This window comes from Vicia villosa, linkage group LG4, assembly GCF_029867415.1.
Source record: "Vicia villosa cultivar HV-30 ecotype Madison, WI linkage group LG4, Vvil1.0, whole genome shotgun sequence".
NCBI lineage: Eukaryota > Viridiplantae > Streptophyta > Magnoliopsida > Fabales > Fabaceae > Vicia > Vicia villosa.
Genome location: NC_081183.1, coordinates 147,356,014 through 147,428,102, shown reverse-complemented (window position 1 = coordinate 147,428,102; position 72,089 = coordinate 147,356,014). Strand labels below are relative to the sequence as shown.

General features: G+C 35.8%; 2 protein-coding genes across 2 annotated transcripts; one reads left to right on the top strand and one right to left on the bottom strand.

The window, feature by feature from the left end:
* Positions 1 to 36,084: 36,084 nt before the first annotated feature.
* LOC131599900 (probable F-box protein At4g22030) lies at positions 36,085 to 37,353 on the bottom strand. Its single transcript, XM_058872139.1, has one exon. It carries the CDS (start codon positions 37,351 to 37,353, stop codon positions 36,085 to 36,087), a length of 1,269 nt encoding a protein of 422 aa, XP_058728122.1.
* A 5,146-nt stretch (positions 37,354 to 42,499) lies between these two features.
* On the top strand, positions 42,500 to 43,681 carry LOC131598038 (uncharacterized). The gene has a single exon (XM_058870686.1). It carries the CDS (start codon positions 42,500 to 42,502, stop codon positions 43,679 to 43,681), a length of 1,182 nt encoding a protein of 393 aa, XP_058726669.1.
* Positions 43,682 to 72,089: the final 28,408 nt, after the last annotated feature.

Below are 72,089 nucleotides of genomic sequence, written 5' to 3'. Positions count from 1 at the left end.
ATTTGATTCGATTGAATGATAGACAAGGAGAGAAAGATGAACAAATAAGTAGCGATGATGATTGTAATGAAAGCATGGTGCAAGAATTTGTGTTGATTAGTATTTTGAATGAAGATTAAGCAAGTACTGCATATATTTATAGTAATAACGAAATAGGAAAGAAGGTGCTAGATACGAGACAACTTTACCTTAAAAACCTTAACATATTTGCGTATGTCATGGCACTGACTCATTTTCATGTCTGTTGAAATAATTGGAGTCATGGAATGGAAATGGAATAACCGTCATGCTAACATATGTGAATACTTAATCAACATTCCAATAAGTGCATGGCACTATAGTACTTAGGCTTCAGTTATATATAGTATCAGTATGTATCGAATACTAAATTTTGTATTTAAGTACAATGTAGTATTTACGTGCGACGCACGTATTAAGGTATGTGGATTGTGATACGTAAGTCAACATGTCGGCATATGTCTCATGTGTTTGTCTACTCTGCATTACAATATTGGGAATTTATGACCAAAAAAACGAGTGTTTTTATTATAGATACATAATGTATGAGAAATGCTATTCTTACACCAACCATTTACACCAATACTTACACCAAACACTGTTCACCGTATTAATACGGTTAACAGTTTTTTATAAAAATAAAATAATAATTTTTATTTTTATTTTTAAAATTAAGGACAACGTTGTTCATGTACGGACGTGTATTAGTCAACTTCATTACTGCATTAACCAAGTTTTTACACTGTATTAACCAAATTTGATGACTGCTAAAAATTATTTTTAATACATGGATATTATATTAACCAACTCCATTACTGCATTAACCAAGTTTTTATATTGCATTAACCAAAATTGATGACTAGAGTAAAGTACTGTTCATGGGTATAGGAATAGCATTACTCAAATTTGGTTAATGCAGTGTGAAAACTTGGTTAAAGCAGTAATGAAGTTGGTTAATGCCACATTCAGATATTAAAAACGGAAAAAATGTGACTCAGCAACGTATTATGTATGCCATGTCATTAATGAAGCAGCCAAGTTGAGGGGGCCTTGAAAATCCCAAATAAAGTAAAGTTTAAGGACTAGAAATATGACTTTTAAAATGGAGGGTAATACTTCATAAAGTTAAAAATAGGGGGACCAAAAATATAATTAAGATTTTTTTTTTATTTTCAATTAGACACTACTTATTGTTTGCTTGAGCTGATACTCATAGGAAAGATAATGTTCGATCATGAAGAAAATTTGAGATGAGTTATTCCGTTAAATATTTAATTAATTGTTCTGTGGCTATTAATAAATAAAGCTTTCCTTTGGGCTTGAAAAAAATAAAATTAAACTTAAGGTTGATAACCAAAAGTAAAAAAAGTAACCCTTGAAACACACTCTCTCTCTCTCTCTCTCTCTCTCTCTCTCTCTCTCTCTCCCTAACAGACTGTAACAAAACAAAGCAGCTCCACCATTTCCCCCCTTCCACCACACCCTTTCTTTAACAAAAAGAACCATTTCTCACCAACACTCATCTCTTTGAGAAACCTAAACTATTTTTATTACTCAAAATCACCATTGCTGAGAACAAGAGAATAACCAAAACTTTATCACTATTGAGTAGAAAAAAAGAAGTTACTTGTCATCTTTGCAAAGCTTCTTCCATTTTCTTTACTTCAAGGTAGTTTTATTGATTCTCAAACTTCCACATTTGTGTATCTTTATTTTATTTTCAAAAAAGTTTCTTGGATGAATGTTGTATTTCCACCATTTTCTTTTGAAACGGTAATAAAAAGTTTGACTTTTTTTCTTGAATCATTCTTGCAGGTTAACGATACTACCAATGTCTCTTCACACACAGCTTTTAGCTAAGTTAAAGTCATCTGATTCTAGCGGGCTTTTCAAAAGTTTTACCGAATACATTTAACCATTTTTGACACAAGTCACGGACACAGATGAAAAGACCAAATTTCACTGTTTTCTAGACGAATGCTTGACCTTTCTTTTTAAACTATTAACTAAACCGCGCACATCAGAGTATAGTAAATGGGGTATAAATGAGTTATTAAAGGTATTGAAGCTTATTATGAGCTCTCATAAACGTGACAAATCAGAGTTACAACACTTAGTTACTTTCTTGAAGTGTTTAGAGGCTCGGGAAGATTTACATGATTTCGAAAATAAGGAAGATCTTGTATTAAAAGAGTTGAAAAGCAGCGAGGACGTGGCTAATGTTTTGCACTCCGTGCTCGAGATATATACAATGCTTTTCAAGGTCATCGATAAAACAACCCCCAAGGAAGAATAATATTACAAGAAGTTTCTTAAATTAATGGAGAAATCAAAGACATGGAAGGGCCAGGGGAATAATTTTCTTTAGTTATATCAATTGGTAATAACTTTGTTTTTTATATGAATGGGTAATAACTTTTAGTTATACAGGTTAGATGATTTAGCGGGTTTTCACGCAAACTTGTCAACAATCTTTTCAAATTATGCTTTTAGCTTTTTGAAAAAGTTCTCTTCCGAAGTAAAGCTGGGAATAACCCTATGTTGTGAGACAGTTGAGTACATGAAATCTCAATCATTAAAAGAAAAAGTTCATGAGGTAATCTAACTCTTTATTTTTAAATGTTTAATATTTTTATTTTTTTTCTTATTTAACAGCTATCTTATAAATTTGAAATACAGGTTGCAGAAAAAAGAGGTTTATCTTCATATTCAGAACAAGATGCAATAGCAGACATGTTTGAAGTTGTGAGTGTTATCATGTTGATTGAGTTTAATAAAAGCATGTTCCAATTGTCACGTTGTTGTCCTATATTGTTTTGCATTTCAATTCTGTCGCACAATGTTTCTAAGGTTGAATAGAGTTTAATAGTTGAAATGTTAGAATTTGTAGAATTATATAAATTTTCATCAATATTATTTTCCTTAATTACAATACTTTTATTAGATGTATTTTGATCTGAGAATAAGGAAATTCTTGGTAGTTTTGGGAAATTGATACCGAATTTGATTCGATTGAATGATAGACAAGGAGAGAAAGATTAACAAATAAGTAGCGATGATGATTGTAATGAAAGCATGGTGCAAGAATTTGTGTTGATTAGTGTTTTGAATGAAGATTAAGCAAGTACTGCATATATTTATAGTAATAACGAAATAGGAAAGAAAGTGCTAGATACGAGACAAGTTAACCTTAAAAACCTTAACATATTTGCGTATGTCATGGCACTGACTCATTTTCATGTCTGTTGAAATAATTGGAGTCATGGAATGGAAATGGAATAACTGTCATGCTAACGTATGTGAATACTTAATCAACAATCCAATAAGTGCATGGCACTATAGTACTTAAGCTTCAGTTATATATAATATCACTATGTATCGAATACTAAATTTTGTATTTAATTACAGTGTAGTATTTACGTTTGACGCGCGTATTAAGGTATGTGGATTGTGATAAGTAAGTCAACATGTCGGCATATGTCTCGTGTGTTTGTCTACTCTGCATTACAATATTGGGAATTTATGACCAAAAAAAACGAGTGTTTTTATTATAGATACATAATGTATGAGAAATGCTATTCTTACACCAAACATTTACACCAATACTTACACCAAACATTGTTCACCGTATTTATACGGTGAACAGTTTTTTATAAAAATAAAATAATAATTTTTATTTTTATTTTTAAAATTAAGGACAACGTTGTTCTTGTACGGACGTGTATTAATCAACTTCATTACTGCATTAACCAAGTTTTTACATTGCATTAACCAAATTTGATGACTGCTAAAAATTATTTTTAATACCTGGATATTACATTAACCAACTCCATTACTGCATTAACCAACTTTTTATATTGCATTAACCAAATTTGATGACTACTGTAAAGTACAGTTCATGGGTGTAGGAATAGCATTACTCAAATTTGGTTAATGCAGTGTAAAAACTTGGTTAAAGCGATAATGAAGTTGGTTAATGCCACATTCAGATATTAAAAACGGAAAAAATGTGACTGAGCAACGTATTATGTATGCCATGTCATTAATGAAGCAGCCAAGTTAAGGGGGCCTTGAAAATCCGAAGTAAAGTAAAGTTTAGGGATTAGAAATATGACTTTTAAAATGGAGGGTAATACTTCATAAAGTTAAAAATAGGGGGACCAAAAATATAATTAAGATTTTTTTATTATTTTCAATTAGACACTACTTATTGTTTGCTTGAGCTGATACTCATAGGAAAGATAATGTTCGATCATGAAGAAAATTTGAGATGAGTTGTTCCATTAAATATTTAATGAATTGTTCTGTGGCTAGTGATAAATAAAGATTTCCTTTGGGCTTGAAAAAAATAAAATTAAACTTAAGGTTGATAACCAAAAGTAAAAAAAGTAACCCTTGAAACACACACACTCTCTCTCTCTCTCTCCCTAACAGACTGTAACAAAACAAAGAAACTCCACCATTTCCCCCCTTCCACCACACCCTTTCTTTAACAAAAAGAACCATTTCTCACCAACACTCATCTCTTTAAGAAACCTAAACTATTTTTATTACTCAAAGTCACCATTGCTGAGAACAAGAGAGTAAACAAAACTTTATCACTATTGAGTAGAAAAAAAGAAGTTACTTGTCATCTTTGCAAAGCTTCTTCCTTTTTCTTTACTTCAAGGTAGTTTTCTTGATTCTCAAACTTCCACATTTGTGTATCTTTATTTTATTTTCAAAAAAGTTTCTTGGATGAAGGTGGTATTTCCACCATTTTCTTTTGAAACGATAATAAAAAGTTTGAATTTTTTTCTTGAATCATTCTTGCAGGTTAACGATACTACCAATGTCTATTCACACACAAATTTTAGCTAAGTTAAAGTCATCTGATACTAGCGGGCTTTTCAAAAGTTTTACCGAATACATTGAACCATTTTTGACACAAGTCACTGACACAGATGAAAAGACCAAAATTGACTGTTTTCTTGACGAATGCTTGACCTTTCTTTTTAAACTATTTGAAGGATAGAAAAACACTTAGAAAGGGGGGGATTGAATAAGTGTGACTTTAAATCTTGGACGATAAAAATAAATTGCACAATTATTTTTATCCTGGTTCGCTGTTAACGAAGCTACTCCAGTCCACCCCCGCAGAGATGATTTACCTCAACCTGAGGATTTAATCCACTAATCGTACGGATTACAATGGTTTTCCACTTAGTCCGCAACTAAGTCTTCCAGAGTCTTCTGATCACAACTTGATCACTCCAGGAACAACTGCTTAGATACCCTCTAAGACTTTTCTAGAGTCTACTGATCAACACGATCACTCTAGGCTTAGTTCACTCCTAAGACTTCCCTAGAGTATTCTGATCAACACGATCACTCTAGTTACAAACTGCTCAGCCAACTGCTAAGACTTCCTAGAGTATACTGATCACACGATCACTCTAGTTCCTTACAACTTAATGTAATTCTAAGAGTATTACAAATGCTTCTTAAAAGCGATAATCACAACTGTGATATTTCTCTTAATCGTTTAAGCTTAATCTCACTAAAATATTACAACAGCAATGTAGTGAGTTGATGAAGATTCTGAGCTTTGATTGAATAGCGTTTCAGCAAGTTTATTTTCGTTCAGAGTTGTTAAGAATTGGTAACATTGCTTCTCATCAGAACTTCATATTTATAGGCGTTGAGAAGATGACCGTTGAATGCATTTAATGCTTTGCGTGTTCCGTACAGCATCGCATTTAATGTTATACGCTTTTGTCAACTACCTCGAGCCTTGTTCACGCTGTGTCTACTGACGTAGCCTTTAGTAGCTTTAACGTTCCTTTTGTCAGTCAGCGTAGTCTGCCACGTGTACTTCCTTCTGATCTGATGTTTGTGAATACGACGTTTGAATATCATCAGAGTCAAACAGCTTGGTGCATATCATCTTCTGATCTTCTGATCTTGAAGTGCTTCTGTTGCGTGATACCATCTTCTGATCTTCAGTGCTTCTGATCTCATGTTCTTCTGATGCTTCCATAGACCCATGTTCTGATTCTGCTTCGACCATCTTCTGATGTCTTGCCAGACCATGTTCTGATGTTGCATGCTGAACCATTTGAGACACATCTTCTGAGCGCTGAATTATGCGTACTCTTTATATATTTCCTGAAAGGGAAATTGCATTGGATTAGAGTACCATATTATCTTAAGCAAAATTCATATTATTGTTATCATCAAAACTAAGATAATTGATAAGAACAAATCTTGTTCTAACAATCTCCCCCTTTTTGATGATGACAAAAACATATATAAATGATATGAATTTGCGATCAGAAAGAGTAGACGGCAAAAGACAAATTACACAGCTATAGCATAAGCATATGAATATGTCTCCCCCTGAGATTAACAATCTCCCCCTGAGATAAATAATCTCCCCCTGAAATAAATACTCGAAGAACTTTGATAAAAGACTTCCCTGATTATTTCGGTAGAGACGATCATATAAGCTTCTGCCTTCAGAGAATTCATAGCTTCTGACTTCTGCTTCCATTGGACAGCTTCAGAACTTGAATTTCTTTAGATCCTTAGAACACTCACAGCTTCTGATTCCTGCTTCCATCGTGGACAGCTTCAGAACTTGAATTTCTTTGATCTTCAGAACATTCACAGCTTCTGACTTCTGCTTCCATTCAGGACAGCTTCAGAACTTTGAGTTTTCTGGATCTTTTGGAGCATTCACATCTTCTGATTTCTGCTTCCCTCGGATAGCTTCAGAACTTGAATGTCTACCAACCATCACTTCATGCTAGATTTGTATCAGAACATTGTTGAATGTACCAGAGCATCATCAGAGCATCTCTACATCCTGAAATGTTACAGAACAAAAACTAAACGACAAAAGTCAGCATGAACGAATTAGAACATAAAATGTATGTTTGAACACATTATATGTATCAGAGCCATATAGGCTGAAATAATGTATCAGAGCAAATAATGTGTCAGAGCCATAACATTATGTGTATCAGAGCAAATAGAATTTTGTCAGAACATGATAGACAATGATATTCAAATTCTATTATCAGTGCTTCTGATCCATTCTTCTTTCTTGCTTCTGATCTCTGAAGCTTGATAGCACTCAGCTTGCTTCAGTTTCCAAGAGCTTATTCCTTTTACAGAATAACGCTTCTTATGGTTTTGCTTCTAGTGTTTGCTTCTGAAGATTCACTTCACTTCTCTGTACCTGCAAAACACTTAAACCATGTAGAACTTGCAGTTCTTGTTAGTGAATGTGTGGGAGCCTTTACCCAGCAACTGATAGATTTAATCAAATCATTTATCATTTATCTTCTCCCCCTTTTTGTCATAACATCAAAAAGAATATTTAAAAAGATTCAGATGTATAAAACGACAAAAGAAAACATTTACTGGAATGTAAAACAAGGAAACTTTTTCATTGATAATCAAAAAGGTTTACAAGACAGGAATGCAGGAAAACAGATGCAACAAGGAAAATAAAACTACTAAGACCAAATCCTAGGACCCTAGCTAAGACAACGTCTGTGCCAGCATGCCATGAAGAAGTGAGACGCCTCATTGACTGCTTCTTGGGCTTTCAGGCGAGGGATCAGGGAGACTTGGTCCTGATGCAGATCTTCCACCATCTTTACCAGAGACAACATTCTCAGCGGGTGAAGATGAAGAGATTTCTTCAGAAGAGATTAAGGGAGAGGAAAGGTTAGATGAAGAGGAAGCCGAGTCTTGAAGGTCGAAAGATGAGGAAGAAGATGGAGATGATGGAGGGCTTTCACCAGGGGGATGAAACACACGTCTAGAATAGTTTCCAGACAACATTGCTTCGAAAGGATTCACCTTGAGAGGATCATAGGTGATTTTGATCTTTTTGGGTTTGGAAGGTGATGTTTCAACAGCTTTTCTTTTGTTGTTTTGATCATTTTCATGATTTCCTGGGCTTGATGAAGAGTTCATGATGGATTTGCAGAAACTGAACAGGTAGGGTTTGATATGAATGCAAAGAGATAGAGTGAATAGACAAAATATGAGAGGGAAGGAGAAGTGTTTGAAGAGAATTTAAAAAGAAATAAAATGAAACGAATGATGACTAGCATTTAATGTTACGTGACGTGAGGAGAGATAATAAAGACAAATGAGGTGACTAGCACAGTTACCTATGGTCGGCGTCCCTTCAACTGCACGCACGTTTATCCATGAATAGTAACGACAGGTTTACCATCCCGAGATAAAACGTAACAGCTGTTTTGCTTTAACAGAGGTTCTGAATCAACTTAGACAATGAAACGTTAGTAATAACCGAATCATAATTTCTAAAAGATTTCAATCAGAACTTCTGACTAAAAAAAATGTTCCACATTCATTTCAGAAGATACTCATACATGAGAACTTCTCATCTTCTCATTCTGGGCATAAATCCATACTGATGTTCTTCAGAATGAACTTAAACCTATCTTCAGCCAGGGGTTTTGTAAAGATATCAGCCCATTGATGGTCTGTATCAACAAAGTTTAAAGAAATAACACCCTTCTGAACATAGTCCCTTATGAAATGATGTTTAATCTCAATATGTTTAGCTTTTGAATGAAGAATAGGATTCTTAGATAAACATATAGCAGAAGTATTATCACAGAATATAGGAATGTTACTCTCAAATATCTGATAATCTTCTAACTGACTCTTCATCCAGAGCATCTGTGTGCTACAACCAGCAGCAGCGACATATTCTGCTTCTGTTGTTGATAGAGCAATTGTTGCTTGCTTCTTGCTGTACCAGGAGATCAAATGACTTCCAAGAAATTGGCAACTTCCTGAAGTACTTTTTCTTTCAATTCTGTCTCCAGCATAATCAGCATCGCAGAATCCTACTAAGTTGTATTCTTTAGATTTTCTGTAAACTAAGCCAACATTAGTAGTACCTTTCAGATACCTTAGAATTCTCTTAACAGCAGTTAAATGAGATTCTCTAGGATCTGATTGGAATCTAGCACACAAACAAACACTGAACAGAATGTCAGGTCTAGAAGCAGTCAGATATAGAAGAGATCCAATCATACCTCTGTATAACTTCTGATCTACCTTCTTACTTACCTCATCCTTACCTAGGATGCATGTTGGATGCATAGGAGTTTTGGCTTCTTTGCAGTCCAGAAGATTAAACTTCTTCAGAAGTTCCTTCACATACTTGGTTTGGTGAACATATGTTCCTTCTGATGTTTGATTTATTTGTATTCCAAGGAAATACTTGAGTTCTCCCATCATGCTCATTTCAAACTCAGCCTGCATAGACTTAGCAAACTCCTTTCCAAGTGTAGCATTAGATGTTCCAAAAATAATATCATCTACATATATTTGACAGATTAAAATATCCTTTTCAAAGGTTTTACAAAAGAGAGTAGTGTCCACTTTTCCTCTAGTGAAACCATTATCTAGAAGGAAAGAACTTAAGCGTTCATACCAAGCTCTGGGAGCCTGTTTCAATCCATACAATGATTTCTTTAGTTTAAACACATGATTCGGAGACATAGAGTCTTCAAAACCAGGAGGTTGATGGACATAAACTTCTTCATCTATATAACCATTTAAGAAGGCACTCTTAACATCCATTTGATAGAGAGTGATGTTATGTTGAGTGGCAAAAGAAATTAATAGACGAATAGATTCTAACCTGGCCACTGGTGCAAAGGTTTCTGTATAATCAATCCCTTCTTGCTGACTATAACCCTGAGCCACCAGTCTGGCTTTGTTTCTTACCACTTCACCTTTCTCACTGAGCTTGTTTCTGAAGACCCATTTTGTACCGATTATATTGAATCCATCTGGTCTAGGAACAAGATCCCAAACATCATTCCTTGTAAACTGATTCAGTTCTTCTTGCATAGCAATTATCCAGTCTGGATCTTCTAGAGCATGATCAACAGAAGTTGGCTCGATCAAAGATACAAGACCTAATTGACAGTCTGCATTGTTTCTAAGGAATGCTCTTGTTCTGATTGGATCATCCTTCTTTCCAAGAATGACATCTTCTGAATGACCAGAGATGAGTCTGGATGATCTTCTGACAGATGGTTCTTCAGACATACTTAGATCCTCCAGAGAAGCTGATACTTGATCTTCTGGTTCTTTGCTTCTGAGGAGCTCTGCTTCTGATGCGTTGCTTCTTGGCTCAACAACTTCTGATATGTCAATATCATAACCTGCAAAATTATCAACCTGCTTTGGTTTTTCAGAACCAAGCTTATCATCAAACCTGATATTGATTGATTCTTCTACAACCAATGTTTCAGTATTGTATACTCTGTAGCCTTTTGAGCGTTCAGAATATCCAAGAAGAAAACACTTTTGAGCTTTGGAATCAAACTTACCAAGATGATCTTTAGTGTTCAGAATAAAACATACACATCCAAAAGGATGGAAATATGAAATGTTGGGCTTTCTATTCTTCCACAATTCATAGGGAGTCTTATTTAGAATAGGTCTAATAGAGATTCTATTCTGAATATAGCATGCAGTGTTTATTGCTTCTGCCCAGAAATGCTTAGCCATATTGGTTTCATTGATCATGGTTCTGGCCATTTCTTGCAGAGTCCTATTCTTTCGTTCTACAACTCCATTTTGCTGTGGAGTTCTAGGACAAGAGAAATCATGGGCAATACCATTTTCTTTGAAGAACTCTTCAAAGGATCTGTTCTCAAATTCACCACCATGATCACTTCTGACCTTTATGATTTTACACTCTTTTTCAGATTGAATCTGAATGCAGAAATCAAAGAACACTGAATGAGTCTCATCCTTGTGTTTTAAGAATTTTACCCACGTCCAGCGACTATAATCATCTACGATGACTAATCCATATTTCTTTCCTCTGACAGATGCTGTTTTGACTGGGCCAAACAGATCAATGTGCAAGAGTTCTAATGGCCTTGAGGTAGAAACAACATTCTTAGACTTGAATGCAGGTTTGGAGAACTTGCCCTTCTGACATGCTTCACAAAGAGCATCTGATTTGAATTTCAGATTAGGGAGTCCTCTGACAAGATTCAGTTTGTTAATCTGAGAGATCTTTCTCAAACTAGCATGACCTAATCTCCTGTGCCAGACCCACTGCTCTTCAGAAACAGACATAAGACAAGTCACCTTCTGACTCATAAGATCTTGCAGATCTGTCTTATAGATGTTGTTCTTCCTCTTGCCTGTAAATAGGATTGAGCCATCCTTCTGATTTACAGCCTTGCAAGACTTTTGATTGAAGATTATATCATAACCATTGTCACTTAATTGACTGATAGATAAGAGGTTATGAGTTAATCCTTCTACAAGAAGTACATTAGAAATGGAAGGAGAGTTACCAGACTTTATAGTTCCAGAGCCAATTATCTTGCCCTTCTGATCTCCTCCAAACTTGACTTCTCCTCCAGACTTAAGCACCAGGTCTTGGAACATAGACCTTCTTCCTGTCATGTGTCGCGAGCATCCAGAGTCCAGGTACCATGACATGTTGTGCTTTGTCCTTCTTGCAGCCAAGGATATCTGCAATAGGAATAATCTTATCCTTAGGTACCCACATCTTTTTGGGTCCTTTCTTGTTAGATTTTCTCAAGTTCTAATTGAACTTGGGTTTGACATTATAAGCAATAGGAGGAACAGCATGATAATTTTTAATATGAGTTTCATGATATTTCCTAGGTTGTGTCACATGCTTCTTGGTGTGTGTTATGTGAAAACTTTGTGCATGTGAAGTGTGCCTAATATCATGAGAGTGGCCATACTTGAACTGATCATACAATGGCTTGTATGTGAGTTTCATTTCATCAACAGGTTCAAGTTTGTATGGGGTTTCACCCTCATAACCAATGCCGACTCTTTTGTTTCCAGACACAGCATATATCATAGAAGCTAGCTGACTTCTGCCAATACTTCTAGATAAGAACTTCCTGAAACTTAAATCATATTCTTTCAGAATATGGTTTAGACTAGGAGTGGATTTTTCTGAATCAGAAGGAGATCCAACATTATTGGATAATTTTAAAAGTTTTTCTTTTAATTCAGAATTCTCCAACTCAAGCTTCTTTGTTTCAAATTCAAATTGCTTTTTTAGCTTTTTGTATTTGAGACTAATCTGAGACTTGAGTTCCAGAAGTTCAGTTAGACCGGAAACTAACTCATCTCTAGTAAGTTCAGAAAATACCTCTTCAGAATCTGATTCTGATGTAGATTCTGATCCGTCATCTTCTGTCGCCATCAGCGCACAGTTGGCCTGCTCATCTTCTGAATCATCTTCTGACTCATCCCAGGTTGCCATAAGACCTTTCTTCTTATGAAACTTTTTCTTGGGACTTTCCTTCTGAAGATTTGGACATTCATTCTTGTAGTGTCCAGGCTCATTGCATTCATAGCACATGACCTTCTTCTTGTCAAATCTTCTTTCATCAGAAGATTCTCCACGTTCAAATTTCCTTGAACTTCTGAAGCCTCTGAACTTCCTTTGCTTGGTCTTCCAGAGTTGATTTAGCCTTCTGGAAATCATGGACAGTTCATCAGAAGATTTATCCTGGTTCGCTGTTAACGAAGCTACTCCAGTCCACCCCCGCAGAGATGATTTACCTCAACCTGAGGATTTAATCCACTAATCGCACGGATTACAATGGTTTTCCACTTAGTCCGCAACTAAGTCTTCCAGAGTCTTCTGATCACAACTTGATCACTCCAGGAACAACTGCTTAGATACCCTCTAAGACTTTTCTAGAGTCTACTGATCAACACGATCACTCTAGGCTTAGTTCACTCCTAAGACTTCCCTAGAGTATTCTGATCAACACGATCACTCTAGTTACAAACTGCTCAGCCAACTGCTAAGACTTCCTAGAGTATACTGATCACACGATCACTCTAGTTCCTTACAACTTAATGTAATTCTAAGAGTATTACAAATGCTTCTTAAAAGCGATAATCACAACTGTGATATTTCTCTTAATCGTTTAAGCTTAATCTCACTAAAATATTACAACAGCAATGTAGTGAGTTGATGAAGATTCTGAGCTTTGATTGAATAGCGTTTCAGCAAGTTTATTTTCGTTCAGAGTTGTTAAGAATTGGTAACATTGCTTCTCATCAGAACTTCATATTTATAGGCGTTGAGAAGATGACCGTTGAATGCATTTAATGCTTTGCGTGTTCCGTACAGCATCGCATTTAATGTTATACGCTTTTGTCAACTACCTCGAGCCTTGTTCACGCTGTGTCTACTGACGTAGCCTTTAGTAGCTTTAACGTTCCTTTTGTCAGTCAGCGTAGTCTGCCACGTGTACTTCCTTCTGATCTGATGTTTGTGAATACGACGTTTGAATATCATCAGAGTCAAACAGCTTGGTGCATATCATCTTCTGATCTTCTGATCTTGAAGTGCTTCTGTTGCGTGATACCATCTTCTGATCTTCAGTGCTTCTGATCTCATGTTCTTCTGATGCTTCCATAGACCCATGTTCTGATTCTGCTTCGACCATCTTCTGATGTCTTGCCAGACCATGTTCTGATGTTGCATGCTGAACCATTTGAGACACATCTTCTGAGCGCTGAATTATGCGTACTCTTTATATATTTCCTGAAAGGGAAATTGCATTGGATTAGAGTACCATATTATCTTAAGCAAAATTCATATTATTGTTATCATCAAAACTAAGATAATTGATAAGAACAAATCTTGTTCTAACACTATTGACTAACCCGCGGACATCAGAGTATAGTAAATGGGGTATAAATGAGTTATTAAAGGTATTGAAGCTTATTATGAGCTCTCATAAACGTGACAAATCAGAGTTACAACACTTAGTTACTTTCTCGAAGTGTTTAGAGGCTCAGAAAGATTTACATGATTTCGAAAATAAGGGAGATCTTGTATTAAAAGAGTTGAAAAGCAGCAAGGACGTGGCTAATGTTTTGCACTCCGTGCTCGAAATATATACAAAGCTTTTCAAGGTCATCGATAAAACAACCCCCAAGGAAGAAGAATATTACAAGAAGTTTCTTAAATTAATGGAGAAATCAAAGACATGGAAGGGCCAGGGGTATAATTTTCTTTAGTTATATCAATTGGTAATAACTTTGTTTTTTATATGAATGGGTAATAACTTTTAGTTATACAGGTTAGATGATTTAGCGGATTTTTACGCAAACTTGTCAACAATCTTTTCAAATTATGCTTTTAGCTTTTTGAAAAAGTTCTCTTCCGAAGTAAAGCTGGGAATAACCCTATGTTGTGAGACACTTGAGTACATGAAATCTCAATCATTAAAAGAAAAAGTTCATGAGGTAATCTAACTCTTTATTTTTAAATGTTTAATATTTTTTTTTTCTTATTTAACAGCTATCTTATAAATTTGAAATACAGGTTGCAGAAAAAAGAGGTTTATCTTCATATTCAGAACAAGATGCAATAGCAGACATGTTTGAAGTTGTGAGTGTTATCATGTTGATTGAGTTTAATAAAAGCATGTTCCAATTGTCACGTTATTGTCCTATATTGTTATGCATTTCAATTATGTCGCACACTGTTTCTAAGATTGAATAGAGTTTAATAGTAGAAATGTTAGAATTTGTAGAATTATATAAATTTTCATCAATATTATTTTCCTTAATTACAATACTTTTATTAGATGCATTTTGATCTGAGAATAAGGAAATTCTTGGTAGTTTTGGGAAATTGATACCGAATTTGATTCGATTGAATGATAGACAAGGAGAGAAAGGTTAACAAATAAGTAGCGATGATGATTGTAATGAAAGCATGGTGCAAGAATTTGTGTTGATTAGTGTTTTGAATGAAGATTAAGCAAGTACTGCATATATTTATAGTAATAACGAAATAGGAAAGAATGTGCTAGATACGAGACAAGTTAACCTTAAAAACCTTAACATATTTGCGTATGTCATGGCACTGACTCATTTTCATGTCTGTTGAAATAATTGGAGTCATGGAATGGAAATGGAATAACCGTCATGCTAACGTATGTGAATACTTAATCAACATTCCAATAAGTGCATGACACTATAGTACTTAGGCTTCAGTTATATATAGTATCAGTATGTATCGAATACTAAATTTTGTATTTAAGTACAGTGTAGTATTTACGCGCGACGCACGTATTAAGGTATGTGGATTGTGATACGCAAGTCAACATGTCGGCATATGTCTCTTGTCTTTCTCTACTCTGCATTACAATATTGGGCATTTCTGACAAAAAAAACGAGTGTTTTTATTATAGATATATAATGTATGAGAAATGCTATTCTTACACCAAACATTTACACCAATACTTACACCAAACACTGTTCACCGTATTTATACGGTGAACAGTTTTTTATAAAAATAAAATAATAATTTTTATTTTTATTTTTAAAATTAAGGACAACGTTGTTCATGTACGGACGTGTATTAATCAACTTCATTACTGCATTAACCAAGTTTTTACACTGCATTAACCAAATTTGATGACTGCTAAAAATTATTTTTAACACCTGGATATTACATTAACCAACTTCATTACTGCATTAACCAAGTTTTTATATTGCATTAACCGAATTTGATGACTACTGTAAAGTACTGTTCATGGGTGTAAGAATAGCATTACTCAAATTTGGTTAATGCAGTTTAAAAACATGGTTAATGCAGTAATGAAGTTGGTTAATGCCACATTCAGATATTAAAAATGGAAAAAATGTGACTGAGCAGCGTATTATGTATGCCACGTCATTAATGAAGCAGCCAAGTGGAGGGGGCCTTGAAAATCCCAAGTAGAGTAAAGTTTAGGGACTAGAAATCTAACTTTTAAAATGGAGGGTAACACTTCAGAAAGTTAAAAATAGGGGGACCAAAAATATAATTAAGATTTTTATTTAATTTTCAATTAGACACTACTTATTGTTTGCTTGAGCTGATACTCATAGGATGATAATGTTCGATCATGAAGAAAATTTGAGATGAGTTGTTCCATTAAATATTTAATTAATTGTTATGTGGCTATTGATAAATAAAGCTTTCCTTTGGGCTTGAAAAAAATAAAGTTAAACTTAAGGTTGATAACCAAAAGTAAAAAAAGTAACCCTTGCAACACACTCTCTCTCTCCCTAACAGACTATAACAAAACAAAGTAGCTCCGCCATTTCCCCCTTCCACCACACCCTTTCTTTAACAAAAAGAATCATTTCTCACCAACACTCATCTCTTTAAGAAACCTACACTATTTTTCTTACTCAAAATCACCATTGTTCAGAACAAGAGAATAACCAAAACTTTATCACTATTGATTAGAAAAAAAGAAGTTACTTGTCATCTTTGCAAAGCTTCTTCCTTTTTCTTTACTTCAAGGTAGTTTTCTTGATTCTTAAACTTCAACATTTGTTTATCTTTATTTTCTTTTCAAAAAAGTTTCTTGGACGACATTGGTATTTCCACCATTTTCTTTTGAAACGGTAATAAAAAGTTTGAATTTTTTTCTTGAATCATTCTTGCAGGTTAACGATACTACCAATGTCTATTCACACACAACTTTTAGCTAAGTTAAAGTCATCTGATACTAGCGGGCTTTTCAAAAGTGTTACCGAATACATTGAACCATTTTTGACGCAGCTCACAGACACAGATGAAAAAACCAAATTTGACTGTTTTCTTGACGATTGCATGACCTTTCTTTTTAAACTATTAACTAAACCGCGCACATCAGAGTATAGTAAACGGGGTATAAATGAGTTATTAAAGGTCTTGAAGCTTATTATGAGCTCTCATAAACGTGACAAATTAGAGTTACAACACTTAGTTACTTTCTTGAAGTGTTTAGAGGCTCGGGAAGATTTACATGATTTCGAAAATAAGGGAGATCTTGTATTAAAAAAGTTGAAAAGCAGTGAGGACGTGGCTAATGTTTTGCACTCCGTGCTCGAGATATATACAATGCTTTTCAAGGTCATCGATAAAACAACCCCCAAGGAAGAAGAATATTACTAGAAGATTCTTAAATTAATGGATAAATCAAAGACATGGAAAGGCCAGGGGTATAATTTTCTTTAGTTATATCAATTGGTAATAACTTTTTTATATGAATGGGTAATAACTTTTAGTTATACAGGTTAGATGATTTAGCGGATTTTCACGCAAACTTGTCAACAATCTTTTAAAATTAGGCTTTTAGCTTTTTGAAAAAGTTCTCTTCCGTAGTAAAGCTGGGAATAACCCTATGTTGTGAGACACTTGAGTACATGAAATCTCAATCACTAAAAGAAAAAGTTCATGAGGTAATCTAACTCTTTATTTTTAAATGTTTAATATTATTATTTTTTTGCTTATTTACTAGCTATCTTATAAATTTGAAATACAGGTTGCTGAAAAGAGGTTTATCTTCGGATTCAGAACAAGATGCATTAGCAAACATGGTTGAAGCTGTGAGTGTTATCATGTTGATTGAGTTTCATAAAAGAATGTTCCAATTGTCACGTTGTTGTCCTATATTGTTATGCATTTCAATTCTGTCGCAAACTGTTTCTAAGATTGCATAGAGTTTAATAGTAGGAATGTTAGAATTTGTAGAATTATATAAATTTTCGTCAATATTATTTTCCTTAATTACAATAATTTTATTAGATGCTTTTTGATCTGAGAATAAGGAAATTCTTGGTAGTTTTGGGAAATTGATACCGCATTTGATTCGATTGAATGATAGACAAGGAGAGAAAGATGAACAATTAGGTAGCGATGATGATTGTAATGAAATCATGGTGCAAGATTTTGTGTTGATTAGTGTTTTGAATGAAGATTAAGAAAGTACTGCATATATTTATAATAATAACGAAATAGGAAAGAAGGTGCTAGATACGAGACAAGTTAACCTTAAAAACCTTAACATATTTGCGTATGTCATGACATTGACTCATTTTCTTGTCTGTTGAAATAATTGGAGTCATGGAATGGAAATGGAATAACCGTCATGCTAACGTATGTGAATACTTAAATAACATTCCAATCACTAATGTAACACCCCAATTCTACCCGATAAACTATTCGATAATTATAACAAAAAATCAGAGTTATTCAAAACTTTTATCAACAATTGAGATGTCACATTTCGTCATTTAAATCATTTTCGGTGTTCATGCCTTCATCATAGATACATAGCACATATAATTAAAACGACAATTATAACATTTAATTTAATCCTCGAAATCACTTTATTAAACAAAATTATTTAATCTCGCAGCGGATTCACAAAACTTCACAATTTTCAATTTAATCATAACGTCTTCGCAATATAGCTTTAGGCTACAATTCAACAATAAAACTTCACTAAAAATTTAGCAAGTAACAAATAATTAAAACACGCATTTATCCCCCCGAGTGCTACGTATCAGAGCGACCACCGACTCAACTCACAGCGTCTAAATCTTCATCAAGCTATCACCTGCACGTTACCAGTATAAAGGTAACGGTGAAACAAAAGAAAAGGGTGAGATATCAAACAATATAAACAGGGTGATGATAAACAGTATATTCAGGTTCAAGTTATAATAATTATCGCCTTACGGTATAATCATTACCGTCTAGTTTACTTCACTGTTCCAATCAACAACACAAATCACAATATCTCACATAAGATCATATTCAAAGTTCCCAACAAGTCACATAAATTCACACATCAAACCATATGACATCATAATCACACAAATGAAATGCGACTCTAACAAATGCACATGCATGTGGTACCCAGGGCTTCAGCCCCCATCGCCAATTGCCAGATAATAGAGGCATCAAAACAGGCATAAGCCTTCGTCGCTGTTTGCCAATCCAGGCCGTCGCTAAAACATGCAAATCATGAAATACTGATGAAATGCAACAGATCACAAACACGTCGCCAAACATCGTCACAAAGGCATTCGCCTACATCGCCAAAATATATCAATAATTATGGATAAACAATCGTCACCTTAAATCATGCACTTCGCAATAATTCACAAAAACTCATCGCAATATCGTATTATATCACACAACAAATCAACAACAATAATTCATCACAGATAATTCACACAAACATCGCAATACTTCACAACATTCACAAAAGAAAACACGTCGCATCACAAAACAACGACTAACGGACTAATTTCGGACACCCCGAATATTATCCTAACCGCTATTTATTTTTCTGTCTAATTTCCGGACACCCCGAATATCATCCTAACCGCTATTTATTTTTCCGTCTAATATTTATTTATGGATCTGCTAATGGTATACCTTTGGAATGCGGTCCTGTTAATTCAAATTTACTATGCTAAACTGTTATACCGACAGGTGCAAACCTGTTACCAAATTATGCTTCTAATTAACTCTCTACCATGTATGTACGTATATATTGGTTCTGCAATTAGTAATTACCTCTACCATAAACAATTTTATAATATAGCCACATTAAATCATTTGGTTTACTGTCAGGATAGGATTATCTATGTGAGTATTTTGTTTCCTAGGAAATCTACTTTTTCCTTTATAAAACAATATTCTAAATTATAGTTTATTAAGACTTCATAGTGATAACCATATACCAATAAGGGTAAAACACTGACAGCATGATATCACTTTATATATGGGCAAGAAATATGTCTTAACATAACCTTCATATAATAATTAACAATACTCTATTTTCAACAAGTATACACACCTATTAAGCCCCCCCCCCTCACTTACTGTATCCACCGTCCCGCAAAAGGGGACTCTCCATTGCACAAGGGCGCCCGCCCCAGGTTTGTGTGGGCCGTCCCACTCTCTTTTCAATGCAAGGACGTCCGTCCCTTCTATTAAAGGCCCCGTCCCCTCAAATTTTTCAGTATTAATCAACAATTCTAATCTCAGAAAAATTAATGGTCACAACATTACTAATTCATTCACAGCACAGACAATTATTCATCGATTAGATTTTCAATTTCATCTAATTTCTCAAACAACACGGGCAACTCAAATACCACACAGCAACAGTTTCCACATACGATTTCCAGATAAATTCACATAGCAACCTCACAAACACCAAAAATTATACCAATACACAGAGATAATATTAATTCCCTAAACCCCACATACGGTCCATCATATCCCCGTTTATAGAGAAAGAACCCCACCTTTACCTTATATTCGGAGTCCGCTCTACAATTCCGGTCGAATCCAAGCTTTCCAGCTTCACGTAATTCATTCGTTTTTCTCTTCATGGCATGATTCTTATATCTCTTTTCATTTCCAATTTTCCTCTTCTCTCTGCCGTCCTTCTTTTTTCCCAAATGTTATGTTACTAAGTTTCTAAAAACCTAGTTGTATCCTCACTTCTCAATTCTTCCAATTTGGACCAAAACCAAATTACACGTACAACATAACACTCAGCCCATCTAATTTATTTTATTAAAACTCCCAATTTACTTGTTAACTCTTATTTTACGATCTAATTTTATTTGCTCTGAAAATTCCCAAAATAATAACCGACACTCTAATAATATTTCTAATATTAAAAATCTCAATTAGTTATCGATCCGCTATCCCGAACTAATACCCACTAAATCATCCCAAAATACGAAAATTCCACTAAACATTCCAAACGTCTAAATTAAGCGAATAATCAAATTTCCGGGCGTTACAACTCTCCCCCACTTAAAAGATTTTCGTCCTCGAAAATTCATCCGATACCACCATCTTTAACTTCGTTCTAGTTTCCAACTTTCCGGTCCCCATGTTGTGTTTGACAACACTCTAACTACTATTCCTTCGAAACGACCGAACTCAACATGGTTTAAATCTGACATACTCATTAATCTGAAAATATCATGCGAGAAATTAGAGTATTTTAAAAACTATCAACAAGCATTTGGGATATCACATTTACTTCATATAATCAACTCATAAACAAATACATAGCACTTTAATCTCAGAGAAGCGCAAAACAACTTATAACAGCTCTTAGAGAAACCAACTTCATTTTAATATGCAGTGGAATCATAACATTCGACTTTATAAACAAATCATCTTATTTAATCGGAAACAACTTCAAACATCATAGTACTTCTTATTATACAATTTGGAACTCAACAACTAAAACATGAACAACATAGAAACAACAATATAGACAACCCCCGAGTGCTACGTATCAGAGCGACACACCAACCGGACACGATGAAGCTACAAACTTCCACAGCTATACTTGAGTACCTGCCCATTTCCCATGGTAGGGGAAACATCAGCAGAAGGGGTAAGATATCAAACAGTGTAAAGGAAAGTATGATAATAGATATAGCAAGATAATATCATACACAATTCACCACTTCTCAATATAAGCAATTTGCATCACGACAACAACATGGCTCATATATTCCAACGTATACACATATATCATTAATACATATATATTCACAGTCTCATCATATATGTTTAATTCACGTACATCATATCTACAACACATCAACAATCCATATCAAATGAATTCAACTTCACAAACTATGCATCCACACATCATAAAAATGAATTGAATGCAACTCGGTATACAAACTCGAATGCGACTCAAACTATGCATATGCATGTGGTACCAATCGGAGCTTCAGCCCCCATCACCAATTGCCCAATTCAGAGGCACAAGGCATAAGCCTTCGTTACTAGTTTGCCAATCCAGGCCGTCACAGAGTATGCATATGAAATGTGACTCGACAAACAAGACAACACAGCATACTCATCACAATCACATATTGTCACAAGGCATAAGCCTATATCACAATCAATTACCATTTATACGAGGTAATTCACGTCACCGTAATATTTCATCTTCACTTAGTCACAAAATCATCCTCACAAATATATACAACATCACGTATTCACAAAATCGTCACAAATATACAATTCACATATCATCAAGATCATTACAATTATCATCATGTTTCGGCACATCGGCACAGTTATTCAATTTCACATATTAACACAGTCATCGCAATTATCATCATAACCCACTAAACTAACGACAATTAGCTAGGATTCATACCATAAGGTTAATCACATAACAGTGCACAATAATAATCATATTGGCAATCACAATATTATTCGCAACAAAGGCATCCAAACTGAAATCACAATTTTTGGTCAATTCTCAAAATAATCTCAATATGCCAATATATCAAGTAAATCAAATCAACTTTCAATCATCAACTAAATCAATTAGAAATAATGTTAATTATTAAAACAACATCATACGCATAACAATATATTATTCTCAACTTGAATATTCAACCAAAACAGAATTACGGTCAATTTCTCAAGATACCGTAATTTACCGATAAACCAAATAATTTATCCAAGTCTAAGTATATTCCAATTAATTAGAATTATTGAAATTAATTCTACTATTTAATTTAATCAACCGATTAATGTCGCACTATATTAATTTCAATTCAACTATTATATTTCTATTCCATTATTTTCCAATTCTACAACAAAACTCATTATTTCACTATCAATGGTTTACCCATAACAAACACAACATTCTAATACACATAGATTATCAATTGCACACAACTTATCACATTTATATCATCACATTCCAACAAATCATCAAATATCCAAAATTGCAACATAGAAGAACATGGATATCAAAGTATAGAATTAAACCCACCATAACATACTATCATACAACCCTTTAGCATGAAAGAACCCCACCCTTACCTTGGCAAATATGGACTCTTTCACCATAGCTCTAAGCTTTTCTCCAAAATAAATCCTTCAAACATAATTTGGAGACACACCTAAAAACCACTTCGGAAACCAGCTTATCAAGCGAATTTAAAACCCTCAAAATCAAAATCGCTCCGGTCAGAACTTACCTCTATAAGTCAGGAACGTTGTGTCAAAACCACGCGACGATCCAACAGTTGCATTGAGAGATACATCCGTTTTGCTAAGGTGACTCAATGCTGAAACTTGCTGCGAAAATGGGGTTTCTTCTAGCTTTTCTCTTCCACCATTGTTCTCTTCCCTTTTGCCTCTTTTCTCTTCTTCCTATCTTTTCCCCCAAATGAAAATAGTATCCTCTAAAACCATAACCTTCTCTTACTATCTCATTTATGTCAATTGGGCTTAACCCACAAATCCATCCATTATGTTTCTATCACTTAGGCCCATTTAGTTATATCTCTCTAATAACTCAATCAAGTCAAACACAAACACTCAAATAATTAAATACTTAAATAATTATTATATCACATAATAACTAAATAAATAAGTAATTATTAAAAACACCAAATAATATAATTACTAATATAATTAATAAAATTATTAATAAAAATCGGGATGTTACACATGGCACTATAGTACTTAGGCTTCAGTTATATATAGTATCAGTATGTATCGAATACTAAATTTTGTATTTAAGTACAGTGTAGTATTTATGTGCGACGCGCGTATTAAGGTATGTGGATTGTGATACGCAAGTCAACATGTTGGCATATGTCTCATGTGTTTGTCTACTCATCATTACAATATTGGGCATTTCTGACAAAAAAAAAACGAATGTTTTTATTATAGATATATAATGTATGAGAAATGGTATTCTTACACCAAACATTTACACCATATTTATACGCTGAACAGTGTTTTTTAAAATAAAATAATTATTTTTATTTTTATTTTTATTTTTATTTTTATTTTTAAAATTAAGGACGACGTTGTTCATGTACGGACGTGTATTAATCAACTTCATTATTGCATTAACCAAGTTTTTACACTGCATTAGCCAAAACAGCCACGTTTGATCTTCATCATCGATTATCACATCAATGTTTTTAAGATCAAGAATCAGCTTGTTGAACATATCCAACTGCTCAGCCAACACTTTGCCTTCAATCATTTTGAATGAATACAATGCTTGCTTCAGGTAGAGTTGATTTACCAGCGATTTGGTCATGTACAAACTTTCAAGTTTCACTATAACCCTGATGTCGTCATCTCCTTTGATACTTGTCGAAGAACCTTATCACAAAGGCTCAACAAAATCGTGCCGTGTTTTTTCTCTATCATGGTCGTCTTTTCTTTTTTCGTTAACGCATCGTCCATAGTCGTCGCTCCCTTCAACGCTTCCAAACAACCATGTTGAACCAGTAGGACTTTCATCTTCAAGTGCCACAGACCAAAATCGTTCACTTCGGTGAACTTTTCAATCACATACTTTGTTGAAGGCATCTTCTCCACGCTCATTGCACCAATTTGTTGTCGAAGAACCTTATCACCAAGGCTCAACAAAATTGCGTTGTAGGCTTTCTCTATCATGGTCATCTTTTCTTTTTCCGTTAACGCGTCGTCCATAGCCGTCATTCCCTTCAACGCGTTCAAACAACCCTGCTGAACCAGTAGGACTTTCACCATCAAGCGCCACAGACCGAAATTGTTCACTTAGGTGAACTTTCCAATCTCATACTTTGTTGAAGGCATCTTCTCCACACTCACCGCACCAAAGTATAATAGGGTTCTTTCGACAAGAAACCCACAAGGGTAAGAAAAAGTAAGGGAGCAATAAGAACAAGAAGGAATTGGTTATAACTGCTATTTTTTTCTTTCTCTTTCAATCAAGATTACAAGTTAAAAGAATAATAAATAACCCTCTCACCCTAAGTTAGGATTTGTAGTATATAATGATGAGAGACTTCTATGCTATTTATAATAAACCTAACATACTTAACTAATGAGCTTTTTCACAAATACTCATTACAAGCCAACTTAGGGTACATGTTAACTTAAACAATTGGACATAACAAATAGGCCTAATTCGAAATACTAATAACCCTGGCATTTCGACACCCACATACTAGAACACACTTCGACTACAGTATGTAGATCTTCGAAACATTCTCTGTTGAAACAGGAAACTACTCTTCGACCCACTAGAGTTCGATCCAATTTTCACTCTACATATTCAGTTGCAGATGTTATAAGAATTGGTAGAAGAAATCTGTTACGATTATGCGTTTTGCTTAGGAACAAGGTAAAAGAATGATTGCAATGTAGTGTGTGGTTGTTAGGAAGCTAAATCTAAACCCTAACAAACTTAGAGAAAAGCTGTAAAATAAAAGAGACAATAAAAACTAACTAGAAAAAAATTAAACTTCATTTGATTTATTTGATATCTCAAATGTGTCAAAGACACTACATTATATAAGATCACTATTGGATAATCTAACAAAAGGCTTAAATACTAAAAGCCCACATAATTGATAATTGAAAAGCCCAACTAAAATATAATAAGAGCGCAACTAATAAACTAACCTAAATAATATAATTTTACTCTCTATCATTGCCGACAGGTTCACTTGAACCTTGTCCTCAAGGTTCTAAAATTAACACTAAAGGAAACTATGTTTTTATAAGGTGCTTTTTTAATTTTTTTTTGGCAGTCATGTGATTGAACAGTGAATGAGAGAGAGTAAAGAAACTGACACTTGACAAAGATGTTGGATGAATAGTTGATTGCTGGATATATTTTTTTTTTTTGCGTGACATATTGTAAGTGGAATGGGGTCCACGGGATGGCATGTAGTTAGAGAGTATGGTGAGATAATAATAGGATAAGGATGGAGAGGGTTTGGTCAGAAATAGTGTTGGAAAAAAAATTGAATTTGACCATTGTGGAGAGTGATTATGAAAAGGAGAAAATTGTGTGGGGCCCGGTTCTGAAAAGGATGATTTAATTGAGTGTAGAAAAAATGTTTAGGGATGAATGGTCCATATCTGATAGCATCAATTGAGGGGCTGGAGTGTCTTTTTGAACTAATTTTTCCACCAGGATCCCAATTAACAAAGCTTGATGATACTACAAAAATTTGCAAGTTGTTCCATTGGCTGAGAAAGTCCCCAGTCTTCTTTTTGGCAGTCAAATATAACGACAAAAATGGCCCAACATTTAAATGGCCCATTAGGTCAAAAGAGGATTTTAATGACTCTAATTTCCAAATTGCCCTTATACCTTCTTCTTCGTTCAACTTTACTAAGGTAGCCGTCATCTTTATTTTTGAATCCCATGGAACCAACAGCCAACTAGAGACGACACCAAAGACTTCATCACCACATAAACAAACTTTGTTCTTAAAAGCATGTTTTAGAAATTCAAAGAGAGATATGCTGAAAAGTAATTTAGAAAAAGAAAACAGAAAACCATGGAAGATCTGCATTCGGGAAGGGTGGTTAATGTCGAAGTATGAGGCCTTTGCCAACATTTTGCCGGGATCGAAGATGATTCTTTGTTTGCCATAAAGATCGATAGTGAAAATGGCGTGTTGTCGAGACTTTACTGTTGCGGCAATGACGTGCACTACCTTCCTCTCCAGTGACATTGCATACGATGTCGAAAATCTTTTCTCGTACTCAAGACATGAAATATCCGAGGAACCTGAAAAACCAACCTCAAGAGAATGTGACGGTTTACTGTGTTGTGGTATCTTCAAAAATGATGGTTTCAATATTAGATCTGGAGGCATAGGCAACAGTGGAGGAAAAATAGGAGAATATGAAATTGAAAATGAAGGTTTTGACAATGAGTTACGTAGTTGATCTGGTTGTTTCAATGAAGACAGAGGTGAAGACTGTGGTGGTGGCGCAAGATGTGGCTTTTGAATCAGGTCTTTGAAATTTGTTTCTTGTGAAGTTGTTCTATTTTTGACAGATTTTTGTATGAAAGCAATATCTTCAACCTTTGATTCTTCTTTTACTTTGAGTTTTTCTGCGAATCTCTTGAACACATATTTTTCTTTCAAAAATTTTTGTGACTTTTTGAATGAATCAGAAAGATTTTGAATCTGTTCTTTCAACTCTTCTCTATATTTGTTTTCGATTTTCTGAGTTTCAATTAAGTATTGCTTTAGAGTTTCTAACTCATGAACAATTTCAGGTTGTGAAAAAAAATCTTGAGGTTGTGGTTGGTAGTTTGGATAGTTTGAATATTCATAGGATGTGGAGGATGATTGTTGAGGTGGAGCAGAAATTATGTGTTGTTGTTGTTGGTATGGGATGTATGGAGTGAAGGTTGAAATTGGAGGATTTGAGGATGCATAATAATATGCAGGATATGGGTTTATGGATGGTGGAGGAGAAATGGTTGTTGTAGTGGAACAACGTGAGTGAGTGAATGTAGAAGGAAATAGATGATTGTAGTAAGAATATGCCATGGAAGGATTGAGTACAAAAGATGAAAGCACCAATGTTAGGAAGCTAAATCTAAACCCTAACAAACTTAGAGAAACGCTGTAAAATAAAAGAGACAATAAAAACTAACTAGAAAAAATTAAACTTCATTTGATTTCTTTGATATCTCAAATGTGTCAAAGACACTACATTATATAAGATCACTATTAGATAATCTAACAAAAGGCTTAAATACTAAAAGCCCACATAATTGATAATTGAAAAGCCCAACTAAAATATAATAAGAGTGCAACTAATAAACTAACCTAAATAATATAATTTTACTCTCTATCAGTGGTCACATGTTTGTTAGGTATTATGGATATCTAGGAATGAAAACGTGTTTAAGGGAGGAACCAAGCCCGTAAAGGATATCTTACAGTTGGCCAAAGTGTTATCTTAGAAATGGTTCAAGGAAGAATACTCGGGTCAGTCAATACTACTACACGGAAGCCCTATAAGATACAACAAAATCAAAGAAATGAGTGTCGCACGCTCGCGAAAAATGAACAGAGTCGCCACCAATATATTTATCCCATAAGGGAAAGGAATATCAGAAAACCTACAAAGGGAAGGAACAAGGTCTTGCGACCAGAGAATCAAGGTACGGGAGTCGGTTGCGCAAGGGGAAGGTATTAGCACCCCTCGCGCCCATCGTACTCGATGGTATCCACCTATGTTTGTTTCTATCTAGAGGGTGTGTACTATGTCTATGTCTATATGCGAATGAATGCAGAAGAAATACGGGGAAAAGAAGGAAATATTTACAAATGTGCTCGTTCAAGCCCCGCGACTTGATGCCTACGTATCCTTTTCAGGAATCAGAGCGCCGTAGTTCGGCTCCATAGTTTCGTTTGTTTTTGTGTTTTTTAGTTGGGCGGAGTTAACGCTCGCACTCTTGCATAAGGGATCGCCTAGGATGCAATGGAGTGGAGATAACGGTGCCCTTAAGAGAAAGAGATGAGAAAGAGACTTTGAGCGTTTCGAGGAAATCCCTTAAGCAAGGGAAACTCGAGTTACTCTTTGGTTTGTGTTTTTTAGAATGTGGGAACTTACGCCTGAATGGGACCCTTAAGCAAGGGAGATCCAAGCACTCGAACATTCCCTTAAGCAAGGGATGTTTCAAGGTTCCATTCCCTTTTTAAGAATTTTCACTTTGATTATTAGTGTTTTAAGTGTTTTCTTTGTGTTTTTTAAAGGGGATTTTATTTGAATATTTTTAGATGTTTTATGGTTGAAAAGGAAAAGAAACTAGCCTAAGTATGAAGGGAATTTCTACCTAATGTTATCATGGTTTCTACCTAAGGTTAGGAATAAAAGACACATGAAAAATAAAGCGCTAAATGGAGTATATGAAAATAGCATAAGAGCATGAAATAGAACAAGTCAAAATATAGCACAAAAATGAATTAAAAGTACTATTATTTTTATATGACTTTTTATGGAAAAATTTGAATTGCAACAATTAAAAAGACTAAAAGAAATAGCCTTCAATTACTATTTTTTTATGAACGTTTTTTTATATGACAAAATATGTGTATTAAGCACTAAAATGATGGTAGAAGATTAGCAATTTTAATGTCTAAAAGAAAGTAGTAAAAAAACTAATTAAGATCTAGATTCTAGTGGTAAAAAAATAGAAACAGGGGGGTGTAGGTTGAAAATAGAGGTGTAGCCAGTAAACTGGCGCTCAAAAGATGTTGATAGCCTGGGCCTGATGGGGGTGTAATCTAAATTCGGCCCATAGCATTTGTGTTGATCCACCAGGACTTTATTCAGATTAGACTCAATTAGCTAAAAATAACTGATTAACAAAGCGCAGCGTTTTGAACTAGGATATCACTTTGTGACCCTTCAGCTTCCTTTCAACCTAACCTTCTCTCCCTCGTGCGATTTCCGGCGACGAAGCGCCACCGTAAACCACCATCCCTAACTTTTTCAAACATCAAAACTTAAACTCGAATCCTACTTTATCTCTAATCCTAAACGCGAGTATGAACCTGGATTTCAACTAATCTCCCTCACTCAACGGGATCGAGGAAGGAAATCGAAAACCCTAAGAATTGGGGCTTCATCATTCAAACGCAATTACATGGAATTGAAGCATACAGAGTACTGATAGAATTATAGACGGACATACGGGAGTTAAGGAATGCTTAAACGGAACCTGTCACGTCGACCTGAGCTTCCGGTGCGGTGGCGGAGATTCCCGACCATCGCGAACTCAGGTAAATAAGTCTTATCCTCTCTCTTTCGTTTATTGCGCTGTGTACTCCTCTTCTGCTATATCTTCCTTCTTCTTTTGCTTTTTCTCGATTCTTTATGAGCTTCTGATTGAGAATTCGTGAGAGAGCGAGTTGTTGTCGCTGATGAGTTGTTGAGTGCAGAGATAGTTGTTTGCTACGCGAGAGCATGTGAGTTGAGGGAGTGGCTGAAGCTCAACCGATTGGAGTTTCAATGAGAAACACCAATGGCTTCCGAAGCGTGAGCGTATGGTAGAAGGAGGTTGGGATTTGGAGGGGATGGAAGGAGATAGAAGATGAAGGTTGGAGAGTTGCAGAGAAGATTGAGAGAGAGGTTGAAGATGGAGGAGTGAAGAAGTTGAAAAGGAAGATGATGGAGATGGGAATTGGATGGAGAATGAAGGTGAAAAATGGCGTGTGTGTAGAAGAAGAGAGTGGTGTTCAGTTTATATAGTTGAAGTGAAGGTGAATGTTAGTTAGAGGGGGAAGGATGAGGGCCGTTGGATTTTGACTTTCGGTTGTAAATTGAAGGGTGAGGATTGGGCGATTAGGAGTTTGTTACTTCTGTTTCAAGTTAGTTGGAGATTGAGAATGAGTTGTTATATTCTGTTTTGGTGGTTGTTGACAGTTATAGGATTTAAGAGGTTGTTAGGAATTGAGACAAGTTAGTTACCAAATAGTTTGGGCGGTTACTCATTCTGTTAGAAGTTAGTTTTGAAATTCTGTTGTCAATTTTCTGATGAATTGGAGTGTGGTTGGGGAGGGTTGATTTTGTTGTGAGGTTTCTGTAATGGATAGGTTAGTAGTTAGGAAATCTGTTAGAGAAATCGGTTAGGTGTTTGAGAATTGCCTAGGTTATTAGAAAGTGGTTAGAGAACTGTTAGGGAATCGGTTAGAAACTGAGTCAGTTGAAATGAAAACTGTTAGAAGGTGAGGAAAAGTTAGTTAGGGGAATGGTGGTTAGTTTTCGAAGGTGTTTGTGTATGGCTGCAGGGCTGATTTAATGTATGGTGATGATGCTGAATGATGGTGTTGAAATCTGAACCGGTTTTGACTTGCATTGAACTTCTTGATGTGAATTGTATGATGAGTAATTGTGAATTGGTTTTTGTGTGTGGACTGTTTATTTTTTGTTTGAATTCTAAGTAGCGTGAACATGATCTTGAATGTAGGAATTGATTTGAACTGATATGATTTTGGATAATGATGTATGTTCTGATTTGGTTTTCTTGTTATTTTCTGTTAGTTAGTGGAAGATTGGTTATGTTAAAAAGGGTTAATTGGTATATACAAAACAATGGGAAGGGTTTAGAGATTCTGGCAGGCATGCATTTTTCATGGATGTATTTGTAGTGGCTGTACATAGATATGAACATGTGTGTATTTGATTTTATAGCTTCTTTTTTTCAGTGCTGAACCGATGCTGAATTTGCCATATTGTCTCGAACTCGTTTGCACTTCTATTCGGTGAACTTTCTTTCTTTTGAAATTGTTTTGATCATATGTCTAGGCTTTGCAACAGGGATCATTGTGAGCATGTTGAACTTGTTTGGATTAGCCCTGCTGAATGGTTTTGTATTTTGATGTTTGTACAGGTCTGCTTTTGATTTGCAGGTATCAGCAGGCTTTGGTGTCAGTTTTGGCTCTCATGCATATTGACTCATGGTTATTTGGAGGCATACTTTGGATATGAGCAAGACATAAAGATTGGTGTATATGGAAGTGATATCATGAAACTGAAGTAGCAATGGCTTGATGGAAACAACTGAATCTGACTTGGAAATAGGATAGGGCGAGGATAGGTGTTGACTTTAGTCAACTGTTTGACCAAAAGTCAACGGTTGACCAAAAGTCAACTGTAGGTCAAAAGCTTGATTTTCTTGTATTCTTTGTAACTGATTTTGCGTATTTCCTCTTGACATAGCATATTTTGTATGGGATTTGAATGGATGTGAATGGTATTTTGTAATGAACATGTGTTGGTATTTTGTAATATATAACTTGTGCGCCTTTGAATGTAATCTGAGCACCCTCTCCAATTGTTGACTTCTATTTGAATTCCCAATCCTTTTCCAATCTTGCAATAATGAATCGTACAGCATCAATGAGACGGCAACTCAGGGTAGTTTAATATGGTCTTTGGCCAAAAAGTCAACCACATGTGGTTGACTTTGACTAAAAGTCTACAATTTTGCATATAATCTCCATATGTCTCTTTTCATCAATGTATCGAAAGCCACACTCGCGTTTGGGATAGAACTTTTCAAGGCCTAAGTCAAGGGACTCAATTGCATGACAATATCCCCTTTCCAAGCAACCATATGAAGAACCTCAATCCATTTATTCTTTGGCCTTTAAAATCCAACCAAACACTTGTAATAAAAGAAATCTACCCGAGCGAGTCAAAGTCTTGAACTACTGTATGATCATTGTAATCAAAAGGACTTGATGAGATGTGCACGAGCTCGAAACCCTAATTAAAGAGTCTCGATTCAAATAACTAGGGAAATAAACCCTAGTCCATGACAAATGATCCCATGCTTTGTGTATGTTTATTTGAGGAGTGAATGCGAGGTCATGTTAATGCCCTAATGGAGGTATGCAGATGAATGCGATGCTTAAGTCAGTTAAAAAATTAAGGGTAGGACAAATTTGGGGTATGACAATGAGCAAAAATTAAAAGTCATCGGAAACGAACCAAACTCATATAGTCACATTCAAATGTCCCACTGAACTAAAAAATAATATTGGTTTTTACCGAATTTCGACCGGAAGCGAGACTTTTAAGCCGATTAACAAAACAGTAGCAAAAATCAAAAATAAAGTGCATGAAATGGAAAACTGAGCATAGCATTAGATTCAAAAGCATCGTTCTACCCGAAAACACTAATCATATGCATTAAAACTCACAACGGTCAAAGAGTTATGACATTTTTTCGTAAAGTCGGCGTATCGTACCAAACTTGCAAATTGAGAAGGAAAGGAACAAACAAGCATAAGGCAATAAACTTCCAGAAATCAAGAGCCACAATTAACATCCAACAACTCAAGTTCCAAATTACATCAACAATTGAATCTCAACTCAAAATGCACAATGATTTTCTCTAGTTTATACACTTTCTATGAGTCAAAATAATAATGAAATGCATCAACAACTACCTATAAAAAAACTGCATTATTTATGTTCAAAACAATCTCAACCACCTTCACAAAGCATGTTATATCCAACTCTAATGATCAATCCTTCACACAAGGCAATTCTAAACAATTTCTAGCAAGTAAAAAAAATGGAAACACGACACAACTCATGCTCAAGAATCTAGTTTATCCGACAACAATTATCAACAAGATTCAAATCAAGAACTCTCACCATATTCAAATTCAAATTCACAAACCAACCATAACACTAACTCCATTGAAAATTCAGCAACACCACCTTCATTAACAACTCTATCATTATCAACTTTCAACAATACAACATCATCAATCCAATTAAAACTTTGAGCACTATTATCATTCATATTTGCAACAAGAGACAAGCAATTTCATCATCACTAAATGAACATCATCACTTAGCATGTGCACTAACAAACCATATCAACTAAAATCCTAACAATGTCATCTAACAATAACAACTAAAACCCTAACAATGTCATCTAAAAATATCAACTAAAACCCTAACAATGTCATCCCTCAATATCAACTAAAACCCTAACAATGTCAGTAAAATATTGGATTATTCAATAGAATCTACCTTGAGATAGAGATAATGGAGAGAGATGGAGAACAGGCAAGGTGCAACAAGAACGGTGGAGGACGGCCGGAGGAGGCCGACGAACGGTGGAGGACGGCGAACAGTGGAGGAAGGCAAACGTTAGAGAACGGTTTGAGTTCAGTTTCGTAGGAGAAGAAGTGTTCGTGAAAAATAGAATAATGAATATGTCCACTGAAGCATTTCTTTTTTTTTTTTGTTTTAATTAAATGGGCTTAGACAGCGCTTTGGAGAAAATCGCTCTCGTACCCCCCCCCCCCCCCTTTACCAGCGCTTTTAAAAAAGCGCTTTCATACCCCCCCCCCTTTACCAGCGCTTTTGTTAAAGCGCTTTCATAAACCCCCCTATAGCAGCGCTTTCTAAAAGCGCTCTCGTACCCCCTCCTCTTTATCAGTTCTTTTTTCACTTGTTTTTTTGTTTTGTTTTTAGCGAAGTCTATAGCAGCGCTTTTCCTAAAAGCGCTTTCGTAGATGCGCTGCTAAAAGACAAATTTGGCGTAGTGCAAGTAAGTATAGGTTGGGGTGGACTGGTATTCTAATCCATTTGCTTGCACGTCAAGAATCTACTAATTCCAATTATAGTCAGAAGAGTTTTCTCATTGTAAATGAGTTGAATACGACTTGTGCTTGATTTATTGATACTATCGATCATTTGCTTATAAAAACAATAACAAAACATTAAAGACCGCTAATATACGTAGAAAAATTCTAAGGTGAAATCATCAAATTAATTTTTTTGGTGAAGTCAATAATTTGGCCAATCACATAGTGTTGATTTGGAATTTTCCATGTTGACTTAGTCAATGCTACGTAGGATTATATGGTGCACACTCATTACTGTGTATCCTCTGTATACCTCATAGATCAAAATCTTTAATCTTCATCTTTTACATCAAAATCTAGATTTTCATGTTCATCTTGTACATCCATAAATCTCTAAATCTCTAGATCAATCATTAACTACATGAAAACACATTTAATTAATATTTTCAAAAAATCTATTCAATAACTCTCATGAACTCAATGACACAAAAATAGCCAAAAAATCACAATTCTTAACTGTTTCAAGCAAATGAATACCCCATTAGAAGTGTAATTTCACTACAAAACACGATTCTATAATTAGTTTTTCATAAAATCTCATAACCAAGTCGGATGAGTGTGTTTGTGTTCGAATTTCACACCAATTTTTTGCTTTGATGTATCAAATTCACGACTTATTTTACAATTTTGAATACTATTTCAAATTGTGATAACATTTTAATTCCAAGACTATATGATTTGTAAATTAATTCGTTGAGTTAGTGATTTTTCTAATTTTATGTTTATGATATGTAATTGAAGACAATTTTTACAAAAGAAAGTTTTAACAATATAATTACTTTTTTTTATTACTTTAAGAAAATAAAGAGAGTAACTATTTTTGTAACTGATGTAAAACATTGTTTGTTAATGTGTGAGACATGATGGAGTATGTTTATATTTATTTTTTATTTTTATTTTTTTTTGGATAGTTATATTGACTCCTTAAATTTTAATACTTTTTATGTTTTGGTCAATATTTGTCTCTTTTTTTTTTTTCCATTGAGACATAGAAATGTCCTATCCATATTCTTTCTCATTTTCACATGGATTTCACATTTTCTTTTCTATAATTTTTTAACTAATTTAATATTTTTTTAATAATACACATTAAACAGCTAAGGTTTTTACTTGGTCCATTATAGATCACTCACAAAACATCAGTTTGAAAATAAGATACATAGTTTTTGTCACTTTGCCTAATATATATGTTTCGTTTGTAATGCTTATATGATGATTTGCATGTCAATTTTCCTTCTATATTGTTTTTCTCCCTATTTTAGTCTGAATAAGAGATTCACACGTAGATTTTTTTCTGTTATGATTTTTTTTTAAATTGTGATTCATTGTTTTTATTGCAGGCGTTGAATAGTTCTTCATTTTTATGAGTGGTTTAAAAACCCGTTATTATGTGTGAGATTTCGGTGTAATGTAGATTAGATTTTCTTTCTTTTTTTGTATATGGGTTGGTGTACCCCTAATCTTAACACAAGAGTTGCTTATGAAAAAAAAAAAAAATTTGGACCAATATAGTTTGTTTTTACATTCTTCTTGTCTTCATTTTGATTTACATTTGACAAATCAATTCGATCTATTATATAATCAAATTATAATTTGACTGCCAATATTACATAATTGAATTTTATAGACAATAATATTCCAACTACTTGTATTTTGTCAAATTTATAACTATTTTAATTTCGCCATTTTATATTATATATTAACTTATGAGAAGAGCTTGTTGGAAGATTGATTTAACAATGTTGTGTAGTTATTTATAAATGTATGGCATATCCTATTCAGTAGGATTTTTATTCTCAATAAAATTATAATTAAACTTTTTTTAAGATAAATAAATTACAATATTTTTTCTTGGAATTGTAATTATATATTATTCTTTTTTATAAATATGTATATATTATTAACTTTTTATATTATTCTTCAACAGGATTTCCTCTCTATCAATTATGATCCCAAAATGTTATAGTACTATTAGCTAGAGTAATTTAAATCCTCTTCAGCATTATTTATGTATATGTTATTACATTTATAGTATTAGAGCATATATTATCTTTACAAATAATGATCCTAAAATGTTCTTAATTGATAGAAGGCCTCTTGCTATGTATAAAACATAATTTCTCTTCTATTGAATAAGTCAGATAACTACAAAGAATGAAAGAATAAGACATATACAAAAAAATGAAATAATGGATGTATAAAACATATGTCCTAGAATATTTTGCTGGCAAATTCATCTATTTCAGAAACACCTTCCATTCTATAGGAAGCTGATTTTGAGGCAAGTTCTCTCAGTTCTGATATACTTCTTCCCAACTTCAGAGCCATTTTCATTTCAAACAACTCTCCATTTTCTCTTTTCTCTAAATCTTTCTCTCCCAATGTTGATTCGATTGAGCTTTCTAACAACTTGAAGAAGCCACCAGAAGTTCTGTACATTTCAAATACCATCCCAACTTGTCCACCATGCTCAAAAGTATTAACTGCAGCAGCCAATGAACCTGCCAAAAGTGGAACAAAAGCAGCCAAAGAACTACCATTGCCTATGAATGAAGATCCAATAGCTGCAATTCCTGTGAGTAATGGTCCTGCAATTGCCAAACTCTTGTTTATCTTCAATGCTATGTTTCCAAGTCTGTCATAATCTTTAGCATCTTTTCTCTTTATCACTTCAACAACTTCCCTCATTTCCATTTCTAATTCTTCACTCCATCCATTATTCATTTTCCCCATTTTCTTGTTTTGTGATTTTCCTTTTCTGGAAGGCCACCAAACTGCAGGCTCAAATTTCTCAGGGAACTTTTCAAGCATTGCTCCTAATAAGGGAAGTGGATATGCTTTGTCAAGTGCCAAAACTTTGTCCATTGCAACCTTCACATCTTCTTCACAAGGGTTTCCTATTTTAATTGTTGTTTGGATTTGTGTCTGAAGTTGTTTGAATAGTCTTGTAGCATTTCTTTGTTCCTCTGTGAGTTGAGAGGGTTGGATTTTGTTCATGATAAGTAATAATCCAGTTGCAGCTGCAAATAAAAGAGCAGAAGATAATTTGAGAGCCAAAAGTGGTGCACCTTCCCCACTTGTGACAGCAGCAATACCAGACATGGTTGTAGCAGTTAAAGTTATCATGTTTATTGAGTTTAACAGAAGAGTGTTCCAGTTGTTACGTTGCTCGCCAACGTTTCGATGCATTTCAATTCTGTCGGATACAGCTTCTAAGACTGCATAGAGTTGAATTGTGGCGTTAGAATATTTCTGCTGTTGTTGATCATGTAATATTTGTGTGTTGCTGTTGTTGTTGTTATTGTTTTTTTCAAGTATTAATTGTTGATGATCAAGTAGTTGTTTTATGCTGGTTTGAATCTTTGTTGGTGGCAATGAAATATTTGGGAGTTTGGGAAGATGGATAACTGCATTAATAACTCTCTTTGAAGATGGTAAAGAAAAACAAGTTATAACTGAAGATTGTAATATTGAAGCCATAAAATATATGTATAGGTTTGAAATGAATGTTTATGTGTATAAGGTGGTATCAAATGTGTATATATTTATATAGCTAAGAACCAATGGGATAGATAATGAAGGGGTCAAAATCAATTAAAAAAACCATTGTTGACCAGTTTAATTAATTGACATATTCTCTGTTCAAAATTTCAAGGCTTAGTTTGTGCTTTTTTGGGTCTAAATTTTCAACATGCAATGCGACGTAGTAGAATTAAAACCACGTACGATATTATGGCTGCACAATACTTCTTTACATGCAAAGAATAGTAGGGACTTTTTCCTTTCATTCACTTATTTTTACTTTAGCTAATATAAATTATGGCTAGTGCTCCATTTTAGAAATGTCTTTGATTTGTAAGTGTCTTTGGGTTTAGCCATAGCAATTAAGTCTTCAAATTTCCACATGTTGATTTTGAAATTTTTGAATTTTCAATATGTTAAGATATCTCTTTTGTGGACTTCATTTCCTTAATTTGGCACCAAATCAGATTTGAAGAATGGTTAAAAATAATATAATTTAATCCAAATATGATTTAAAAGACTAAGAATAATTTAATTCAATTATGATTTAAAAGACTAAGAAGACGTCTCTCAAAAAATTTGTGTGATTCTCTCTCTACTGTTGCATCGCTCTGACCTCTCTCTAAAAGAGGGGTTAGGGTTCTTCGCACACTACAAAAAATGTTCTCTCCAGCGACGTGATTCCCACGCCACAAAAAGGAACATCACGTCACCACACATAATTTGCGACGTGAAAGAAAACGTCGCAGGGGGAGAGGTGGTAAACTTGTAGTGTCATGGCATTCACGTCACTATTCAGTGACATGTAATTCACGTCGCTATATCCTACACACAATCCAACTCACACTTCTGGCACAGCAGACATGCTGCAGGTTTGCAGGGATGGCACAAGAAACGGAGAAAGTTTGTGGCGTGTTTTTCATGACACTGATTAGTGACGTGGGAAACATGCCACTACAAAACAATTTTTTTTTTTTAATATGCATCTAGCGACGTGGTAAGCATGTCACAAATATAGTGACATGTTTATCAAGCCACAAAGCATAATTCTTTTTAATAAATTTTTTTTAATTATTATTATTAAAAAAGGTTTTTATTATTAATAATGAATTATAATTAATATAATAAAATATAAAATATAATTAATAAATAATTTGAATATTAATATTAATAAAATATATTTATTGAATAATATAATAAAATTTAAAATATAAGTAATAAACAAAATATAAATTAAAATTCATCATACATCAATTAAAATTTAATATGTTTCATACATTAAAATTAAAATTAAAATTAAAACTAAAACTAAAATATAATTAATATTACATAATAATTAAGTATCTCCTGGATCGGGAAAATCATCAAGGTTTAAATCTTCATCATTATCTTGTTGATTTGTCGAGGCACCACCAACTCCAACGTTTCCACCAAACATTTGATTACCGCTTCCCTGGAATTGCATAAATAGCCGCATTTGCTCCTCCATCTCCGTTTGCCTCTTGGCCATTCTCTCTATTAGGCTTTGTTGCCCCTCCATCTCCGCTTGCCTCTTCGTCATTGCCTCTATTTGCCGTTGTTGCTCCTCTAATTGGGCTTTTAACGCCATCTCACGTTGCTCTGACTCGCGTCTCGCCTCACTTATCGCCAATTGTCTTATTGTTTCCATCATTTGTGGGGACAATTGTGCTGGGCGTGACGTTCCTTCCCCATCTCTTACTCTTTCAAATAAATTTCTATCACCACTTCTCAAGCATCCCGCCATACTTCCACCACCAAAAAAACATCCATTACGACCTTTTCCGCCAATGACTTCATTCCAAATATAAAAATCAACATCTGGATGAAGCGGTTGTCCTTCGCTAGGAGTAAATTTCGGATTAGTGACCAAAAATTGTACAAGCCTTTCTTGATAATCCTCCTACACATACAATAAAAATATTAAATATAAAACTTAAATTAAATTAACTTAAATAAAATAAAAATCAGTTGTCACGTGATTCTCATGCCACCACCTCAGTTGCCACATGTAAATCATGCTGCAACTTCTTAGTTGCCACATGAAAATCACGTCACAAAGTTGTCATTAAAATAAAAAAAATATTCATAATGTAAATTGAATAACTTACCAAAGCTTGCCGTGTACGCTCATCAACATACTCTCCCGACTTTTTGAAGCATGCGTATTGCTAGTCTCTGGCACATTCATCGGCAGTTGTTCACCATTAGACGTCCAAACCCAATAATTTTCAATGAAACCTCTTCTATACAAATGACGTTCTACTTCCTCTGGGTCACTAATTATACATCTACAGTCACATTTAAGACAAGGGCACCTAACTCCCCCTTCGCTTCGACAACTTTCCTGAGCAAACGCCCACTTTATAAACCCATTAACTCCTTCTATAAAATTGGGTTTAAGTCCACTTCTTCCTAGATACAATCTATCGTACATCCAACTACGATAGTACAAATAATATTCCATACTGCACATATTCAATCATTATCTTTTTAGTAACTATAATTATAATTTAACTATATTAAATCATTCAACCTACTACATCACATCATGTAACTAAACAAATTTTAAAACAATATCATTTTAAAAGAAGTTATATTAAAAAAAATACTACATCACATTGTTTTTTTCTATACAATGGTGTTTTCTATATCAATTTTTTAATACATATAAATATCATTTTCATATAAATATCATTTTCAAAATATTTAATCTATTCATATAAATATCATTTTCATATAAATATCATTTTTTACTCACGTGTTAAATATTTAATCTATTCATATAAATATCATTTTCATATAAATATCATTTTTTACTCACGTGTTAAATATTTAATCTATTCATATAAATATCATTTTCAAAATATTTTAATTTCTAACTTTTTTTAAATATTAAAAATAGTTAAATTCATATAACTATTTCAACATAAAGTAAGATTTTATAATCTATTACTATAAAGTCTTTCAACATGTTTTTTTTTACTCTCGTGTTAAATATTTAATCTATTCATATAAATATCCTTTTCAAAATATTTTAATTTCTAACTTTTTTTAAATTTTTAATACATAATAGTTATCATTTAAAATTGAATTAATTATTAAAAATTAATTCCCCAATCTCTTCCCCAATTTCATTTCTTTAAACTAATATAAAAGATTATTATAAATTCCCATAAAAAATATTATTATAAATTAATAATTTTCTAGAAAATATTAATTTTTATATATTTTTAATAAATATCAATCAAATTTATTATTTTCTTATAAAAAACTATCAAAAATTATTATAAAAAACATTTAACTTTTTAAATATAAATACTTTTTAGTAAAAAAAAAATAACAAACAAATAACTTATTAATAATTCTGTTTTTTTACATAACTATTTTTCATATAAATACTTATTAAAATAACTTTTTAATAATTCTGTTTTTTTTACATAACTATATATATATATATATATATATATATATATATATATATATATATATATATATATATATATATATATATATATATATATATATATATATATGGGAATAGTATAAGATTCTACAAAATTGAGCCTAAATTAATTTCAGAATCATGACACTAAATCCAAAAACAATTTACAACCGTGTTCTTACATATAAAATAACATTTTACTAAAAATATTTACCTTCAAATATTAAGAATGTATCATTTAAAATATTTTACGATTCTTGAATCTTTTAATACCAAATATTTATAGAATTCAAAATTTTCTCCACCATATGAAATCCAGAATATTATATTAATGTTCCATCAATATAATTAAATAAATATTAAACATTTTATCTATATGATTAATGTTCCATCAATATAATTAAAACAATAAAAAACAAAATAAAAAACAAGTTCCCATATTTCTTTACATAATTATATTCCTTATTAAAATAACTTTTTAAATATGTTTTTAATATTCTATTCAAGACATATAATATTTTTTTCAAAAACTTATTTAATAAAATATTCTGTTTTTAATAACTTTTTAAGACATGTAATATTCTGTTTTTAATAAGTCTTTATAAAAACTTATTTTTAATAACATTTATAATATATTTTTAATAATATATTTTTAATAATCTATTTTTAATAATATATATCTATAACATATTATATTATATAACATATATAACAAATTACATATAACATATATAACAAATTACATATAACATATATACCTAATAACACATTAAATAAAATATAAATGCTAAAATACCTCTATCTTCCTCTATAATTTCTTCAAATGTTCCTCTGGAAGCTCCTTTCAATGCAAAAAAAATATCTACAACAAACAGATTTTTGTTAGTAACACACAAATAATATTTTATTAAATGGAATAAGGAATTAAAATGGTTTGGAGATATACCTTAATTGAAATGGTGATGTTGGAAGAGATTGGAGAAGGAAATGGGTTTGAGAGAGTTGAAGAAGAAAATGGGTTTGAGAGAGTTGAAGAGGGAAGGAAATGAGAATGAAAAAAATGAAGAAGACTGTCTGGGAAGACGAAGCAGAGTTGGGAGACTTATAAGATATTTAGCGACGTGATTTACACGTCGCCAGTTTCCCACATGCAAAACACGTCGCAAGCCACAACGGTCATATTTAATTGGAATTAATGCACCTCAACGTCATTAATTCCACGTCGCTAGCTACACACATGGGATTCACGTCGCTAGCAATGCAACGGTCAACAAATGGTCTAATCATTGTCTGTTTGAGTCAGACAACTTTATTACTTTCCCAGCTTTATTATTAGCGACGTGGGATCAATGTCGCTAGTTTGAATTTTAAAATTTTCAAACTCCCCCCATTTGAAATCCACCGCCCATTTTAATTTTTTTTTTTTTACAAATAGCGACGTGATCATAATGACGCTAATTTTTTTTTAAAAATAAATATGCTGACAGACACAAATGTATTGTACTTTGTAATATTTTATTAATATAATATTTAGTGACGTGATTATCACGTCGGAACAGCCATAATTTTAACACATGATAATCACGTCACTATATTAAGCAGCTAGGGAACTTGTTTCTTGTAGTGGCGATTCCTTCGCAGATGTACACAAAATCAAGGGCTTTTGGGGAAGGAGAGTGGAGAAGAGTCACTCACAAACACAGAGTTCCGTCTATTCATCTCAAATGGGACGTCTTCCCAGCAGGGGGAAGAAATCGCAATCACTGTGAAGAAGGGGTGGAGGTGTCGTCGTTCTTCATTTATGATTTTCCTGACTTTTCCACGGCGAAGGACCTTTTCGAGCTGTTTGGTTGTATCGGTAGAGTGGTTGAAGTTGCAATATCGCCGAGGAGAAACAACAGAGGAAGACGTTTCGGTTTCGCAAGATTCAAGGAGGTGGAAGATGTCAAGATGCTTGGGGTTCGCTTAGATAACGTCCATATTGCAGGTAACAAAATTCACGCTAATCCTCCTAGATTTGTTAGAGGTGAAGTGCTGAAAGGGGTAAAGAGGCGTTTGGGGACGGAAGGAAGGACTGGCCCGGTTCTGCTCCAATCCACAGAATCGCATAAGGGTGTGTTTGGAGATTTTGGGGGGAGGAAAGCGGGTAGGAGTTATGCCGATGTTGTTCAAAAGGCTAATGTCGAAGATGGGATCTGTCAGAATTTGCCTTGTTCACTGAGTTTTTCATCTAAAGAGGAGGACAGGAAGCGGTTTAGCAAGGCCTACATGGGCAGAGTTAAAACACCAGGCTCTGCTTATAATATTCAAACACACTTTGATATGGAGGGTATGTTCGCGGTTAAGGTGTCACCTATGGGAGGAAACATGTGTTTATTGGAAGATAGGGAACCTGGTTTCATAGAAGATATGATTGGAGAGGGAGAATCATGGTGGAAAGATTGGTTTGAGGACATTAGAAGATGGAAAGACGCAGACAGGGACGAATCTAGAGTTGTGTGGCTTAGAGTTTTCGGAATCCCGCCTCTCGTATGGAATTCTGAATTCTTTAGGGCTCTCGGTGGAAGTTTGGGTGAGTTCATTCGTATTGATGAACATACAGCTAGTGGTGAATGCTTCGATGTGGCTCGTGTCATGGTGAGAGTGAAATTGTTCGCTGCTGTCCCAGATTCTTTAAAGGTGATTATAGACGATATTCCTTTCTCGCTGTTGCTTAAAGAGGATAGCTATGGTTCGCCGTGGGCTTTTACAGGTAATCCTAAAACTCAAAACCCTGGCCCCGAGTCTACGGATTCGGATGATAGTTTATCAAATGATTTATAGGTGGAATCCGATTTTTCTGGGGAAGATTTTATGGAAGATAATTATGGGTCGTTTTCGGTTGTCAATTCTGTTAAAAATCCAAGCTCTTCTCAAAGGTCTATTCTCCTCCGGTTCAATGAATTTATTACCGAAATGATTATAAACCACTTCCCTAACCTCATCTACCGAATCCACCACATGACCCGATGAAAGAATAGGACCAATATGATTCCGCCTTCTTCTTTCCCCCATAACTTTATGGAAATAACCACTATTCGAAACCCACTCTTTCATCCACTTCAATTTAGATTTTTGTAAAAGCATATTTTCTTTTATCCTCAAATTCCTCCACATTCTACTAGATGCTTCCTTTCTAAGAGAAATATTTGCATCAAAAAAAGAAGAATCGGATAAGTGATCTAACCTCGAATCGGCAATATTGATCTCTCGGACTCCTTCCTCTATTTCCAAATCTATCTTCCCGAACACTTCCTTGTCCCACTTCTTAAGTTTCTCTTTTAAAAGGCGAAGTTTCTCTTTTAAAACAAAATCTCCTCTTCCAACCAAGTTCATGTTTTTCCATTCTTTTTCCACAAAAGGAATGAAAGAATCGAGAGAGAACCATTCGTTGTTGAATTTAAACGGCTTTGGACCCCAATTGTGTTTATCCGACATAATCCAAATGGGGCAATAATCCGAGATATCCCTATCGCTAATCAATTGCCCAATCACACCCCATCTATTAACCACCGTGCTCGACATAAGAAAGCGGTCTATTCTACTCTTCGTTTTGCGAACACCGCTAAACCAAGTAAATTTTTTACCTTTACAAGGAACGTCCACCAAGTTGCAATTGTTAATAAACTCCTCAAAATGCTCCGCCTCTTTGTTATTGACCATAACCGCCCTCCCTTTTCTTTCTCTACTATGCTTGATAGCATTGAAATCTCTTCCTATGACCCACTCCTCGTCGTTGAACATCGCTTTCAAATCCGACAAAGCCTCCCACATTTGCTTCTTTTTGATGTACTCACAAGAAGAATAAATGTTCACCACGTAATATAAATTGCCCTTCCAAGCCACTTTTATCCCCAAAAAACCATCTCCTTTGAAACTAAACAACACCTCCACTTTGTCTTTTCTCCATAGAGTGAGCAAACCGCCCGATCTACCCACCGAATTAGTAAAAGAGAAATCGATCTCAGAGTGTCTCCAAAAACTACTAGCCACCACTTCATTCATATTAGTGACCTTAGTTTCTTGTAAAAGAAAAATGTCCGCATTTCCTTTAGCAATAGTAGAACTAATCCTCCTTCTTTTGAGTGCATTCACTCCCCCTCTAATGGTCAATGATCCTATAATCATTGCACACCATTTTTTAACGCCTTCGAAAACTCACCTTCTTTGTATCTCTCTTGCTCCAAGCTTTCAATTCTATTGCTTAACTTACTCCGACCCTCTTCATCAACCACTCCCAACGCCACTATCGCCGCCAATAATTTGCCCCCAACATCCCGCTTCAGAAATTCCCATTGCCTATCATTATTTCTACAAATATCCGAATTCTCTATTTGATCCCCATAATACACCATCCTACTACCACTATGTCCACTACCTTCCTTCAAAGAGTTCACAAAAGGAAGAACCCCCTTTTTGTTATGCTGTCTGTTACCACCCGAAGCAATATTGATCCCACTCGAAGTTTTCTTTCTCCTGCCCTCAGCACCACACACACTGCTGGCCCTTTGATCATTCAAACATTTGTACCTCAATTTTTTAAGAGCCTCCATGCCTTGTATACCCGCAGCCAGACCAAGACTAAGGATAGGTCCGCTATGATTGCGCTCTGCTTCGCTCTCAGCAGCAGCGTCGCTGCGAAAGGACGAAATGGAATCGTTCCCAGCCCTTGCGTCCTTCCCGCCGCTGTGATTACCTACACAAATCAAAATTGCAGCTGTTGTTGTAACCTTTGGCAAAGCCGATTCAGCCTGGTGCGAATCGTTGCGCAATATCGACAATGAATTCTCGAACATCCCCGCCTCAGCATACAACCGTCTTGCCTTCTCCCCATCAATAACTACCTCTATTTTGTCCTTATTTGCTCCTACTTTAAAACAAGAACCATCCTCCAGAGAAACCACAGCCAGAATCGCTTGAGCACTGCCAACCGAATCCATTTCCGCCTAAAGATGATCGTTGTTGTCCAGAGAAAACTCCGACCCCATAATACCGTCCTTGCCCCCAAAATCCTCTATCCAGCCTACCTCTGACTCTGATGAACCACATCCAGAAGACAGAGAAGACACTTTTCCCGAAATCATGCGCGTCATGCCAGCCGCATCTTCCCTAACACAAAGAATAAACATTCTGCCATCAATGTTTACCGTTACAGTTTCGGGAATCTTGCGTGTGATGGGGATGTTGACCATCACTCTTGCCACATCGAAAGCATCGCCTTTAGTGGTGTTCTCGTCCACACATATAAACCTTCCCCACGACCCTGCTAATGCCACAAAGAATTCCGCATTCCACACATGAAGCGGTATACCATAGATTCTGAACCACGCATCCCTACTGCCATTGATAGACCCTTCCTCCCATTTCTTAATATCCGAAAACCATTCCTTCCACCATAACTCTCCTTCCCCTATCAAATCTTCTATAAAACCCTCCTCCGACTCCTCAAGCAAATAAGAATTCCCGCCTATCGGAGTAACTTTCACCCCAAAAACCCCTTCTAACTCCATGTGAGTCTGCACATTATACGCCGCACCTAGAAATCACAAAACTCCCACAAACTCTTTAACAAAGCGTCTTCTGACTTACTCGTTGGACTGGAAGGTAAACAACGGTATCTCTGCCTCCTTTACATCAGAAACCCCCTTGCCATACCAACAGCCTCCGCAAAAGACTTTCCAGGACGAGTGAAATTCGCCCCTCTAAACTTCCTATTCGTAACGTTAGCCGGATGAGGCACACTCCTCTCTACTCCTTTCCCAGAACCGCCCCTCCTAACCGCTCCCCCCATAGAACGCCTCTGATACCTGGGAAAATTCACGTGTATTTTCCTACCAGCAATGATAATATTATCCAGACGAACCGCTAAGAGCCTACCATCTTTCACACCAGCGAACCTAGCGAAACCGAAACGCTTTCCTATCTTATTCCTTCTAGGTGAAATAGCCACTTCCACCACATTACCTGCGCAACCAAACAGATTGAAGAGTTCTCTCGCTGTATAATCTTCAGGGAACTCGGAAACGTACATGGAAACCACGACACTGTTAGCTGAAGGAAGGTTCCGATTCCTCCCCCTAAAGGGAAAGATATCCCATCTCGGACTAGAAGCTCTGTGATATGAAAATTTTGTCCACACCCCCTTCTGCATCTTGAGATCCGAGGGCGATACCAGAAAAAGAAAACACGCTACAGAAGAAGAAGAACCGGTGCACCGAGAAGAAGATGAAACCAGAAAAACCCAGTAAAAGCACAGTCGAGAAAGAGACGACCGACAAGCTTGAAAATCCCTAAAAAGGTCTACACCACACCTCCTCAATAAGGTCCCTGAGCCCTAAAGCCAAGAATTTAAACCGAAATTGAGAAAGAGGGGAAAACCCTTTCAGAAGCCTCTTCAAGCTCCACCGGGTGAAACGCCGTCACCGGCCAGAACCCTACCGGAGAAAACGGGCGAAACAGAACGGTCGAGAGCGCATCGTTTTTTTACTGAGAGTTAAATTTGTTAACCATTTGATATGTATCACTTTTTTTTTCATGTACAATTCAATGATTCTCCTTGCTAGGTTTAATAACTACCATCAAAATTAGAATTTTTTTGTCAAATAAAAAACTATAAATTCAACTATTGAAATTGAACTAATATACAAAAGAAAAGTTAAAGGAAACATAATTATGGTCATAGAATGATAATTGTTACCTTTGGGTCAATTTTGAGTTATATTGTCGGCGCTTAGGAATAATAGAATTATCACTCGTGAAAGTTATCCTTAGAGTCATCTTTAAACACTTTAGAGTAATTTGAGTACTTTAGAGTAGTTATTGAGTTATAAAATAACATAATAACTATTTGGGATGTTTTGAGAATTTTAGATGATTTTATAATTGTTGAGTAATAACATACCATTACTCAATTGGAATTGTTTCTAATTTTTTAAATAAATTATATTGTTGTGATTAGTAATCAGGAGGGATTACACGGAGGCCTCTTTATTGGCAAATTTACTGTTCAAGAGTGGAACCTTTTTTAGTATGATGCTTGAGATGATTTTTGATAATTGTTTGAGTTGTATTCCTATTTGTTTCACATGATCATGCATGCATATATTTTGGAGATATGTTGGACTTCGGTCTTGTGATGGCCTCATATTCATATAAGAATCGTTGGTTCAGAAAGGAACTAGAGGAGGGTCTTAGATTCATGAGGAATCATTGGTTCACTGAGGAACCAAATACAAGGGATTAATCAGTAAGAGACCTCTGAAATCCAAAACCCGGTACTAGATGCATACTGAAGGAGGAGTTGGTGCATTAGCATTTGAATTAAGAATTTGATTGTGATTGTGTTGTATGAAAATAATATGTTGACTATTGTTTTTGTTTCACCATCCTGTTGTTGAAATTTACCGTAAACAATTGTAAGGCGTATTCTCACCATTTTCTTGTTTCTTTGTGTAGCTTTGTACAATTTTGTACTGATACTCAACACCAGTGATTTCTTGTGAATTGGAAGATGGCTTCATAAGCTTATTTTATATTTATTTATTCATGCTATTAGTGGAACTTTTCTCTGAATCGGTAACATCGGGCAATGGGGCGTATTTATTTTATTGAGAAGATGTTGGATTTGTTTCCTTGAGTTTTTCCTTTGAATAAGTATTTGAAGTTATGTTATAATTTGATTTTTTTAGTATGTTGACTTTATACGAATAAAGTATGCATGCTTGTTGAAGTAAAAAACCGAGGTTTTATTTTAAGACGCGCCATATATATATATATATATATATATATATATATATATATATATATATATAAATATATATATATATATATATATATATATATATATATATATATATATATATATATATATATATATATATGGGATAGGATCAAATGACACCAAGGTGTCAAAGTTTAATTTGACACCAAAATCTCAACCGTTAAAAGAATTGATATAACGGTGATACTAAATGAAATAAAATAATAATGAAAATATACATAGCATATTTTTCTCCTAACAATTCTTTTAACGGTTGAGATTTGGTGTCAAATTAAACTTTGACACCTTGGTGTCATTTGATCATATCCCTATATATATATATATATATATATATATATATATATATATATATATATATATATATATATATATATATATATATATAACTTGTTGCCTCAGTTTTTATAAACACCGAGATGATACACCATTCAAGATATGCTTCGAATCTCAGCTAATACACTTTATATTTTTATTTGTTAACACTCTAATGAGATTTATTAAAAAAAAAAAATTAATGCCATAATAAATTGAGATAAAAAAGCGCTAGTTTTTGTAAATAATAAAAGTGCAGAAACTAGGGTTCTAACCCATGTCATAATAAACCTTTACCTCGGTGTTTTAAAAACCGAGGTGTTAAGTCATTACTTTTCATGTAGCCTCTCGTTACCTCGATTCTTTTTTTAAGGTAAAATGCATTTCGTGTGAGACGTTGAAAGCGCTTTTTGAAGTAGTGGTGTTACAACAAGCATTGAACCTAATTCTAACACTTAAAATACGTGCGAGATACAGAGAATGAAAAGAAAAAATCTAGGAAAACATTGATTACTGTAACATGTTATTCTAATATAACTTGTCAAATTATTAATTTATATATCACATTAAAAGGTTATGTTTAGTGATTAGTTGGTGAAATAAGCATTCCACATATGTTATAATAAACTCAAAGAACATATCATCATGGTTGAAAGATAAACCATAGTTTAAGGTTGTTTAAACAACAAAAATGATGTTACTTTTCACTAAGGTTATTTAAAATAATTGTGATTATAGGTAGTGCGCTTTCCAGTTTTCTACCACGGACAGTGAACCGTGGTTGTAAATGATCCACATACACTCACACTCTACCTAACTACGGTTGTTTAACCATTATTATAGGTCTTTTGCAACCATTATTAAAGGTATTTTCATAATAGTGTAGATGTGAATGTTTGGACCTCCATTTGGTGGCCCGTGGAGAGCCAGTGGTAGGAAAACAAACACGTCTGTCACAAATAGACGGAAAATACTCGTATATCCTACACTGTGCAAGAAGAAGAAATTACATTTACAAAATGTCTTTAACCAATAAAAACTGAATAAGTAAAACATAATAAATATGCATACCTAAATAGATTCATATAAATTGAATGTTGCCTCGTCTCAAAGACAGGCCTCTCCAAGGGAAGTATATAGTACCGTCAAAACAACACACGCAAATTCCCAGTCGACCTGCCCAAGCTCAAAAAATACAAAGATTTATCTGGCATCGATGTATACACGAGACTTATCCGCTAGGATAATGCATCCTACTAGATACAACATATATACCCTAGCGGGCGCCTCATACATAGAGGGTTCCACTAGTGTCTGATACATATCCTAGAGCTAAGAGAGACGAAAGTGAAACCCCCTGTTAAACCTAAACTTTTCCATGACCATGGTTTTGGTAACCCCCAAGTACTTCTCAGTTGTAATACATGCAAGCTTTTGGTTAAGGTGGAGAGCAGTAAAGAAGTTACTTGTAATTGGGAGATAGAAGAGGCAGGGATATAATCCATGTTAATCATCATCTCACGAAATGGGAGATGAAAGGAGGATGTATCCTAATACCATCGCTTAACAAACATGGACAACAGTGGAGCGTCGAGCATAGTCGGCAAATAATTCACCAAAGGATGCAAATCGATAACAACAACAATAATCTATCTGACCTCGTGTTGAGTGTCTTTTGTGGTTTCTATTCATATGTTTTTTAAGACACTTTTTACCCCTTTTTCTATGTTTTTAGAAGAATAGCTTATGTAAATAAGTGATTTTTGTCATATGTAAATATTTGGTATTTTGATCTATTTTCTAGTGTTTCAGTTATTGGTGATAGCAAAAGTTCAGAAAAATCGGGAAAAAAGTCGAAGAATCGAGGATTTAGGCAACTCTGAAGGTGTCAGTGTTTGCTTGTTTTCGCCCGGCGAGACAAGGCTTGTAGGCGAAGCTCCGCCCGGCGAGTGGTAGGCGAGCCAGGGGCGAAACAGCTCAATTTTTGGCCATCTTTCTGTTCTGGAGCGCCCGGCGGAGCATCTGGCTCGCCGGGCGGAAGAAGATATTATTTTGGTTTCTTTAGTTGTACTTTTGAGGTCACGTGGCCTGTTTAGTGGGTTTCGTCCGGCGAAGCTGTTCTTCCGCCGGGCGAATCTGTGCAGATGTGCCATGCTATATAGTGTTTGTTAGATATTTTGAGACTCATTCCATCTTTAATTTCTCTCTCTTGAACCAAAATCTATCATTTTGAGTGAGAAAACCCTAAAACTTCCATTGTTATTTAAATTCAAGTTTTTACCCATCAATCTTGGAGACTTCCATCTTGATGTTCATAAAGCTTGATAGTTTGCTTGTTGCTCAAGTCACCATGGAAATGGGTGGCTAAACCTTCTTGGTGTCAAGATTAGAGGTAGATGATTTGCTTTTAGTTTGTATTTCTTTTGATCTTTTGTATGTGAACAAGTGATGATATATATATGGTGAAAAACCCTGTGTTAATTTATTTATAAGATTTGTATTCTATTTGAGAAAATGTTTTCAAGTCTTGACCTAGGTTTTTTATCTATCAATAAGTAAAGTTTAGAAATAGCCTTGTGAGTTGATATTCACCTATATTAAGCTTTGAATGTTGTCATTTTGATAGTTAGGTTGAGAGATCATTTAAGGATCAAAATGGCAAATCTCACAATATGGTTTAGACATGAAACATATTGAGAGGATTGTGATTATTGTATCATTCATGAGTTCACATATTTGATCAAGAAAATATCTTAGAAGTAAATTATCAAAAATCTAATCTTGACATTCTTTTACCATCTTTTAAAACCACATACCAAGTTTAACACTTTTTGCATGAGATCGAAGAACTACGTTGCCAAATCAAAACCAAACCCTATGTTAACTTTAACTCACGACAAAATAAACTATAGAACGGAGGTAATATCGCTTCAATCCCTGTGGAAACGATAAACAAAAAGTACCACAATACTCTTTCAACAAAATGGCGCCATTGCCGGGGATTGTTGTTTAGATATTGCAAGCATTGCAATAGTTTGTTTTGTATTGAGTCTTATAATTAAATCTCTTATTTCTTAGCTCTTATCCCTTGTGTTTGTTAATTTGCTTGGTTAGTTTTTCAGATTACAGTTTATGCGAGGACGTACACCTGCAGATCAACTCCTTTTTGATCCTGAGATTGAGAGGACTGCACGTAGAGAGAATAGCAAAACTCGTAGGAGGAGACAACTAGCTAGGGAAAGAAGACAACAACAAGAAGCATCTTCTTCTTCAACTCCGGTTGAAAACTTAGTTGAGGAAGAAATGGCTGCGGATCCAAATGTTCCACCTCGAGGGCCATGTGTTAATAGCCCTCGACTCAATGCACAATTTGCTCGTGACCAAGCCAATGGAAGAAACTCCGAGATGAAAACGGGGTTACTTCAATTACTTTATCAGAATCCTTTCACCGGAGCAGATCACGAGGATCCTTTTACTCATCTAACAAAGTTCTATGAGATCGCCGGAACCATTGGTGCTCCGGAGGCCGAAGAAGAACAAGTTTTCAGGAGACTATTTCCTCATTCCTTGATAGGAAAAGCTAAGGAGTGGTATCTTGATCAACCGAACAATGTTATGAAAAATTGGAACGAGTTAGAAGAGAAGTTTTTAGATAGGTTCTTTCCTCACAATAGGTTCATGGAAGCAAAAACTTCTATAACAGTGTTCTCTCAAGGCCCGAGTGAATCTCTCAATTAAGCTTGGGAGAGGTTCAAGTTTATGGTTAGAAAATGCAAAGGGCATGGATTTGATGAATTGTCTCAAATCCATATCTTTAGAAATGGACTCCAACCTCAACCAAAAACTCTTTTAGATGCGACCGCGGGTGGTTCGTTGATGTCAAAAACTGCTGCTGAAGCAATTGCTATCATTGATAGGATGGCTTTGAATGATCATCAAGGGCAACACAACCGTAGTGCATCACAAAGAAAGCCGGGAGTTCTTGAATTGAATACTAGTGATGCAATACTTGCTCAAAATAAGTTATTGACACAACAAGTAGAATTGCTCACTCAACAAATGTCAAAACTCCCTCAACAAATCAAAGAGATACATGGGATCCCTTCTAAAAATCAACAGGTGATGTGTTGTGAATTGTGTAGGGGTGACCATCAAACTGGTTTTTGTCCTCCACCGGGTGAAGAGGTTAATTATGTGTCTAATCCTAATCAAGGTTATGGTGGGAGACAACAACAACAACAACCTTACAACAATAACCAAGGTTACCAACAAAGAGGTAATCAAGGTTATCAAGGATGGAGGCCGGATGCGAATCCATCGAATCGTCAAAATCCTTATCAAGGTGGTTACAATCAACAACCTCAACAAACAAAGCTTTCGATAGAGGACACTCTTAGCCAATTCATGCAATTGCAAATTGCGAGCCAAAAAAGTACGGATGCCGCCATAAAGAACCTTGAAACTCAAGTCGGGCAATTGTCAAAGCAACTTGCCGATCAAAACAAAGGTCCTTTTCCGGCTACTACACAAGAAAATCCTCGGGAGCATTGTAAGTCAATTCTAACTCGTAGCGGCAGAAATATTGATATGGGTGTAGGAGAGATAGTTGAGGAAGAAATTGTTGAAAGTGAAAAAGATAGGGAGATTAAAGTAGAAAAAAATGTTGAGGGTGATTTAGTTGAAAATGAGAAAGAGAAAGAATTAGTGGAAAAAGAAACTCTTGAGAAAGTTGTAGAAAAAGAGAGAAAAAAATTGAGTGTGAGTGAAAAAGGGAAGATGAAAGAAAACTCAATTCATGTGAAGAAATTACCTTACCCTCCCGGTCCGTCAAGGAAAGAAGATGCAAAGCACTATGCTCGGTTCTTGGACATATTTAGCAAGTTGCAAATCAATGTTCCTTTTTCCGAGGCATTAGAGCAAATGCCGATGTATGCAAAATTCATCAAAGACATCATCACCAAAAATAGAATTTTTTTGGATACGGAGGTAGTAACGGTGAGCTCTTGTTGTAATGCGTTAATTCAACGCACTACACCGATAAAATCAAATGATCCTGGGCGGGTAACCTTGCCGGTGTCTATTGGAAATGTTCATATAGGCAAAGGTTTGGTGGATACCGGTTCTAGCATTAATTTGATCCCTTTGTCTATGGTGAGAAAGTTAGGAATCAATGACTTGAAGCCGACTCGAATGACGTTATCATTAGCGGATAAATCCACAGCTCATCCTCATGGAGTTGCGGAAGACCTTCTTGTTAAGGTTGACAAATTTTGGTTTCCCGTTGATTTTTTCGTCATAGACATGGAAGAAGATCCTGATATACCATTGATCTTAGGAAGGCCTTTCATGAAGACGGCCCGAATGATGATAGACATTGATGATGTCTTAATGAAATTGCGAAACCAAGACGAGGAATTATGTCTTAATCTCTTTGAAGCCATCAAGCACCCTAGTGATGACGATGATTGTTTTAGAATTGATGCCACAGAAAAAGCGATTATGAAAGTGGAGAATGAAATTCACTTGGATTATCCTCTTGAGAAAACTTTGATGGAAGCTCTTGAAGTGCTTACAAAAGATCAAGAGAAGGAAATTGAAGATTGCTTGAGAAATCTTGAGGCATGTGATAAGATAAATCCTTTTGAAGCTCAAATTGATGAATTGGAAGATGAGCTTGAAGTTGAAGAACCAAAGGTGGAATTGAAAGTGTTACCTTCTCACTTGAAGTATGTGTTTCTTAAGAAGAATGAAAACAAGCCGGTTATCATTAGCAACGCCCTTTCTAAGGTTGAAGAAGAAAAATTACTTGTGGTCCTAGAAATAAACCAAGAAGCAATGGGATGGACACTTTCCGATCTCAAAGGCATTAGTCCCTCCTTTTGTATGCATAAGATTTTGATGGAGGATGACTTTAAACCGGTGGCTCAACCACAAAGATGTTTGAATCCGGTGATGAAAGAGGTAGTGAGAAAGGAAGTAGTGAAAATGTTAGAAGCCGGGATGATTTATCCGATCTCGGATAGTGCTTGGGTGAGTCTCGTCCATGTGGTGCCTAAGAAGGGTGGAATGACGGTGATTCGAAATGAGAAGAATGAGCTAATTTCTACTCGAACTGTGACGGGATGGAGGATGTGTATCGATTTTCGTAGGCTAAATAAAGCTACGAGGAAAGATCATTTTTCCTTACCGTTTATGGATCAAATGCTCGAGAGATTATCCGGTCAACAATTTTATTGTTTCTTAGACGGGTATTCGGGATACAATCAAATTGTAGTCAATCCCGAGGATCATGAGAAGACCGCTTTCACATGCCTTTTCGGTATCTTTGCTTATCGGCGAATGCCTTTCGGGTTATGTAATGCACCGGAAACATTTCAATGGTGTATGCAAGCTATCTTTTCCGACTTGATTGAGAAGTGCATCGAAGTGTTTATGGATGACTTCTCGGTTTTTGGGGCTTCATTTGATCTATGTTTGAAAAGTCTTGATACCATGCTAAGTCGTTGTGTGGAATCAAATTTGGTTCTAAATTGGGAGAAGTGCAACTTTATGGTTACCGAAGGAATTGTGCTCGGCCACAAGGTTTCTTCAAGAGGCCTTGAGGTGGATAAAGCCAAAATTGAAGTGATAGAGAAGTTGCCTCCTCCATTGAATGTGAAGGGTATCCGAAGTTTTCTTGGACATGCCGGGTTTTATCGAAGATTTATCAAAGATTTCTCCAAAGTTGCAAAGCCATTGAGTAATCTACTCAACAAAGGTACGGAATTTCTTTTCGATGAATCTTGTTTAAATGCTTTCCTAGAGCTTAAAGAAAAGTTGGTCACCGCACCCATAATCGTCGCTCCTAATTGGTCCCTTGATTTTGAACTCATGTGTGATGCGAGTGATTATGCGGTGGGTTCCGTTTTAGGACAAAGAAAGAACAAATTTTTTCATGCTATTCACTATGCGAGCAAAGTTTTAAATGAAGCGCAAGTCAATTACGCAACTACCGAAAAAGAGTTGCTTGCTATTGTGTTTGCATTAGAGAAATTTCGTTCTTACTTGATTGGTTCCAAAATTGTGTGTTATACTGACCATGCAGCTATCAAATACTTGCTCACTAAGCCGGACTCAAAGCAACGGCTGATTAGGTGGATTCTCTTGCTTGAAGAGTTTGATCTTGAAGTAAGAGACAAAAAAGGGTCTGAAAATGTGGTAGCTGACCATTTATCTCGGTTGGTGAATACCGAGGTAACACAATTTGAAAGTGAGGTCAAAGAGGAATTTCCTGATGAGAAACTGTTTATGGTCCAGGAAGTTAGACCCTGGTTTGCTGACATGGCTAACCATAAAGTTACCGGGTGGATACCGGAAGACCTTACTTGGAACCAAAAACGGAAGTTCTTATCCGATGCTAATTTTTACGTTTGGGATGAGCCTTATCTTTTCAAATTAAGTAGTGACAACCTCTTAAGGAGATGTGTTACTAGTGAGGAATCTCAAAGTATTTTGTGGCATTGTCACAATTCACCATATAGTGGTCACTACAATGGATTACGTACGGAAACTAAAGCCCTTCAGGCGGGTTTTTGGTGGCCTACGTTGTTTAAAGATGCCTATCGTTATGTGTCGAGTTGTGACAGTTGTCAGCGGAGTGGTGGAATTGGTCGTCGAGATGAAATGCCCCTACAAAGCTTCCTAGAGGTGGAGGTGTTTGATTGTTGGGGAATTGATTTCGTCGGTCCATTTCCATCCTCATTTGCCAATGAATACATTTTGGTCGCTGTGGACTATGTGTCTAAGTGGGTGGAAGCGATTGCTTCACCAAAAGTTGACGGTAAGACCGTAATCAAATTTTTGAAAAAGAACATTTTTTCACGTTTCGGTACGCCGAGGGTGTTGGTGAGTGATGGCGGATCACATTTTTGCAATGCTCCACTTGAAAAAGTGTTGAAGCAATATGGAGTTAAGCACAAGGTTGCTACTCCATACCATCCGCAAACCAATGGCCAAGCTGAGGTTTCAAACCGTGAGATTAAAAGGATCCTTGAGAAAACCGTGTCAAGTTCGCGAAAAGATTGGTCTCAAAAGCTTGACGATGCATTGTGGGCGTATCGTACCGCCTATAAGGCTCCAATTGGTTTAACTCCATTTCAAATGGTTTATGGTAAAACTTGCCATTTACCAGTTGAGATGGAGCACAAAGCTTTTTGGGCGTTAAAGCTTTTAAATTTTGATCCGAACTTGGCCGGTGAAAAAAGGAAAGTTCAAATTCATGAGTTGGATGAATTGAGACTTAATGCCTACAATTCTAACAAAATTTACAAGGAAAAGGTCAAATTTTATCATGATAGCAAAATCCGGCAAAAAGATTTCCAAGTCGGTCAAATGGTGCTTCTGTTCAATTCCCGTTTAAGACTTTTTCCGGGAAAGTTGAAGTCAAAATGGTCTGGACCGTTTTTGGTCAAGGAGGTGAAGCATTTTGGAGCAATTGTGGTAGAAGACCCGAAATCAAAAGAAACGTGGACTGTTAACGGGCAAAGATTGAAAGTGTACCGTGGGTGCGAGTTCAATAGGGAAACAAGTGTGCTTGCTCTTAGTGATCCTTGATCACTTATAGCCGTCGAGCTGACCGACGTTAAACAAAGCGCTAGTCGGGAGGCACCCCAGCATTGTAAGTATTTACTGCTGTTTTAGTTGTTTTATCAGCTTTAAAATCTTGTTTGATTGTTGTGTAAGAAAAGAGGAAGACCTGTAATCTTAGAAACCAATTTTGCTGATTCTGGTGTGGAGCGCCCGGCGGAGCCTTTTGTCTCGCCGGGCGAAGGCTGTTTTTCTGTGACAGATTGTCACGTGCCTGGGCTGCAGAAAAAGGGGCTAAATGAGTGAGGCCCACTCTTGCCAGCAGTTCCAATAGAAATTTTCGTTCCCCCCTTCTTTGTGTTTGCCCTAGCCGTTTCCTTCTCCAAGCCTAGCTCTCAATTCCTCTATTCTTGCTCTTCTCTTCCATCAATTTTTTTTAAGCTAAGGTAATTTTTCTTTTTGTTCTCTTTTCTCTTGTGTTGTTCTTGACTAGTAGCTTAGAGCATGAAATTAGTTAGGGTTTTGAAAATCTTTGGTTGAAATAGGATGAAATATAGTTGATTAGATGCACATAAAAGTTCCAAATAGCGTAGTAAAATGGGTGTGGTGTGTGAATGCATGTTCTGCAGATTGTCTTCCCCTGTTTCGTTCAATTCGCCCGGCGGAGCATTCTGGCTCGCCGGGCGAGTCACACCAGACCTGCAAAATTTTTTTTTTTTTTGGTTCCAACAATTTGTGGTGTGTTTTATTACTAACGATTTTGGTGGCTTGTTTTGTGTGGTTCCTTCTTTTATGTACAGATGTTTAGCAGGCAAAGGAAGCGATCCAAGTCTCAAAAGGATGCAACTATGGCTGGTAGTTCAAATCCTCCGCCAAGAGCTTTTGATGCATTGCGTTTCAGTAGTGCCATCCACCAGGACCGTATGCCCATGCTGGAAAAGAAAAAGATTTTGGCGGAGAGGAAGTTTGTGATTGACACTGAGGGAAGCTACAAAGAAATAGCAAACATTTTCAATGCAAAGAAGTGGGGAAGGTTGCTCACTCCGGTTGATTTCATAAATTATGAGATTGTCCGTGAGTTTTATGCTAATGCACTTCAACCGGAGGGTGAGTTATGTTCTTATAAGTCTTTTGTTCGTGGTAAGGAGATCAATTTTTCGCGTAATGCGATTAGTGAGCTCCTTGGCCATCCTTGGAATCCGTTTGATCTAAATCTCCAGACTGATGAGTTTTCTGTGGCACGAAGAACTCATCAAGACCAGGAAGTAATTTCTTGTGTGATCCTTAAACCGGGAAAGCAGGTGGAGTTGAACAATAGTCAAGAGCCGATTCGTTACAACAGGATTGATATGACTCCTTTGGCTCAGGCGGTGCTTCTTCTGATTGTGTTTAACATAAGGCCTAGGTTTCATAAATCTTCTGCACCTCTTGATGTGGCTTTGCTTGTTTATCACATCTTGGAAAACAAGACGGTCGACGTGGCTAAAATCATTGCTAATGAGATGAAGATCTTCATCGAGAACACTCGTCGTCCTGGGGTACATTCTAGCACACCTATCATTTTCCTTGTTTGATTACTTCTTTGTGTCAAAAGCAGGGTGTTCGTTTTCCAAGTGTGGTGAACGAAAGGAAGAGAGATTTGGTTGATGATACTTACATCAACCGCTACTGTAATGCTAAGTTGGCTGCGAAGAAAAAGAAGAAGGATGCTGGTGAGTCCTCTGCTGCAGGTGAGCATGGTGAGACTCTGGATTATGAGGATTGGGATCCGAGGTTGAGAACATCTTTTAACTATACTTGGGATGCGCTTGAGGCTGGAAGGAGGTCCAATGAGTTCCTTATGGACTCTATGAGGAAGTTGTATCTGCATCATTCTGCACCTTCTGGTGAGATCCCTCCCTTTCCTTCTCGCGAGGATTATTCTGCTTATGCAAATTGGCCTGAGGGCAGGCCTTTCTTTTCTGAGGGGGTGGATGATGCTGATGGAGATGGTGATGAGATTGGTGATGAGATTGGTGATGACATCCTTGATTAGGAGTTTACTAGTTATTTTGCCTTAGTTTTTTTTATGTTTTAAGTATTTGATAACTTTTGGATGTTGGTGCTTGGCAATGTTTTGTTGGATAATTTTAGTTAATTTTAGTTGGATTTTCTTAAATATTTTAGTTTGTTTAAATTTTTGGCTTTGTACATATAAGTTTAATCTGATGTTTCTAAGTTTGATTGTTTAAGATTTTGGTTCCGCAAGGAGCAAGAAAAAAAATATTTGTGTAGAGTTTGTTTCAACTCAAAAGTTTGGATGGTGATGATAAAATTCTCAAAAGTGTGCAAAGAAGGTATTACTTTAATCGCTTTGTAGAATGATAGCACGTTAATTAAATTAACGCTTTATGCAAATTCGTGTTATGCATCATCTTGTAAATATATGTTCATGTGTGAATCATTAGGACTTAACCATAAATGTGAGTGGCTTCCATTGTTCACCAAAATATTGTGATGTCTAGTAATTGTGTTTAGCTCGTTCGATTCATGCCAAATCTTGTGTTCAATTGAAATTATGGAACTTAGAAGGGATCAAGGCATTGTTTGTATTATTGAGAAAAACCACCATTCCAAATAGGCTTCATTTAACCGAATTAGTGTGTGCACATTTGTAAACCTTTTTGAGCCGAAAGTTTGTGTGAATGAGTCCATTGCATGCCAACAAATTATTAAGATTACCACTTAGTAGTTGTGTTGTTGATCAAGCAAATCTAGTCAATGATGATTCATTCTCATATATTTTTTTTTTGTGTAAACACTTTCCCTTGAACCTTTATCTTACTTTGAAAAGCAATTCTCGTCTCTTGAGATAGAAAAGTGTGAAGTTGGGGAGAGTGGTTCCTATTTGTGAAGTTGTACGAGAAAGAAAGTGTGGTGGGCAATGCATCTTTCAAAGAAATGATTATAAGAATATATGTATATATATATATATATATGAAAAAAAAAATGAAAAAAAAAATAAAGAGAAGATGCATTGTGAGAAAAGGAAGTGAATTGTGAGAAGTTGTGAATTGAGCAAGAATGAATTTATCAGATTGAGAATTGTTTTTCTTGTTTCTTACCAATTTTCGTTTCAATGGCCTTATATAATATCCTTTCCTTTTTATCCTAAGCCAAGCTACAACCGAGAAAAGTCATTTGTGATCTTTGTTCCATGGTTTTCTTTGCGAAATGTCGAGATGAACGTATGAATTGTTCTGGATGTTAATATAGTTATTAGCGAGAGTGTTTTGTCCATTGTTTATATTGTGTATAATCCCTGTTTTGTGAGAAATTTAGGTGATTCATACATGAGCATGTTATGGCAAAGATTTGCATTTTGAAGTTTGTGTTTAGGGTTTAATTCATTATAGTGCTATGTATCTATCTAAGTTATGAAGTTGCCTTGTGAGTGCACTTGTCGAGTTTGAACCATTCAAGTTTTGTCGGTTGATTTTGTGCTTTGAATCATTTTGGTTTAATTTTGAAAATTTTCCTTTGATTGAGGACATTCAAAGATGCAAGTTGGGGAGATTTTGTTGAGTGTCTTTTGTGGTTTCTATTCATATGTTTTTTAAGACACTTTTTACCCCTTTTTCTATGTTTTTAGAAGAATAACTTATGTAAATAAGTGATTTTTGTCATATGTAAATATTTGGTATTTTGATCTATTTTCTAGTGTTTCAGTTATTGGTGATAGCAAAAGTTCAGAAAAATCGGGAAAAAAGTCGAAGAATCGAGGATTTAGGCAACTCTGAAGGTGTCAGTGTTTGCTTGTTTTCGCCCGGCGAGACAACGCTTGTAGGCGAAGCTCCGCCCGGCGAGTGGTAGGCGAGCCAGGGACGAAGCAGCTCAATTTTTGGCCATCTTTCTGTTCTGGAGCGCCCGACGGAGCATCTGGCTCGCCGGGCGGAAGAAGATATTATTTTGGTTTCTTTAGTTGTACTTTTGAGGTCACGTGGCCTGTTTAGTGGGTTTCGCCCGGCGAAGCTGTTCTTCCGCCGGGCGAATCTGTGCAGATGTGCCATGCTATATAGTGTTTGTTAGATATTTTGAGACTCATTCCATCTTTAATTTCTCTCTCTTGAACCAAAATCTATCATTTTGAGTGAAAAAACCCTAAAACTTCCATTGTTATTTAAATTCAAGTTTTTACCCATCAATCTTGGAGACTTCCATCTTGATGTTTGTCGCACGCTCGCGAAAAATGAACAGAGTCGCCACCAATATATTTATCCCATAAGGGAAAGGAATATCAGGAAACCTAACAAAGGAAGGAACAGGGTCTTGCGACCATAGAATCTAGGTACGGGAGTCGGTTACGCGAGGGGAAGGTGCTAGCACCCCTCACGCCCATTGTACCCGATGGTATCCACCTATGTCTGTTTCTATCTAAAGGGTGTATACTATGTCTATGTCTAAATGCGAAATGAATGCAAAATGTAGGGAAAAGAAAGAATTGTACTCGCACGGGCCCTACCCCGCTGCCTACGTATCCTTTTCAGGAATCAGAGTTACCGTAGCTCGGCTAAAGATTTTCTGTTTGTTTTTGTGTTTTTTAATTGGGCGGAGTCAACGTTCACGTTCTTGCATAAGGGAAGACCTACGATGCGTACGAACGGAAATGACATTGCCCTTAGGTGCCAACGAGGCAAAAGAAAAAGAAATGATTGGTTTGTGTCTTTTAGGGTAGATGGGTGATGAACAGTTCCCAATACCGGGCCACTCACCACTTTCTCTACTTTGTTTTAGTCTGAACCATTGTTAGATGTTTTAAAGTGTTTTTGTTTGTGTGTTTTTTAAGGGAATTTACTTTGCGATTCGAATCACATAAAATGTATAATGATCGAGAAGCAGATTAGGGAATGAATCCCACTCACTTCCATCCCATTATGTAATGTTTGAGAAACAGATTAGAGAATGAATCTCACTCATTTCTCTCCCATTAATTAATGTTTGAGAAACAGATTAGGGAATGAATCCCACTCATTTCTCTCCCATTAAGTAGTGACCGAGAAACAGATTAGGGAATGAATCCCACTCGTTTCTATGCCACTAAGCGATTGAGAAATAGATTAGGGAATGAATCCCACTCATTTCTCAATCACTTGCTTAATGTGATTCGCATCTTCCGTTTATTAATGTTTTAAAGAGTTGAAAAAGAAAAAGAATGCAATAGGGGACTAATCCTAAATTCTAATCTAAGTTATTCTAATTCCTATTGTTAACTTGGTGATTAAATCCTAAAAGAAGCATACAAGTGGTATTAACAACATAGGCCTAAAATAAGGCCAAAAGTACAAGCGATAAAATCACAGAAGCATCATACAAAAATAACATGGAAATAGCACAAAAACAATTCAAGTACTAATGCAAAATTACACTAAAAATACTACTATTTTTATGGTATTTTTGTGAAGGAAATTAAATGTCAAAGTTAACCTAGAAACTACCATTTTTATGAGTTTTTAATGGGGATTCCTAATTCAAGTCTAAATATGTTAAAAACCATTAACCCTAAAACTAACAATTTTATTGTTTTCTACGTCATTTTTATTACCTAAAAATCAAACCAAAATTATGATTCTAACTATTGTTATTACCTAAAAATCTAATGAGAAAATTATGATTTTACACGTTTTTTATTATCTAAAAAGATTAGAACCAAAACTATGTCAAAAACTCCTAAATTCTAACAAGAAAAAAACATGTGAAAAGGGGGTTTAAAGTTGAAAATGGTAGTGTCAGAAAGTAGTAAGGCGCAGGGTCCAATGGGGAATAGCCCAACAGCATTGTTTTTGTTATAGACTTCTCTCATGTGCCAAAAATGATGGAACGGGCCAAGGGGGGTGTGCATTAGCAATTCGTGGCCCAGTGCATTCTTCTATTCAGATTTTCTAATAGATCCAATTGACTCAAATCTTATGCTAATCTCTAATTAACATCAATCAAATATCAAATTACTGTTGATTATCCCAATTCAGATTAATTCAATTAACAGCATCATTATATTCCAATTAACACTAAACTATATACTAGCCAAATATTTAAACCATATGTTAATTAATACGTTAATTGAAAAAAATAAAATAAGAGGGGATTAGGGTTGTTACTCTTGTGACGAATCATCTTCATTCACGAGTAAACTCTTCTTCTCTTCCTCAACAAAATTCGCGGCGGTGGATCCTTCCTTGCGCGACGGCGATTACCTCACCCTTTCCGGCGATACTCTCTCCTGCACTCTCTCGATCTTCCTTCACTCTTCCTCTTCGTCTGCGATGAAAGGCCGTCGTGGATGTGAAGCCGATGATGTCGTTGTTTGTTGTTGATGGACGATGGACGTTATTGCGAAGCGTTGACTATTATGATGATGAATGAACACGGTGGTTGAAGGTGATGCAGGGGATACTCGATGATGGATCGGTGACGATGATGAACGCAGTGCTGTTGCTCGCGGCTTTGAAGAATCGATGTGAAGGAAATGATTGATGATGGTGCCGTGTTAATTGGAGCAATGAAGATCGAAGAAGATCGAGCCTTAGGAATTGTTGGAGGTTGAAGAATGATTTGGAGAAAGTTTTGAAAATGGAGGTTGTATGAAGGAGATGGTGAAGGAGATGGTGAGGAATGAATGAAGAGGGTGAGTGAAATTGAAGGTTGTGAATCGATTCAGAGTTCAGAGAGTGTCCATGGTGGAAAGCCAAGAATGGTGAGCAAGAGGAATTGAAGAAGATGATCGAACCCCTGAGCAATGGTGAAGCATCTGTTATATAGATCTTCTCAGGTCAGTTTTCTCTCTGATTTTCTGTTACTGATTCTGTTATTTCTGTTAGGATTCAATTAACTGAATGTTAGGTTGTTAGGAATTGGTTGGAAAGTTTGTTATGGGTGTTTTGAAAGTAGTTATAAGTTTGTTAGGAGCTGGTAGGTAGTTAAGATGAAATTGTTAGGACAGTTAGCTAAAAGTTTGTTAAAACTGTTATGTGGTTAGAAATCGGTTAGAGGTTATGCTTGTTATGTTATGGGACAGTTGGTGGTTGCTTCTGTAGGTTTTTTTTTATGGCTTGAAAGGTTTATGCAGGGCTTTTCTCTTTGAAGGGTTTGATTGTGTACAGGCTGTTTCTGGATTGTAACTGTTAGCTGGGATTGTGGTTTTTGATAAGGCAGGGACTGAATGGTTTATGTAGACATGATGACTTTGGATGTAACTTTTTGACGGCACGAAGTCTTTGTTGCAGACCAGATTATGTAGCTGATGGGTGGCATAGTGTGGTTTTATGGAAGGTAGATTTTAGTGGGTATCTGAACTGATGTGAATTAGAACATGTATGAATAGCCTGAATTTGTATGCCCATCTTTTTTGAATTATGCTGAAGTTTAGTAGCTCTTTAGGATTCTTTGTACTTAGCCTAAGTCCTGACAATGAACAATCGTGGAGTTTTGAATGGTATTGTTAAGTGAAAGTTTCTGAATTTTTGTAATGATATGTTGCAGGTTTATTTGGCTTGAGTTTGCTCTGGTATGTCGCAAAAGCTTGCGGAAGAACACTAAAGAAATGGAGTCACAACACGGAAGACGAAGTCACGGCGAAGTTGAATAAAGACATGGCTTAGAATAACATCCAAATTTTGTGTCTCTGTTTTGTATATGATGTAAATGGTCCTGGTACTTGTAATGACTTGTATAGCTTTCTTGTAACATTTGAGAAAATGCATTTCAAAGTTTAGGTACAGAACTTGAAAGGTTCTTGTAGTTTCAAAGTTGAAGATGTATTCTGAAGTTTTTTATGTTATGGAACTTACATTCTTCTTGTATCTTGATGATGTACCTTAATGATGAATGATGAACACTAAGTGTGGATGTAATTTTGCTTGTATAACCTTTTTAATCAACTTGAGTGAACTTTGAATGGATGTTTGAATGAGATTCTATGGCAAGCTTCGCTTTTGCAACTTGAACTACGGTTCACATTTTAATCCCATCAAACTTGTACATTAAGAACTCATAGCCCCACATAATCACTTGAAATGAATATTTCACACTAATGAATCCAATTCTTGATTCAACTTCCAATAGCCACTCGCATAAAAACAACGAACAAATGCCTTAACAACAATGAATTCACAACTCCGTATCTTGTACCACGACAAAGTTCTTCCTTAATTGATGCCCTTAACACAACCGTAACGCCCCGAGGACTCTCTTGATGGAAAGGTAAGGATTGAAGCACCTGATCTCTTACCACCCGATCCAATTACCTTGGTGAACCTTGTAATTTGACGAATAGGATTCCATGAATCAAAACCTAATTTCGTGATCCCAATGCTCGAAGAACGACCAGATGGATCAAGTTTATCCCAAGTAGGAAACTCCAGCCAATAGAACCCTAATCCACTGGAGGACCTCTTATCCCATGCTTTAAATTATTGGTTAATGATGCATGCAGTGTTAAATGACCTAATGGAGGTATGCAGATGAAATGCGAAGCTAAAGCCAGTTAGAAATCAAGGGGTAGGACAAATTTGGGGTATGACAGCTGCCCCTATTTAATCGTCTTAACCCTGAAGGTGAGATTGGCGCTAGCCTTTCGAACATTCGGGGTAGAAGAGGATTAAATATCAAAGTACCAAAAATTTGTCCTAAAGAGAAGACGGTGTAAGTGTTATTCTTATTTTTTGTTTTGATATCTGCTGGGGAAAGAGAATTGTTTTTTCTGGTAGAAGAATTTATGGTGAGTAATTGGATGAATGGTGATAGCTTGTAACGTAGCCCAAGGTGCCAATACAAGGTTTTCAATGGAAATGATTGTTGTATGAGACTGTGATTGGAAAGCACGGGTTCGATGGAAGGATATGATTTACTGACCCAAAAAAGAAAACAAGGATAAATGACTCGAAATCGGGGTGAGATCAACAGATCCACGACTCCAAGAATTGGAAAAGACGAGGATAAGGTCGTCAGACCTACGATCCATGACTCGAAACTAGGGTAAGATCACCGGACCTACGACCCACAAGAATTGAAAAAGATGGGGATAAGGTCAACGGACCTACGATCCACAAGAAATGAAAAGGACGAGGATAAGGTCAACGGACCTACGATCCACAAGAAATGAAAAAGATGAGGATAAGGTCAACGGACCTACAATCCATAAGAATTGAAAAGGATGAGGATAAGGTCAACGGACCTACGATCCATAAGAATTGAAAAGGATGAGGATAAGGTCAACGGACCTACGATCCACAAGAATTGAAAAGGATGAGGATAAGGTCAACGGACCTACGATCCACAAGAAATGAAAAAGATGGGGATAAGGTCCACGGACCTACGATCCACAAGAAATGAAAAAGATGAGGATAAGGTCAACGGACCTACGATCCACAAGAAATGAATAGATGAGGATAAGGTCAACGGACCTACGATCCACAAGAATGAAAAGATGAGGATAAGGTCAACGGACCTACGATCCACAAGAATGAAAAAGATGAGGATAAGGTCAACGGACCTACGATCCACAAGAATGAAAAGATGAGGATAAGGTCAACGGACCTACGATCCACAAGAATGAAAAGATGAGGATAAGGTCAACGGACCTACGATCCACAAGAATGAAAAGATGAGGATAAGGTCAACGGACCTACGATCCACAAGAATGAAAAAGATGAGGATAAGGTCAACGGACCTACGATCCACAAGAATGAAAAGAATGAGGGTAAACAACGAGGCCGGAGCACGAGAAGATTATTGAAAACACTTAGGCTGGGGATTGAGAAAACCAGGTATCGGCACCGTGGGCGGAGGAGATTTGTAATGTGGTAGCAGATATCAATTGGAGTTTGCAAGGGCATTTTTTTATGTGGGGAAGTATCGTCATCTTGACTGAGTGTTGATTTGTATTATCTGGCTTATGCTTTGTATGCATGTTTGAATTTTTCTATGGCGTAATGCTCCATTTTAATGGATATGCTACGCTTTGAGGATGCAATGCTGTATGCAATGGATTCTATATGCAAAAGTGCCAAATAAAGGCATTAGATAGGTAAACACCAGGGAGAATCCCCTTAGTGTTAAGGACCATGTGGAGGTGCCAATAGATATTGGACTTTGATTTGGAAGATACACCTTCTGGTTGTTGGCTTGTAGAGTGTAGAATAACTTTGGACTTCTCACCATGTGCCACTGCTTGGAAGATTTTCAACTTGAGGAGATTCCCTCAATTCACCATGTTGGGGAGTATCCGAATAAGGGCACTAGGTTGGAGAAATGGAACAACTCTCAGGAGAAATAAACTTCTATGCTTGGGGAGAGACCAAATTTCTAGGAGAAATAAACTCCTATGGTCATGGAGCGACAAAAACTCAGAATTGTGCCCCAAGCTTCGTGACTTATGGAGGAATTTGCCCTAAAGAATTCTTGGAGAGATTTGTCGAATCTCGACGTAACTGCCCCAGATTGGTTGAACTCAAGAGAGATTCCTCGACGTGATTGCCCCAGATTGGAGGAAGCTTGAAGATATTTATTGACGTGATTGCCCTAGATTGCACATTTGAGAGGTCAAACCTCGATTCTATTGCCCCTGATTAGGTACGTCTTACTAGAATCCTCAAGCTTTCTTTGTTTTGAAGTTAAACAAACATGGAAACAACTTTACCACGCTCAACGGAGTCTTCAAACTCTTCCCTTCAAGGTAATCAGGGAAAGCATTAACTGTTCATGCCCAACGGAGTTCTTTGGATGACTTGCCCCTTGATGGTCAACATTTGAGATGATTAGCTTTTCCTCCTCGGAGTTCTCAAGTCTCTTGTACTTTGACATGGTCGAGTTACTTACTGATTCTCATCATGGTAATTTCCTTGATGTTAGGCACATATTTTGTATGCAAAAGAATGTTAATTATAAGAATGATGATTCTAATGCAAAGCCTAGGTTAGCCTTGAAGTTTAAAGAAACCCTTTTTTTTTATTGAAATGAGGTTGCGACCTCTCGTGAATGGGTCACTAGTTGACACAACCTCGAATTTTCGCACATGAAAGATAAAGCAGGCATACGATACCAACATGGATATGAGTCTCGCTTCATTAGGAGTCAGTTAAACGCTATCTCATAGGAGTGTGCTTTCAAAATAAACCCTACTTCAATTAGGACTTTTAAGGGTTGTAATGTGGTCGGGTTCACGGTTTTCAGAAACAAAGGATTTTTAGGCTCAAAATTATTCGTTCCCCACCCCCTTCGTGATGTTCTCCAGTTCTATGTTCAGTTAACTCAACATGAGCGTTCATCCCTCACAAGGAATTTGAAATGGTTGAGGAATCAATGAGGTTCTTTGGACATGGCGGTCGCTCACCTTTTATTCTTCTGATTCATTGTCACACGACTTTGTTCTTGCTTGGCAATTTCATCATCTTTTTTTTCATGCTTCTTTTTCCATTTTTCTTTTCATCCTTTTCTTATTATATATTTTTTTTTTGCCTCTTTTTTTTTGAACAAGTCGTGTGATCTTGCGTCTGATTTGTTGAAAGTATTGTGACTGCCTCATTCTCTGATTGATGAGGGATAACCATTGTGGCGTCGTCCTCTTTTGACCTCTTGATGGAATAAGGATAATCATTGCGGTTTTGAAATTCCTCAACCTTTTGAAGGATAACCATTGTTGTATCCTTATGTGCACCTTTTGGTGAGTTTTGAACACTCGATCAAGTTAAATGAACACTACCCTGCCCCAAGGTTAAGATAAGGGTTTTTTATGATTAGAAAAGAAACTCCTACTTCAAGGCTCAAAGGGGTTGACGAGGGTCTATCTCCCTTATATCTCCGGTGTTTGGGGATTTGAAATAATGCCTGTACATCCTCAGTAGGGTTTTATTCAAAAGTACACAATTGGAGATTTTGCATTTTTATTTTTCATCATTCTCCCTCAGCTTTTTGCCTACGCAAGTGATTAGTAAAGTTGGTATCGTAATGCCAAAAACATTTTTATGAGTGAAAACGAATGGATTGCTTCAAGACAAACATAAACAATGCATTATGATTTTCATTCAGAAATTAACAAGTTTTTACATGCTATCGATGCTTAAACACACAAAGGAAAAATTACTATGAGAATGCAGTAAGAAACTAAATGAATGTCGTTGTTGAGGAGACTTGACTCCGTCTGGACTTATTGAGCTTGGATACTTTCTGCAGTTCCTTCCAAATACTTGAGATTACTTCAAAAGAGAACTCCAACGAAGTCACCCATGAATTGTAAACTTTTGCCTTGCTTTAGGGATTCGAGCAATGCGAGTGATGCAATGCTCAAGATAAGAGTATGTCTTGCTTATCCCTCGTGCGGGAGCCCCAAGCATAGTTTCTAGAGTAGTAATCGCCATCATAAATGGGAAGAATCTTGTATGATCATCAACTCAAGAGAGCTACTTGTGGTGAAGAAGACCCAATACTTGAATCCTAACCAATTGTGATTCCAACAAACAAGGAAACGAATGAGCACAAGGCAATAGAATCACATCAATTTGTTTCTCATATTCTTCTTGTCTCTGTTAACTAGCAAGGCCACTGAGAAGGAGATCCTGAGAAAAGGTAACTGATATATGAAGTAGAGCCTTGAGAATGAGAAGCATTGTGAAGAACACTCTTGATTATCACACGGAAGAAGATTCTGACGAAGTCACCCAAGAATTTGTAATGCTTTTAGGGATTCGAGCAATGCGAATGATGCAATGCTCAAGATAAGAGTACGTCTTGCTTATCCCTCGTGCGGGAGCCCCAAGCAACTTCCACACATGTACAAGAGATGATTACCAACTTAGCTTCGATATCCAAACCATCTGGAGTGAGTAAGTGACCCTTGCAGTTTTCTTTTTGACATCAGGCACAAACCAACAATATCTAAATCATCAGAGTCACGACTTTTTATGGCTTCCAAACATATCTCCAAGAGGTGAACCTTTTGTCAATTTCAATACTCGAAAACTTGAAGACTTCAGTGATGTGAATTCTCCTTACTAAGAACAAGAATCTCAACATCATTTCAAACATTATGATTCATAAGACCTTCTCTTGAGGTGAGATTAACATTGCATTTGGCCTCTGAGGAACTTGTCTCAATTCTTCTTGTCAAAGAGAAAAGGCTTGAATAACCTCCATACATTGTTTCATGTTAGTCCTCATTTCTGTTCTCATCTCCGTCAAAACCCCACAGAGTTGTTCCAATGTTAACTTTTGAGCACATAGCGGTAAGAAGCCAATCGTCTTGTTGATGTCAAAGTCTGAGTAGAAAAGGCCCCCACAAGCTTCTGATAGAACCATGAAATGCATGATAGTATGAATGCATGTTTCATTTATGGGAGATCCTAAAGTCTTTTCACACACTTTCATTCTTCCTTTTTTGAAATTAAAGCTTCCTTTTTTTGTATAGAATATCTTTTCTTTCCTTTTACTTTTCTATTTCCTTTTTCTTTTTCTCCTTCTTTTTTTGGAAATAGACTTTAGGATCTATCATAAATGAAGTGGATAAAGCAATGATGTTATGCAATGCAAAGGCATGAGATCAAGGTCCATATAATCTTAGTAACCACCATACAAACTTCTGAATAACTGATACAGGTCAAATGTCACAGGATCAAAGGTCCGAGACCTTTTTGAATACCAGGAAAACCAATAGTCACCAACAGAACAGAATAGTCACCAACGGTACCTGTCATGTATATCCCACCCCACTCACAGGTGAATCTAGGTCAAGGTAGGTCAATGGCTTCCAGCGTTATCAGTTCTCCTAAAACACCATCATTGTCGCAAATACATGCCAACAACGGTATCTCATTTGAACCTCGACTGGTCGTGGGTCTCATGATCGCAATCAACAGAACCTGACATTCTGTTGGCGTCATGACTATCCACTCTGTCCTAGGTATCCTATGTGTCACTCTGGCCTGGGTATTGGGCCTTTTACCTCATAGAACATCCCACCCATCCTGCAAAACAGAACAGAAGACCCCAAGGAACACAAAATATAATCCATATGCATGATGTGCAAGCAGAAATAAACATGATATGCAAGCAGAAAATAAACAGGACATGCGAAACATAAAATAAATACATAAAATAAATAAAGGCACGTATAGAGAAAACATAGCACACCCAGTAAATAAACAAACAAACGGATAGGCTAGGATCGACTCACTAAGGATGGACCAGCAACAGGTCTAGCAACATCCCCAGCAGAGTCGCCAGCTGTCGCACGCTCGCGAAAAATGAACAGAGTCGCCACCAATATATTTATCCCATAAGGGAAAGGAATATCAGGAAACCTAACAAAGGAAGGAACAGGGTCTTGCGACCAGAGAATCTAGGTACGGGAGTCGGTTACGCGAGGGGAAGGTGCTAGCACCCCTCACGCCCATTGTACCCGATGGTATCCACCTATGTCTGTTTCTATCTAAAGGGTGTATACTATGTCTATGTCTAAATGCGAAATGAATGCAAAATGTAGGGAAAAGAAAGAATTGTACTCGCACG

Bases quoted from the DNA above. Each gene is read 5' to 3' on its own strand.
- LOC131599900 (XM_058872139.1), bottom strand. From the start codon at position 37,353: ATGGCTTCAATATTACAATCTTCAGTTATAACTTGTTTTTCTTTACCA.
- LOC131598038 (XM_058870686.1), top strand. From the start codon at position 42,500: ATGTACACAAAATCAAGGGCTTTTGGGGAAGGAGAGTGGAGAAGAGTC.